Source organism: Seriola lalandi, unplaced genomic scaffold (assembly GCF_002814215.2).
Source record: "Seriola lalandi dorsalis isolate HSWRI2012SDOR001 ecotype SW California unplaced genomic scaffold, Sedor1 jcf7180002054971, whole genome shotgun sequence".
NCBI lineage: Eukaryota > Metazoa > Chordata > Actinopteri > Carangiformes > Carangidae > Seriola > Seriola lalandi.
Genome location: NW_019525522.1, coordinates 977702 through 1045335, shown reverse-complemented (window position 1 = coordinate 1045335; position 67634 = coordinate 977702). Strand labels below are relative to the sequence as shown.

The following is a 67634-nucleotide window of genomic DNA, read 5'->3' as shown; positions in this document are numbered from 1 at the left end:
AGGATCAGCTCTAATCAGCGTGTCCTGAGAAAATGCCAAAGAGTTCTCAACCATTGTCAGGTCACTCCGAGAGGTGATCTCTTTCCCTATTAATTATGTGCTGTGCCGCAGCAGTCATCCTCGCTGGCGTGAGCGACCTTCTCTGCTTTCATACATCTGTGCAGAGCGATCAAAACATGCAGGGAGGTAGTGTGGAGAATCAAGCTCACAATGATGTGCCTGCCCTCTCATTTCTCTGACAAAGAACAATGGCCACCTCATAAATGATGGCACTCATACAGAGAGAGCTTCTTCAGCACAAAGAGGAGCAAAGTGGGGGCAAAAAAAAAAAAGCCATTATCCAAAGACATGTTCTATCATGTGATAAATTCTGTTTTCTCAAGCCAAATCCTTTGGTGCCTCTCTGCTGAAAATATTCAGGGCTTGTAATAGAGATTTGATCATCAGATAAAGAGTGGGCCGAGCACTGAGAGACAGAAGGAGAGAAGAATGATGATCATGCATCTTGGGCTTATCGCTGATGGAACAGCTCAATAACATCCTCTATTTAGCCCCAATGACAGCCGCCCCTCTATTATCCTCATCATGAGAGGTCAGAGAGGGATGGAGATCGCCGGGTCCGCTACACTCCGCTGTGTCAATGCTGCCCTCTGTTGATCACACGTCCATATATCCTCAAACAATAACTAGTGCCGCATTCATTTTTATCTTCTGCAAATAAATTCACGTAATTAAAGTTTGTCACTGACATTAGCAGTGACTTCAACAATAAGGCAGTTAGCACTCACAGTGAACATCTAACTACAACTTACATACATGGACTGATTTTGAGACATAGGGCCCCCTCTTAAAGAAATGTGTTCTTTACAGCCCACTGTCCCCAATGCTGTAGGTTCTGTATAAAATATCACTGGAAACTATCAAAAGAAACATTTGATACAGATTGTATTTCAGTAAGGTAGAGCTGTCCTACTGTAAAAACTTCTTTACTAGGCTGAATGTAGGAGATGTTTTCTGCAGCTTTGTAATGCTGGAAAAAATAAACAGAAATTGAATGAATATTGGATCAGGATCAAGGGCAAAGGTGTGATCAGCTCAGTGACAGAGAGATGCTAATAGACTCACTTCATAAAGAAGCATAGGGACTGACTAAGGGACTCCTGACCCCTTCAGGACCCCTGAGGTTTAAGCATGAAACTGTAAGTTAGCATTATAGAAATCAGTGGTTGGTGAAAAAAAAAAACAAAGTGTTAACATGCAAAGGATGGCAAGGTGGTGCATAGACACACCTCCGGTCAAAATGCTGTGGGGCACATTCTCCACAGTTGGGATTCTAATGGTTTGCTAAAGACTGTTTGTTTTCTCCGCCTGAATAATCTGCAGCAGCTCCATGGAAACCAGTGACAGCGGCAGGTGTTCCCAGTGAGGCTGCTGCTCCGAGGAAACAAACTGTGTCACATTGTTTGTGAGGGGCTTACTGCTGAACAGGAAGTTTATTTAGATTCCTGAGGCAGTTGGCTGGCTGTCTGAATGTTGTGGAGGGTGGGTTGGTGAGACTCTTCTCTCATTTACCACCTACAGTATTTACCACAGGACCAGGAGGTGGCGTGGTTGTGAACATTGACTATAGTTTACTCATTCAGTCCTAGATAAAGTCAGACAGCAAGGTGCTGACTTAGAAGGGTGTCCCACTTTTGCAAATGCCACATTTGGTTTAATTTTTTCATATTTTTTACGGTCACAAAATAAAAAGTAACAACTTATTGACATTTGAAGAAAAGTCAAACCTTCATATATGACTGTGGATCTAATCACCTGACATGAACTTAACAACGGGAACATTAAACTAACCTTTGCCAGATGCCAATGATGTTTACAGTAATATATGGTGTCTTAAACAAGTTTTAAAGGTTGATTGTAATACTGCACTAGAATACCAGGAAAGCACCTCTAATAACAAAATCAATGCAGCAAAACCAAAGAAAATAATAGGTATTGCCTACATTACCCACAATTCTGAGATTTGGGTGTTATCCCAGTAGCAGCAAACGTAGCCTGGAGCCTCGGGCAGAGATGAGGAGCAGTCAGTCAGAGGTAAGATCACTTCTTTCACTCCCCACACCCCAGATCCTTTTCATTTTCAAAACTTTAGACTTCAGCTCCGACCACCGCTGACACAGGTGACTCAATTAATCAGACTTCACACACAAAAGGATTTACACAACTGTTGCCGCATACTGTATGTAGTTGCACTCCCCAACACCTGCAAGCAGACTTTGATGTGTAAAAGTTCGCCGTCAGCCCCACTTATGACTTCTTATAAGAGAACAGCTGTTACAACAGCTGAACAGTTCTCCATCCTTCCATACGTGACTGAGAGCGTTTCAGGTGTTTATTTTTCATGTCTACAAATTCTTCCTCCATAATCCATAAGTCATAGAGAGATCATCTAAATAACTGCCTTCCAATAAAGACATGGGAAATAAAGTCTATATAGGCTTTTCTTTTTTTGTTTTTTTACAGCAGTCTGTGATCACTCTACTGACATACCTAAATAGACCTGTTCTTTTTCTGCTGTGATAAGTCAAACTGTATATTAAAAATATCTATTCTGTCTATTCCTTTATAACAAAATTACAGACAAGCCTCAAGTAGAAATGATCACAATGACAAAATAATCCTGCTGACTGTGTTTATGTTTCCTAATGGTATTATTGGTAAGCTGCATAAAATGCAACAGGTAGTTTTTGACTTTTACAAAAGTGTATCTATTAGAAAGCTCTTGAACACATGTGAGCTCAAGGGGAGGGAACATAAAAATGTGTTCATAGTGAGTCTATACTGAGGTGAGATTTTAGTACAATTTTTATTTACAAGAGAAATAGAAAATATAGGACATTTTACCAATATATACACTGTACACGGCAGGTGTTCATCTCCTCATCCAGACATTCCAGTTTGTTCCCACTAAGGGGCTCTGCTGTTCTCAGTTTGTCAGTCTCTGCACCTCCTCATCAAAACCAAGGTCTCCACATGGATGAAGAGGAGTTTGGTAGTGACCCCTCCCTCGGTGCGGGACGTGGAGAGGATCTCAGAGCGGTGAGTGGGGGGAAGTGGAGGGCAGGAGGGCTGGTGTGAGAGACCGTGGGCGAGAAACTATAAAAGGAGGTGTTGGAAGATGGAGGTGACAGGCTGGGGGGGAAGGAGAAGTGAGAGGCTAATGATGGGAAAGGGGGAGAGGTGGCATATGTGGAGAAAGAAGGAGAGAACCAGGGAGATGTGGGAGGGGAGAGATAGTCGTGGCAAGGTGTGGAGCAAGACTGAGGCTGAAATGGAGAATGGGATGGAAACAGCGACTTGGAGGACTCGTCTTTTCTCTCAGACGTGCAGACGACGTAGACGGACGCTGCATCTGGCGTCTCAGTTTCAGTCGTTTTCTGGCCGAAGTCTGGTTTTGACTGCTGGGTCTCTGTGTGATGTTTCAGTCCCTCAATCAGGCTTGTTTTCTGGGCCGGTGTTATTTTGTTCATATAGGTGGTCAGCTGAGCCACACACTGCTGAAACCCTGCGCTCTGAATGGTGAAGAGAGGAGCAAGACAAGCCTCTGGGTGATGAAGACTCACCACAGGAGCACGGGTCTTCATCTGACTATTAGCAGAGTCTGCAACAAGTAAAAAGACAGCAGAGACACCAGAGATAAAACAAGAGTGTAACATTACAACCCTGAGTTGATGCAGCAGAAACAGGATTCTCATACACACAAAGAGACTAATGAACCAACCATTGCTCAGCTTCTTTCCATCCGTCCACTTCTGAAGATATTCCACAGCCAAGTCCAGAATCTCAGCTTTCTCTATTTTGGGATTCTGCAGTCGCTGCGAGGGGCAACAGTGAAACAGGGGAGGAATTCATTTCATCGTTGTAAGGTTATGATATTTGCCAACACATGTAGTGCGGTTGTTTTGACATGACTCACTGGATCCGATGTATGATTCAACAGCAAAGTTCTCAGGTCAGCAAGACTTTGATTTATTCGATCTCTTCTCTTCTTCTCAACAACTGGTTTCAGAATCTAGAGGAAAGATAAACAGTATTATGTGATTATGATGAAAGTGTGGTCAATCAACAAGGTGTCCCAGGTCATTTTTTGACAATTCCATCAGTATACTGTATTTGCAAATTGAAGAAGAATTTTTAGGTTTTAAAAGTTCCTGTTGGTTCTTGTTTGCAGTTTAAAATGTTAGTGAGTCATTCATGAATCTCTTTCTTTTTCGTTTGTCTCCAGCTGCTCTTCAGTTCTTTTCTAAAAAAAAGTCAGAGGTCAAATGATTCTTTCTGATGATTTAAAAAGACAAAAAACTGTTATGATAGAGAAGGATAAACACCAGCCAACCTGCATGGCAGCACAGACGTTGTCCTTATCAATGGCTTATAACTGATGAACACAGTACTGGTGAATAGCATATGTAAAGGTTTAGCTACAATTTAAAGGCCTTTCTAAAAGTGAGCGTTATTAGAAAGTGGCCCCCAAATAAATAAATAAATGACTTCTCACCCTTTTCCTGCTCCTGGCATCGTCCAGACTGGGGTTTTGTAGTTTTCTGGTCATGTTGCAGTGTTTGGTCCAAATGTCCTGACTGAGAGCTGCAGCTGTTGAAAAAGCCTCCTGCTCCCTGTGGGCGGACAGAAGTGGACCTCAGGTTGCCTCTGATTGGCTGACAGGTGCGAGTGACGACATTTAACCGAAAATGGTTTTATTATCGAAACTAACAATATACCATCTTGACCAACAATCAACGGTATATACTACATCTTTTCTCAAGTGAAATTATCTGTTTGACAAGATATCAGAAAGGTTTTTTTTAATTGTCCGGACAGTTGTTGTATTTAGTAGTAATGGTGTGTTATACACGAAGTAGATGAGGAAACATTGTGTAACATCAGTCACAGTCTTAATTCATCCTCCATTTAGCGTTAATTTAATTAGTAGATGTAACACATCCTGGTTAAAGCAGCCATGAGGTGAGACGATGGGAACCTGGGTTTTTCTCGTGGGAACAGACACGAAGTGAGAGAGTGAGCAGCTCTGAGGACTTTATGACGTGTGAGACATCGGCACTTTGCATTAAGTGATGAAAAAGACCAAATGAGAGACTGTCTGCCCACGTGAAGAAGTGGTAGACTACAAGACTCTTAGATTCATGCAGCTCTTTATACATTTAGGGTTATGAACGTGGGCAGGAAAAAAATACGCAAAATGATGAATTACTTCCATGTGAAAGCAAAGCATTGTTTGGGAACAGCAGGCAAACGGGAGCACAGGTCGCGTTCATCCGCTGATGTGATGAAGTGTGAGGATGATGATTACACCTGAGTGTTAAGTGTGCGCAGCCTCAGCTTCATGCCTCATGTTTGCACTTCACACACGCTCGCTTTCAAAATCAGACCAGTTGTTGACATCTTCCAAACCTGCTCGGCTCCATTTGATTTCAGCCTTATTGTTGTTTTTTTTAGTCTTTTGTCAGTGTGGCTGACACACCCGAGGAGTCACGATATTAGAAGTGAACGGTCCATTTCTCTGCCACCAAAAGGCGCATTTTAAACTCATTAGTTTCCATCACAGGCTCAGGCGACCACATTATAGGACTTATTTATGGGGCGGGTCCACGTGTCTTAAATCCCTATACACACTCCTGCGGGGCCAGAGAGAGGGAAAGAAAGAGAGAGAGAGAGAGAGAGAGAGAGAGAGAGAGAGAGACACTTAACATCCAAACGATAAATCTGTTATCCTATTTTTCTCCTGTAATAACTACACCATCATTTTGATCTTGGAAAATAGCTTCTTAATGTAACATGCATTTTCATACTGTGTTAAAAAAAAAAGCGAAATATTTATAGCCTGTAGTGAGCTTCCAGCAGTTCCCCAGTGCCATAGTTACCAGGACTGGCCCCTGAGCCTCCACTAATCGCCCTCTCTTTGATTTTAAACGGAAGTATCATTGCCTCTGAAAAGCCACTTAATCTCTACAGGATCCCCGTGATCCGATCATCCCAGTGTTATCTCCACACTTTAGCCAATTATGGGGATCAGGGGTGAGCATAAATGCAGTGCTGAAAAAGCTACCCCAAAACTCAGAGCCCATTCGACTGTAATCCCACTGCTTCTTGGATATAGAAATACTGTAATTCTGAACATTAAACATCAAGCTGCCTCTGCACTCATCTTGTCCAGTCCGGAGTCCTCCTGCAAGCACAGTGGAGGGTGTACAACCACACCCAGATAAACACAACACAACAGTCTAGGTGTGAAGCAGGCAATTTGGCTCTATAGAGCACCAAGCGAGGGGGGCGTGGTGGCTTCACCATTCACATCACCGACCCCAGGAAGAGTAGCCCTTGTTATAACACAGTGGCTAATGGGGATCTAACAAAGTAAATAAATCTATCTTTCATTTCATCATTTCAGAGGAGAAACTGGTTGTTGTGGAAAGAAATATATTGAAAATGAACTTGTGATTGGAAACTGAAAATGTAAACAGAAGAACAGTGAGCATAGCAGCTATTCATATATTTTGCATTTTCTGTAACTAAGGAAAATAGAAAAACAATAAGAGTCACATTCAGCAGTTTCACTCTTATTCAGTATGAAGTAGTTTCAGTTGCATCAGACTAATATCTTAGGTTACACTTTCACTTTTTTATCCACTTCTGATCTATAAATTATAATGATCAAAAATAGACAGATTTATTGGGTGTTACTTATAAATTTCAATGAATTCAGTTCATTGAATGAATGGCCGCTGAATGAATGAGAGGCGTGTCCAGTAGGGGGCGTGGCTCTGTGCAGGGACATCAACAAATTTCAGTGAGGACACAAACAGTAACCTTTTTCACTTTGGATTCACAGTCAGGACAAACAGACACCACGCAGCTTCTATCATGAAGGTTTTATCTTCACCAGAGTCTCCCGGACAGAGGAGTGTGAGAAGGGTAAGACGATTCATTCTTGTTGTTAGATGAAATTTCTGAAGAATAGAAATCGCCTAATATGTTGTTCCGGGTTATCAATCTAATGTTGAACCTTTCAATCCAAAGGTGTCGAAACCTCTGATGGAAAAACGCAGACGGGAGCGAATCAACCACAGTCTGGAGACATTACGACTTCTGATGCTGGAGAACACCCACAATGATGTACGTCTGAGCGCCGCGGGCTATATTTCAGTGACATTATTCCTGACAAAGTGTTATGGTATTAATGTCAACACCAGGCAGTTCAGTGAATAATTTGAACTCTGATTTTCTTGATTTAGAAACTGAAGAATCCAAAGGTGGAGAAGGCAGAGATTCTGGAGAGTGTGGTCCAGTTCCTGAAGTCAGAGAAGGAGGTGGACAGAGTCCTGTCCAGCGAGCAGACCTGTGCCCGCCAGTACAACTACCATGACGGCATGAGGACCTGCCTGCTGAGGGTCAGCCGCTTCATCGCCACCAAAGGCCAGGAGTCAGAGGAAACCGGCGAGGATACAGTTCAGGCTTCTTTTGCGCTCCCTGAGCCCCACACGCACCCTTCCTCACCCGGGCACATCCACAAAGCACTGATACCCGCTCCTGCTGGTGACCCGACTACTCTGGCTCCTCAGCATCTGCCCCACCATCACCTCCAGCACGGGATCTCTCATCCGTACCTGACCCAAAGGACTGGGCTCCACTGTGAGACCCGGAAGCTGCTTTCCTCCACGGCAGCGTGCACGAACATCATTGATCCTGTGTGGAGGCCCTGGCCTCAGTGACAGACACTTTGACACATATTTTATTTTAGATACGTAGCTCACTAGATGCCAGCAGACTGTGTAAATATGTATTTGATTGTACAGCCTGAATTATCTTGTACAGTGAAGACATTTTCTATGAGAACTCTCACGTGTAAGATGATATTCTCCACTTTGATGTGGTGTTTTTGCCTTTCACCTGTTTTGCACATGCATTATATGCTATATTTTTCTTCTTCTTTCTTTTTTTTTTTTAGATTTTGGGTGTAAATATGAGAAGTTTCTAGGCGGGACTGTCCGCACATTGCTGTCATTTTTACACCAATACCCTATTCTATCTATTTGGTGATGCTGAAACGCGTGCGTAAAACTGTTGAGACGCGTGCGTAGAATAGCTTTTCGGCTTTGACATCAGGGATGCTATTCTATTTTTGCTTTGTTCTAGGATGTAAATATTCTTGTTGAATTCTATGTTCCGTTTTGCAATAAAAGTACAATTTCCTGATCATTCCAGATCCTTGGAGTGGCCTATTTGCTGTGTGAATAGCTTGCACTTGAGTGGACTATACCGCTGCCCTTGTAGAGAAAGGGGGGATATCTGCACGACCGTTAACACATACTTTATCCAGGCTGGACAGCAGTTTTGGCACATTTTGTCTTTTGAAATGTTGATGGTAGAGAGCCTGTTGCTCCTATGATCTAAAGAACAGTTTTTCAAATGTAGAAAAGCAAACCGGAGTGCTCATTCACACACTGTCCAGCATCCAGACTGCTTCGAGTGAAGTGGCATCCAATCTACAAAAAACACAGACTTCTGATTACTGCATGAAATTCTTTCAGCGCAGACCTCTTTCACTTTACTATGTGTGGTTTATTTAATATCAAGTGAATCAATGAACTATACAAACGAAAATATTCCGTTTTAACTATTGACATGCGCAGTATAATGGGCATTTGTAGAGAATTCCCATTGTGTTACATAAAGTAGGAAAATACAATTAAAAAATCAGTTATAACAGACCTGCAGTATGTGTCAGTCTTTTCCCGCCTTCTCAAACCCTCCAGGTGCAGAATGACGCCAGTTGGTGTTGATCAGTCCACATCGGCCCTCTCTGATGATGAGGGAGGCTGCAGCAATCCCTGTTCATTCAATGTCTATTTTGATGTCACTGAGTCTTTAAAAATAACACAGAGGCAGCATTAGTGACAGTGAATATGTCGCGATTAAGTTTGATTAATCAAACACAATGTGGCGTGAAAATATGGAAGATAGATTCACTTTTTTACAAAATGCTCAGTGGTAAGTTTTTAGAGCCTATTACTCTGAGTTGGTTCAGGGTTGCTAAAGTTTCAGAGTTTGAGGTTTTGTTTATTGGAGCAAAGAGTCTGGATGCTGTGAGTGTGAACAGTGTGTTAATGGCCACTGTCGTGTGCTTTTCTACATCTGAAAGACGGCACTTATAGCGCATGCTCCCACGTATCAACATATCAATGCACGCTAGATTACCTCATAACTGCTCTCCATCCTGGGTACAGTATGTGCTAACTGCCCTGCAGATCCTCCCTACTACTGGAAATGTGCGGCTCTTCATGCAGGTCATCTCCTGATAAACCATCACTAAAACGCCTGACCTGAAGATACTTGTTACAGGCAATTACTATAAGGACTATAAGTTAAAGGTGGAAGAGACAGGTGGATATGTTTTCTGTTTATCCCATATTGTGATGACCCATATTTAGACTTAACTGCCATATCTTGTGACCCTTTGCTAGTGCAGTGGTAATGCACGCATTCCTCCAAAGCCTGTCTGAAAACATCTTGAATCAAAGGAGGTGTTAGTCCCGCTGGGCTGATCTCTGGACAGGATGCTCCTTTGTGCTTTTCAGCTTAAACCCCCTGGTGAAAAGCCCACAGGACTAAGTAAATCAATTAAAGCTGGAATCAGATTAAGGTTTCATTTGAGGGGCATCTATCTCAATGAAGATTAAATTTATGGTCAGCCTAAGATTAGTTAAGTGCGGATGTATCTGCTTACAGCTTTCTAGTTTGTTTACTTTAAACAAAAAGCATGCGGAAATTTATTCAGAGTGACTGGAGAAGGACATTAACCTTTATTTGCAACAGATCTGCCCAGTTTTACTGAACTGAACCACCAGACAGCACAAGGTTTAACAATTCAACCGGTGGTTGTTCCTGCAAGTGTTGGTTTTTACCACATCAGCGCGAACACAATAAACCAAAGTGATAAATCACCGTTTGGCCTCATCAACAAACCATTTGATGCCTCCACTTCACATGAGCCAATTCTCCATGATATTTGTTTTTATAGTAGGCTACCCCCATAAACCTTCTGGAGTCATTTAAAGTTTGTCAGGAGGTTTTCAGTTTTTAGTTAATGAATTTTCTTACAGCTGTCACACTTGCAGTTCTACGCTTCTTATAATGTGAATAAAACACATAAAAAGACCGAATAAACTGCAGAATTAGCTTTAGTTACACGTTCACACACTCCATTCATTTCTTTCTATATTTTAGAGACTATGGGTGATAATGGTTACCTTAACCCGTGGCCACGTGTCGGCCAGCTTTACAGCTGTAGTCTGGATATTGGGAAAACACCGCACCTCAGGGTGTTAATGGGTTTGCCGGCACCCACGCGCCACAGGTGACAAACTCGTGTACAAGGACAGCTTTGTGACGCAGTGTTATTATTGCACATCTGTGTTTGTAGCCCACATTCATTACAGGCTATAAAGCATTTTCATGTCGCCAAGGTTTGTGTGTCCCTGAGCACAGCACTTTTTTTCTATTTAGTTTTCAGCTTTGATGGTTTTACGCTAAAAAAAAAAAAAAAAAAAAAAAAAACTTCTCGACCCCGGATTCAAGCTATTTTTATTTAAATACCCTCCACTCTTTGACATAGCCTACCATATAGATTAAATGGTAGTGTGTATGCATTAAAAATGTGATACCTGTACCCTGTGTGTTGTTGGTTGCACACAAAGACGTTATATAAGGATACTACGTTATTCTAATGAGCTACAAGACTATTCTGCCATTTGGCTACAACTGTCGCTCAAACGTCTTCAGGCTTCAGTTTACAGCGTAAGAGCTATAGCAGATTATCTTCAGAAGTTAGCCTAAGGGTACAGGCCTACACAGTCATTTCATATAAATCATTTCATACAACTACAGCGGTCTGAGACCTGGTCACTCAGTAGTTAATAATATGCAGGCGGCTTCAAGCGTATATGTAAATTCGTGCTAGATATCTCAGCTGTCTGCTGTAATTTTTCGGTTACTACTGAGGAAGTTTTCGTTCTTAAAACTGTAGAACACTTTGTTTTTGATTATTCATGTTGCCTAAATCCTTTGCTGGTGGTGGACTGTGGCGAAATCACATTAATTTATGTGAACAATGCTCCACCGCTGTGCCTTTTTCCCTGGCTGTGAGCTGAGGGGCGGGTCTGTGACTGGACAACATCTGCTCCGGTGGCCACAGGCCTGCCCCAGTAATTAAAGCAAATGTTCAACAATCTCACACTCTCTCACACACACACACGCGCGCGCGCACGGTGCTGCATAGGCCTTATTCTTATGATGTAAGATCTATCAGTTCAAGAGAAACTCCACTAGCACGTTTAAATTAAATGAAAAGGTATGACCTTTCATGAAAAAAATGTTTATTAGTAACAAGAGAAAAGTCACAGTAATAACACTGTAAATTAATGACAAGATACAAGCAGAATTTACTCAGTAGATTTACACTGTATTATGACTATCCCCCTCTACTTATTCTGAGTGTATATGTGTGTGTGAGCATGCGTGCCACTTCATCACTTGGTCAGACTTTGCCAACAGCGAGGCCTTGAGCTTTCTGGAACTCCTGCTGTAAACTGGACAGGACTTCTCGGTGCTGTTCAGATTTCTTTTCCATCTCTTTCAGGAGGGTCTCATACCTTTGACTGTAACAGGACAAAAAACAGAAGAAAAATTTTACGCTGCTGAAGAAATATCAGAACACACACTTGACCACAGTTATGTACACTCAATGCACTCACATGAGAAATGTTGCTCACATTTCTATATAAAATAACCTTTTTTGACTCCATGCCACGGTCTATTGGGTAACATACATAGGAGACTAGTTAATGGGAATATTATGTAAAATGCAACACAATGCAAATATGCCACAAAAAACTATAAAGATGAAACAAATCTGCTTTTCTCATTGTTTCTTATTGTGGCATAATTCACAAACAGATACAGTAATATTGTTCATGTAATCACATGGAGAGAATAAACACTCTGTAAACAGAGATGTTGGAGGGTCAATTTTAAACAAAATGCCTGACCTGTTATTAATCACAACAACACAGCTGAGGTCAATCTCAGTTTCAACACCTGAGCTATTTGTGTTTTTATGGTTTTTTTCTTCTCCAATTTGTATGATTAACAAGAACTACATTCAAGGTGTCATATACTACAATTCACTGTGGTGTTATCTAAAAGAGGCAGTTATCATACTTATATTAAAATAAGAAGAGATTAAGACATAACATTTTAAGAATCTGTGTGATGTTATTTTCAGGGAACGAAAATCTTTCCAACGACTGATGTTATACAACAAATGTAAAGATATTTAGCCATGATAATAATTATGGTGATGATTATTTTTACATTTGTAAAGTCACATATGATGAAGTGTAAATTCCACTGGGTACACAATAGTAGCTGAGTTTGCTGTATACCACTCGCCTCTTCAACATTAAGCTAAAGCAGGCTGCATTTATCGACAACATTTAAAGTAGCCATCAAACAGGACAGCTTTTATTGGCCCTTAATGATGTATTCAATCTAGATATGAAGACTTTGTAAGATCCATCCCAGAATTGGGTCACAATACCTGAAGCAGAATAGAGCAACTGTGCATCAAGGTTACGATAAATGTACTGCATGTGGGTATTCTTCAGAATAGGAACACATTTCTGTCTTTACCTGGTGGCATGGGAAGAACCGCATGATGACTCACAGCTGCAGTCTATTTACACAATATGTACCGGTCAAAGTACCTTCTCAAGGCATCAAAAAATAACCATAACCTTAATTTATGTTCCAGATGTTATGGGTCAGTTATGATGACTGTTATGGTTCATTCAACCAAATATCTACATTCAATTTCACACTCAGGGATTATTAATAGTAATAGAATTTCAGTGTTGTACTGTTGTAAATCCTAGCTGCAATCTTTCCACTTTTCTCCAAAGATTATCATAACATGTGCACTCTGGCAACACACAAACTGAGGTGGCTGAGTGATGATGATAATTTATACAATAGGATCATTAGGGGAAGTGAATACCAACGTGCCTTTTTGTATATTTCTGATATTCAAAATATATTTTCTTGTGCAGACAATCCAAAAACTGGTCAAATTGTATCCTGAAGGACTACATGCATGAGTGCAATGGAATGAACCAAAGTTTAGTGACTCACATTTCTCCGTTAATATACTCCAGCCTTTTTGCAACTGTGGCTTTGGCCTCATCCAGTTCTTGCTTCACTAATACTGGACCAATAAGCTTATAAACTATGTTTGTGCTGCCCAGCAGATCCAGCTCCTGGAAAGAGAGAGAGGGGGAAGATCATATCTTTAATATTGAACACTGCCTTTATACAACATTTGAAGAGCCAGCAACACTGACTCGAGTCATGCAAAATAAAATATTAGAAGGAAAATGTGTTGTTGGTTACCTCTTTGACAATGTTGTTCTCTGTCAGCTGCGTCTCCAGCTTCTGTCTGGCTGACATGCTCTTGCTAACATCTGAGCGACAGACAGATATTTGCTTGTGAGTTACTGTTGTTATCAAATTTATTATAATAATACAATGAAAATATTGCTGCGACCATAAATAATAGTTTAAAACGTGCAGGAAGTGTCAAATTAGTTTGTTTAATGCACGAGTATGTATCCTAATATGGTCAGTTAGCTTGCTCACAACAACATGGCACGATATGAGAAAAATGAAATGCTCTGCTACCACCTACCTTTCTGCATCTGTGTATATTTTTCTAATTCCGCTTTTAGTTTTTTCTGAATGGCCTCTGCCATGTTTGTGTTTGCTCGAATAAGAACTACGGACCCAGTAAATGTATCAAAGAGTAAATAGCTAAATGTGGTGTGGCATGAAGGCTCTGTGTTAGCTAACAGGAAAGGGCAGCGGCTAGAGCGGATGTTAGCTGATCACTTCAAAGTAAGAGCCCTTACTACTTCAGGGGGGTATTCATGTCAAATAAACTCACAGAAATACACAAGATGCATAAATAAATGAGCATGCATACCCCAATGTGTATATTTATATATTTATATTTAAATGTGTTCTCGTCGCTTTCTTCCAGTTGGTTATCAATTTTGACACTGTCATGGTTGCGGCTCTTTACGACATTGTTTTACGACACTGCACACAGTTCCTCATCTCTCTGGTTCAAGATGGCCTCGTCGTTTTGGAAAGGTGTTGTCGGCGTCGGACTCTTTGCCTTAGCCCACGCAGCTTTCTCAGCGGCACAGCGTAAGTATCAGAGCAGGGAGTGAAGACACAGGTCTCGGCATCTTTGTTTACTCTGGGGGGAGCTCTGTTGTCTCCCGGCAGGTGGATAAAACAACAGGACGGGCCTTTCGGTCCAACAGCTAGCTAACTAGATGCTAGCGCGGCTTAGCTCCGCTTTGAATTAAACAGAGATTTTATTTAAATCTGCGGTCATTATTAAAATAACACGGCCAATGATATGTAACGGCTCGTGTGACTAGGATAATTTTGAATCTTAAAGTCGATTTCACATCAATCCATCCATTTTCCCATCAGATCGATCATACATGCGACTCACAGAGAAGGAAAACGAGACGCTACCAATTGATGTGAGTGACTTTCACCATTATAATGTGAATTTTCTGCTTTTCTATTACAACTAACCCTAAATAATTGCTTTTTCTATTTATCACTGTCTTTTTTCCTGTTGCAGATTGTATTACAGACCCTATTATCGTTTGTGATGACCTGTTACGGTATTGTCCACATTGCTGGAGAGTTTAAAGACATGGATGCTTCCTCGGAGCTGAAAAACAAGTAGGTTGAATTATTCTGCAGCACCTTGCTCCCCTGACAATGTAGTTGTTTGCGTCCACCTGCCACAGGGGAAACATACAGTTCACCTCCTCACCTGCATTTATAGCAACGTTACTTTGAATAAGTTCCCACAGAGACACACCAACCCTCCCCAAGGCACTGTTATGTTATAATGTGGCCTGTATGTTGAGAAGGCCTGGTCCTTCAGCCAGTCTGTGAAACATAGAGCTGCTTCACCATCATTTTAGTCGTTGTTTAATTTGCAATTACTTTTTTGATTAATTCCTTTATCATTTAGTTCATGAAGAATGAAAAAATTGTTAATATATATATATATATATATATATTGTTGACAGTTTCTCAGAGGCTACAGTAATGTCTTTGGTTGGCTTGTTTTGATTGACAAACTAAAACCTTTAGCTAATCAATTCACTGTCATGTCCGACAAAGAAAAACAGCAAAATGTCATGTTGAATCATCATGAAAAGTGACTGGGACAATAAATAGATGATCATAATAGTTTCCAATGGATTTGTGGATGGATAAATGTAAACAGCAGACACATAAGACTGAAAAGATCAATCATATATTGAGAGCATTGAATAAACGTTCCAGCAAGCGACAAGAGTATAATGATAAGGCATCTACAAAGACTGTTCTTGTATTATTTTATTTTGGTAAAAGGCAGAGTTTCACCTTTTTCTATCTGCCGAACCCATCGCTTCCATGGGAAATCATTCAAATCTAAGGAAAAAGACTTGATTATGGAAAAAACATTTTGGCTCCCTAAAACAATTAAATATGTTGTAGTAGTATATGCAGTACGACATGATGGTCATTTTAGATTAACTTAGTTCCAACCACTAATGTTTTGATGATGCTAGGCCTGAAACAAATGATTATTTTATCAGTCCATCTTTTAATTATTATTTTGATTAATCAGTCAGTTTATGAAATGTCAGGAAATAGTGATAAATATCAATCACAGTTTCCCAGAGTTCATGGTGATTCCTTCAAAACCTGCAGATGTTCAGTTTACAGCTTTATAAAACAAAATGGCAAAGGAAAGGCTTCAGCAATTAGTTAATGATCATAATCAAAAATTCCTCCACTCACCACTAGATAATCTTCAATATTGTGCCACTGCTTTGTCCAAATCACTACTTTATTATTTATATTCCACCATATTCGCCCAGAACTATGAACCGTTGTATGCCTCAGACTTTGTTGCTGATTGTTTTTTCATATGTAATCTTCCAGCAAATGAAGATGGGGTGAAAGTGCACACTCTACTGTACAGTGATAACGAGATGATCATGGGAGGGTTTTTGAGTCTATGTGTAAAGATTTTAATACCAACAGGACTGATTCCTTTACTTATAACTCTGTATTAGACTTTCAAAAGAGGAGATTAAATGTGTTGCTGTGTACAGAAACATGAACTGCAGAGGGATTTAGTTCTGTGTGACTCATACAGTATAAGACACCTGCAGCAGCAGGTGTCCAACATGTGCCGCCTGTTCGTGTCTTTGAAAGCAGCACAATATTTGTGCAGTACCAACCTTTTCATTACTCAAATTATATTTTCCAGAACATTTGATACACTGAGGAACCACCCATCCTTTTACCTTTTCAATCACCGGGGTCGGGTGCTATTCCGCTCGCCGGAGGAGGAGCCCTCCTCTGCACGCAACCAGCAAGCTCTTCCCAATCCCATACGGCTACGCAAGCTGGAGCATTTGCACTGAGACTGGCCTTTTCCTGCCTGTAACATCATCTACGTCAGATAAGATTTGTTTTTGTTAGACAGAGGGGGCAAAGTGAGGATTCATCTTCCCCTACTTTAATTTGTATTTGTATATGAACTAATATACTGTCCGAACCTGCATCTATGTCCATAGAAGTGGTCACTACCATATTCAACACTGACTGTGCCAACCCTTCAGTTTTTCAAGCAGATTTGTTTGTATATACAGTATATAAACGCTTTGGAGTCTTAAGATACTGAGACATCTCCCCCCTTTTGTCCCTTCTGAACTGAATTGGGATTATTGCTGTCCTTTGTATATCCTTTGTATGAGGGGCATAAAAATGCCTTGTTTAGTTACTGTTTCATTTCAACCACACATCAGTCGCGAGCAGCTGTATGGGCAGAATTTTGTTAACTGAAATGAGTTTTGTCGTATGAACTGAGGACCATTTATTCCCTTGATGATTTCCCAGAAGCGTAAAGGCTCGTCTGTACATCCTGTATGCAATAAAGAGGTTTGATTTATGCCACAGGAAATCAGTTCAAGGTGAGAGATGTGAGAGAAGAAAACATTAGACAGCCGTTCCAATGATACTGTGAACACTAAGGCAAAGTAGAGAGCAATGGTACATTCATTTGGGTGAAGTTAATTTTCCCGTCATTTTACCTTTTTGTTAAGATGCAACACATTGTTTTAATTTAATAAAAGGCATACTGATTTTATAAGGTGTCTGAATCTTTTTTTCAAATTCAGGGGCTGGAGAGTTGCTTTCCCCAAACAGAAGTGATTGAATGTCTCTGTCACAAACTGTAAGGACTGTTGATGAGAAGAAACATAAAGGTATCAGTTATTTACTGTGCTGCCATCCTTTCTATTTTATTAAATATTAAGAAATTGGTTAGAAATGTTCATGCTACCACAATGCTTTTAAGTCACTCCAATAATGACTGCATGCAGGGGTGGGCTATGAGCCTGACCTTGCTGCTGGACAGCTGCCTCACAAAAATTTCCACCTAATCTAAAGACCCGCAGTGTTAGATGTTGGCCTCTAGGTGTCAGTGGAGGCTGAACCTTCAGTCTGAGTTAACCAGGAAGCTTCTCAAGCTGTTAAAGCTGTTAGACAGCACCAAGTGATTTACGTCGATCTCTCCTCTCTATTAGTTTCAGCCGAATGTTTTCTCTTTGACTAAACGCATGTATGGTTAGATTAGTTCCAGATAAGAACTTATGTTACATCTGATGGATTTATTCATCAAATTAAGTATATGAGATGACAGTTGAAATGCTGTCTTTATTTTATGAAGTTATCTAGTTAGTTTTTTGTAATGTGCAGAATATGGAGGAAAACGAATTATTTTTTTTGTATGGAAGGCTTAGGAAAGTGTTTAATAAGTTGTGTGGTTCCTGTAGGTCAGTGGGTCGCAAGATCATTCCTAGAGGTCATGAGATAATTGAAAAGAGGACAGCAGAAAATCTTGTTTTCTTTGGTTAAACTGGACAGAATCACACAAATGAACCCGTGCACTGTGGGACAGCCCCTACAGCTCTTAGACAGCTCCCCTCCACAACACATGAACCCACACACACAATGCAACTGGTGACAAGAGGCCACACTTAGACATTGCTGTTGTTGTTACTGTTCTCTGTGCACCTTGCTGTACCTGAAAGCAACGCCATTCCTTTGTGACCGACACTTTTTCATACTCAACAGTTTATTTATAAAAACTGTGTTGTCGTCAATATCTGCTGAATCTAAAATCAAGGTTTTTCAATAGATTTTTATGCATAAACAAAAGAAAGTATTAGTGATTTTGAAACTCTTGAAAAGCTGAATTTACAACTTTAGCTAATAATGTTCCAGACTGTTCTGAGAACGTAAGTCAGATTCAGTTCACACATCGGTAGATAAAACGTGGATGATTATATATAAATTAGAACCGTTGTGTGTCTGGATGTAAACACATTTGAAGACCACTTCTTGTCACTTCTGAGTAGAAATACACACACTGACACACTGACAGTAGACACCATTCTACCTGTGGTTTATTTTTTGTTTTTTTAAAAAAACTGAATAAGTGCATAAAACTTTACACTTTGTATATGTATTTAACAGTTTACAAAATTGGCTTTAAACATATTCTTTCAAAATATTTCTTATACTCTGAAATAAACAAATTCACAAAAATAATCTATATTCCTTATGAACATTAAAAAGTAGTGTACATCTGTCGTAAAAACAAGGAGAACAAACGTTAACTCGGGTTTCTGTAAAAAGCAGCAGCGGGCAGATGACCAGTTGTTACAGATCAACAACAGGTGACTGACCACTGAGCCCGGACAGATGCAGAAATTCCTCTGAATAAAGTTCTGGGAATCAATGGAGTGTTTGTTGTGCTGTGGAGGAAGATTTGTGTGTGTGTTTGGGGGGGTACCTCTAAATGGATACCAACAGCTGCATTCACTGAACCCATGTTCTATTGCTGTGATGGCAGGTAAGAGGACTCTGATGCTCAGTCATTGAATCAGTCAACACAACTGTCTTGTGTTCAGTCTTTCATGGACACAACGAGTCCATTTCCAGTCCAACGCACCGATGTGCAAAACACTAATACTTCTATATTCTATGTTCTTCAATTTCAGCTTTAAAAAGCACTGTTGTATGACAAAACATAACAAAATGGACCCAGTTTGGACATTAAAAAGCAACGTAATGACCTTAAGACAGACGTGTGTGAAGTTTTCACCTTTTTTGACTAAAACTGTGAATTAGGGGTGGGCAATATGGCAATCACCCAATGAGCTGAGAGAAATGTGACAAATGAAATTTGGAAATGTTGCTGTGCCAAGATTCGTCAGCTATATCATTGATGGTGTTAGCCACATATACACGTTTCCATCTGGGTATTTTTTCTTTCAGTGGTTTCTCTTCCAGAAAAGTGACACTGTATATAGTATAGTATCACTGTATATATTGCTGCTGCAACATAAAGTTACATAAACACTCACAGATTTTATCCATATTGCCCACCCCCTAACACTAATGCATATCAACATCAACCAATAGGAGTGGGAAAATATAACAGTATCAACTTGGACAGAAAAAGAATCAGTGCAGTCTTTATGCAGATATAACACTAAAGACATGAGGGGTACTCAGTGGGAACAGGTTTCCCCTGTCAGCCGTACAAGTACATTAATCTTATTACTCTAGAAAAACTTGTTGCAGTCTTACAAACACTTTTCAGACCAGCTGAAGAAAGGTCTGTTTTTAAAGAATAACAATAACAGGAATAATCCTGCCCATCCCTTGCTCTGTCATTAAAGGATCTGTTGGCTTATTGTGTCTGTCTAACGGAGTGTGTGTGTGTGTGTGTGTGTGTGTGTCTTCTGAATGTGCCGATACAGACAAAAGCCGTATGGATGTTTAAGGCATCTGTCAATATGAAGAGGATTATATTTAAAGTCTCTGAACTCATCCTCAGTGGATCTGTGCTGAAGGCCCCTCCTCCAGTTAAACCCTTCACTCTCCGCCTCTAACAGGATGTGATGCAACAGCACAGGGACAGTAGGAGCGTCTGCTCTCAGTGCATTTGTCCTTTTCTTCCTCTGCTTCCCCAATTTGTTTTTCTTGAGGCAAGTCAACATGGACATCTCTTTCATGGTGGTGATGTATATAGATATGTATGATAAAGATGGCTTCATCACTATCTGCCATGATCGTTGGGAAGCTGTGAGGATGCTGCGTGCTTCTTCTCCAATTCAGCAAGGGCCAACTCCAGCTGCTGGATCAGTACCCGCTTCTTGAACCTGGGACAGACACAAAAGAAACGGAGAAGAAGCAGGAAGATAAATAGGGAATACTAAACGTAATTATGCTTTAATTATTAAGTAAAGGGAGGAAACATCCAGAAACAAGCCAGGGGAGATTCATGAAGGTAAACCTGCTTTAAAAAGCACTGGAAATGATTGCAATGAGGTTATGAGTCATTGTTAATAGCTACAGTGCTTCAAAGACACTAAATCTACAATATAATGTAATTGCAGTGACACGGGTCTAAATGACTCATTGAACACTCGTATCAGAGGCAAGACTGGCAATGCTTTAAAAAGATCAAGAACTCTTCCACTTTATCTTGTAATGAAAAAACTAAAGAATGAGTCACTGTTTCTTACCTGACAGCCTCTTTGATAGCGTGCTGGATGAAGTACCTCTGCACATTAAGTGGTCCTTTCACCTGCTGCAATAGTGACAGTATTGCCTCATAGTCTGAGGAAAAAGCAGAGACACAGACAGAGATAAAGAAACTGTTGAAATGTTCCCAACATTCAAATGTAATGTGATACACTACACCGTACTCACTTCGTCCAGGCTTGCGGACCTCCTTTATGACCCGCGTCCGCAGCTCTGCTTGGCTTCCATCCAGTGGGGCTATGAAAATGGTCTCGAGCGCTGCAGGGTCAGCTTCAGGGCCTTCTAGCTGGCTCTGAGGACTCAGACGTTCACAGTTGTGTTTCTCCTCCAGCGGCTGCTCATCCAGACAATCCTCCGTTAGTCTCTCCTCCATCATGTTGACATCCTCTCCCCGATCCACTGCCCCGACCCCGGCCTTCTCGTCCACGGGTAGTGCAGATGGGTTTTCTGCTACGGGCTCCATATCAGCGGGCCAGAGCTCCCCTGACTCAGGCCCAAGAACCCCATCACCGTTACTCTCAGGGACCACCACGTTGTTGCCGTCCACTCCTTCAGGGGAAAACAAAGAATTATTTACAACTACTAATCAACGCCTCTCAGGCTGTATTGCACAATCACTTCCACGTATTGCACAGATAGTGTTACCTTTGTGCTGTGGGATGGGTTTGATGAGGTTCTGCTGCCCCTGAACCCCTACCGGACTCTTTCCCACCACCACATGGTTGGTGTTCCCTGGTGGAGACTGTGGCCGCCGCAGCAACGGGGACATACTTCGCCTTCTCTTCAGAGTAGCCCCCGAGTTGGAATCACTGGAATTTCCTCTTTTCTTATTTTGAGGCCCTGCTACAAACTCATCTGCCTCATCGATCATCATGCCCTGAGATAAACATTTGAGAGACCATGACATTAAAGGATGAAAGAAACTAGATATTGAATGAAAAAACATGGCATCTAGCATTCAGTTGGAATAACCAGCATTATATGTTGATATATTACTAACCTTCTTATCCTGCTTGAAAGGATTCCCAAATGTGTGCAGACGTTTAGGTTGGTCGGGGTCAATCTCTCTGAGAGGAGATGGCATCATTTTTAGGTACTCCTGATAGTTTCCCATCTGAGCCACTGGAATACTGTGGAGATAATCTAACAACCAAATTAAATTTTATTAGTATTAATAAAATACTGCGGTGATCAAACAGCATTTCCTATATATGTGTTGGTGTTTTGGGTAATGTGGTGGTTTGGGTTAGTATCATTCCAATATGTTAAATGGCTCCAGCCTTGAACACTGCAGTGCATTCCTAAAGAAATCATTAAAAATAAACATTGTTGCATACAGCAGATGTTGTGAAGTGTTGTGATAGCATTTCAAAGACTGGAGATATTCGACTATTTAAAGATGTAATTAGTTGCTGAACTCCCTCAACTCAAGTAGTGTAAAATAAAACTAAAAAAAGAAATATCAACCAACATGAGACTAGAGTTGCTTCAATGTAACGTTTTCTTTTCATCCTGTAATGAGAATAACAAACCTTCGTCTTGCCCTCGGATCAGTTTCTGCGATGTCCGCAGCAAATTGGAGCGCATGCGGGTGAGCTGATCCAGAAGGTTCCTTCTTGGGATGTCGTACGCATTTCGATAAGCTTGAGGTTTTACATCCTGTGAACACATCGGTAAATCTAGTCAGAGAAAAACCCACCAAACATGGCACCTGTCCTGTTTTCTTTTTCTGGGACTTTCCCACCCACATGCTGTCCTGAATCTACCTTGTTGAGCAGGGCGATCTGGAAGCCGGCGAACTCTTTGAAGTTGATGTCCACCAGTCGAAGCGGCCCCTCCCCAGTGATTCCCTGCAGCAGCTGCTTAAAGTCTCTCCGGTGGGCCAGAGAGAGAGAGCTGGAGTGGTTCTTCACCTTTATGCCAGTTTCCTGGGGAGCCTTCTTCCCCACGGACACGATTAAACGGTCTGATTCAATCTTTGCCTTCATGCCAACAAAACAAGGGAAAAAACACTGCATTTTACTTTCTGTCCAGATAATACAATTCTAACTTTTGATTTTGGTAAGGAATATTTTTATATAAGTTACTGTAATATCATAGGGTGCAATACTTTTCCTATTTATCTTGAAAAACTACAGATACAAAAGAAAAAAGTCATATGTGTAATATCACGGTCCACAGTAAATGCTCCTACTAACCCTCTTTTCCACTGTTACAGTTTTTTTAAGCTTACTCAATGTATTATCTTTCATTATGCTTGTATTGTGTATAGTGTTGCATTTAAACTAAATAACAGACTTTGTGAGCTTATTCCAATTTACCTTCCCTCACACACATACAAGTCTAGAAAAAAGCATCTTATAAAGAGTAAGAAACACAATCTTGAATGTACAAGGTTTAGTGTGGTTTGCAGTGGTCCACAGATGTGGAATGAGCTTGATAACACTCTTAAAGTGTCACTATCTCTGTCTGTTTTTAAAAAGAATCTAAAGCAGCAGTTGATACTAAAATGTTTTTAAAACTTGTACACCCTGAATGGCTATTATTTTCATTTACCATTTATTTCTGATTGTGTATCTCATCTATTGAATTAATGTTTAGACTGATGGAATAGATGTTTTTGGACCATTTAGTTACATGCAATGACCGGGCCCCTATTCACAAGCTTCCTAAGCTTATGGGGGTGTCCCATTTTCACCCATTGCTATTACCATGTTTGTATGCTTTTACTTGTATTTAATTCTGAGTGTGAAATAAATGAAATGACATTATATATATAATCAAACCTTTTACAACATCAGAATAAATAACTAATACTAACTTAAATTATGGCCTTGTTGTACACTTTATATTAAGACTTGTCAGTCAATTTGGATTGGAAATTTCCTTCCAGAGTGAAAATAATATCACATTCAAGGACACTTTATAAGTGACGAGCAGACTAGCTGTGTGTCAGTGCTTGGAAATGATGTTAAGGGAACTTGTGCAAAGGAGTTTTTACCTGCTGGCTGAGCTTCTTTAGATATGAGATGACGCTGTAACTCAGACCGCAGTCTATGGTGTCTGCGATAAGATTAGGTGCACCCATCATCCTCAAGGCCTTTTTTAAGGGCTGTCAAAAGGGGGAAATTATGGACATTAGTTATGTGCAAAAACAACATAAATCCATGTTGTAAACATTTATTAAAGAAAGCTTAAGTGACAGAGCATTAGCTTACCAAGAGGTAGTACGGAGGCATTGTCTTCAGGTACATCTCAAAGGCCTGTCGCCACTTGAGGTTTGGTTTTAGTTTGTGCACTTTAAACAAATCGTCTGAAAGGAGGAAAAGAGGAGTGGGATGTGTGAGAAAAGTTTTAGCATTCTGGATCAGTGACCAGTCAACCATCCACCTGCAGCCCCTCCTGCTGCTGCAGGGCTGACTGGGGTACACACATCAATATTCAGGTGGTGAGTCTAAAACAAGCATCAAAACAGACACTATATAACACCATTTATCCTTCTTAATACCCCATTATCCCAAAACATCTATTTGTTGCATAACATTATTAAAGATTAACTGTTGCTCTGTTATAAGCCTGTTATTTGTGATTATGTTTGGAACTAAAGATGCTTGGGGGGAAAAAATGATTGCAGATGATGAAGTGCCCCAGAAAAGGAAAGCTTTTTAAATTTAATATGAGCTCAGACCTACTGACCCAGAAGTTTTGAGGCCACTTTAATGAAATGGTTTACTACCATATGTCTTACCGAGGAGTGGGAGAAGGACTGGGTAGTTGTAAGGCATGACAAAGAGGTTGACACAGGTGAGAGTGGTGCTGGCTTTAAGGTAGCCAAATGGCTGTCCAAGGTCATTTTGCTTCCCACTGCTGCTGACGAACACCTGAAGACAACAAGGACAATTTTCAAGTCAAATAACATTTTGGTTATTGACATTAAAAACTAAACTTCAGAAGACCTCTGTAGATGGGTACATAGTAACTGCCAAAAGGGAAAAATATTTTGAATAAAGTTAGCAACCTCTTTATTTCTTATTTCAGAAAAGTCCCAGAGGCAACACCACTGACAGTAGAAACAAGCCAACAGAGCTGATGGGTGTGCGACTATGTGCCCTACCTGCCAGCACATGTGTGGAGACTTCCTTTCCAGAATGTACTGGGTGAGTGGAGAGGGCTCCAGTTCATACTTGTCAAAGGGAAGTTTGTCGATCACCATGGGCTCACAGTCCACACAAGAGAAACGCACCATGGGATGAGCAGAGCGGGGTGGCTGCGAACAGGAGATAGATGAAGAAATTGTAAGGCAAAAATTATCAGTGGCGCAGACCCATGTTATATCTTTGCAACTGCAAACAACAACACATTGAAGATTTTCCAATCAAACTGAAGTCACAGAGTGAGTTCGCAGAGTTGTAAACTTGAGTGTACTGGCTGTAAGTTCCTGACTGAGGAAAACAGGACTGCCAATAAAAGAGAGGAAGACAGAAAGATAAGGGAGGCAAAGTGAAAGTAAAAGAGCAAGTGCATGTGTAAATATAGGTCTTCTCGGAGATCCACAACAACATAGACACGCAGACAATATGAGAAACAGGAGTTTAACAGTGCTCTGTCAAAGTCTAATTTATGTATTAATCCAGCACTAAAGGACAGGTGACAGATGTATTTCTAAGAGCATCTTGGCTCACCAGTGTAGGAGAATTCTGGTCCGGCCAGAAGGACTCTGGTATGGGCCAATGGCCAACTGGCACTCCGGTCTTTGGGTTCGGCCGCACGTAGATGAGTTTGTGGCAACTGTGCCACAGCTGTGGGCTGAAGGATGACACGGGACGACTTGACTCCACTGAGTTATCTGTAAAACAAAAAAGAGTATATGACATAAGATAGACCATTACTCTGTCAAATACAAACAAATACAATTCATGGGAATTTAAGAGCAACCACTGTTGAACAAAACCTCTATGAATGACATGAGCAGGCTTCTGATCTCAAATTCACCATTTAAAAGCTTTCAATTCTTAAAACTAAATAAGTACAAGTTGGAATCTTTTGCCATTAAAATGATGTGTAAGTCAAATTATATCCTTGCTTTTCTTTACATAGTTTTTATACCAGTGTATTTAGCTGAAAATGCACTCCGTTCTCCTTTCAGTGTAACAATAATCTTTTCTGCTTTCACCTGTTTTACTGCCCACGGTGGCTTTGCTCCAAATAACTGTGCAAAATGTGATGAAATAATGTGTTCAGAGACTCCATAAAATGTATGTCTTTTAGAGTGGGTAAGCCACTTGATTCATGTTTTATGTACTTGACTGTTATAAGTTGTATAAGTTGTTATGACAGGAAAAGACATGTACTCACCTTCCCCAATGAGAGGCGGATCTGGCCCTGTCTTCTCAAAATTAATGACCACGCCGCTTTGAACCTTTTGCACCAGAGATTCCAGACACTGGTTCAACATCCTTTGTGTCCGTACACAGTATGATCGCCCTGAGAGTGAAAGGCAGGATGCACAATGACCAAATATAATAAAATTAATTATTGAGTGCTGCCAAAAAGAGAACAGACACACACAATGAATGAATACAGATGTTCAGGCGCCAAAATAAAAGAAAATGCCGAACCTCCAGTGACTTCACACATCTGGGTGATAGCAGACTCATCTGTGGGGACGCTACCGAGCTGCTCGTTGTCGGGTGTGGCTGCTCCTGGCAGCCTCAGCACCAGTGCGAAGAGACGCTGGTCCCAACGAAAGGGCTCTTTGGTCAGTTCACTGCCCGCCAAAGGAGAGTTCAGAGGAAGGTGCAGCTGGACAACACACAGTGGTGAAGAGAGACACGGATGATAGGAGATGAGATTAACATTTGAAAACTTCCTTAGGTCACTAGTTTCACCATTATACAAACCTTATTCTTTATGTCATTAAAAAAATGAAAATGATCACATAAATATTTTGTAAATAGCTGAGAGTATCAGTGGTACAGTATGTAGTGGCACTGCTGCATTTTTTATGTTCTCACCTCATCTGGCACCCCAGAGCTGTGTGTGAGCTTGTTCCCATCAGTGATAGTGATGATCACAGATGGCTCGAGGAAGAAGGGGTTACGTCCCTGAGAGGGAAATGATAAAATTCAGCAATTAAATCCCAGTTTGAGTAAACTGTGACCCCATTTCTTATCACTAGCCTGCCTTCCTTTCTCTGTGTTTCAGACCAAAACACTCTCCTGGGCTCAAAAACATTCGCTTCTCCTCAAATCACAAAACGTGTCGGGTCTGTAGTGCTCAGAATAATGGTAAAATATGGGTATACTGTGTAAACAGAAGTCATTGTAAAGACAATAATTAGCATGGTGTTAGCATCACACCTCTGATCAGCCGCTGGATACTTATATGAACTGTGTTGCAACTTGTAATCTTTGCTTGTGTCAGGATGCATCTGTAAGCTGCACAGTGTCCTTGTGCTACACACTAAGGACAGAGGTCTCTACCACTGTGCTGCAGGGGTCAGCCTCGTCTAATTCAAACACACACAGAATGCCTAAGTAGCTTTACACACTCCTGATTCTTGTGTCACCACTCGGGTACAGTAATCCATCTCTCCGTTTGAGCAGAGCTTTGGAGAAAAGAGAGTGCAAGTCGAGATGGAGTGGATTAAGATGCAATCAAAAGTCAATACTCGTATTTTTGTCTCCAGGTAAAGGAATCATCCAGACCTTCATCAATCCAAGGAAAACTCACATATTGTAGGTGTTGGCTGTATCAGAAAAGCCCCATCTCACATTCAGTCTGCCACTGATACTTCAATAGTTTAGTTTTTTACTGCGGATTTAGTTGTAAAGTGCCTTGCTCACAGGCACTTACCTTCCACCACATTAAAGATTAAAATTACTAACTTTTAGTCTTCCTGTCTGTCCTCTAGTTCTACTGACACATGAATGTGATGGCATTAAAAAGTTAAATTTAAGACTTTTTAAAACAAATAAAATGCAATTTAATACCTGATTCAAAGTTATACAATTCAAAGTATGAAAGTATGCTGGAAAAGCAGTGAGGACAATTTGACCTAGAATTATTTATTAAATATATATAAATATGTATATTATATTATATCACATTTTTATCAGTACAGCCCAGCAGTATGTAACAATAACTCCTAATGATATAACACAAAAATAGTGCAACATGGACTCTGATAAGCAGCAAAAAATGGACAATCCCACTTTAAGTGTGTGTATAAATGTGTAATGTCTCCCACTAGCCCGCAATCAGATACAAAAACATTTTTATAACTAAAGGGAAATGAAAATATTTAAGACTTTATAATACCTCCCAGGCCTTTTAATGGAAATTAAGTCAGTGCTTTTAAAGGCTTTTCAAGTTGCAGACACTGTGTTTTGCAAAATTTTTCACATGGCCATAATCTCCTACTTCTTAGAGAAATAGAATGGACAGATCTGCGGTTCACCTGAATTACTATTAACTATAGCACAAAATAAACTCCAACACACATTAAAATAAAAAACATTGCAGATTGTGGAAATTCTACTATTCTCTTATAGCAACAGGGGAAACTTTCTGCCAAAGAAATGCATTAATAGGTTGTTGGTGAGAAATACCTGTCCATAGTTGTCGATGCCTGAGACGAGGCGGTTGAGGTTAAGCAGGTCAAAGGCTGTGCGAAGAGCATGACCTAGTGTAGTCAGCCCAGATGCCTGCAGGTTTTTCAGCTCACACATGAAGGTGGCATGGTTCTCCTTCCAGCCGGCCTGAAATACATATATCAACAGTGGGCTGAGTGTATTGCACAGCAAACAACCCTACAACACAGTAGTAGAGGAGGCCTGAAGCCACAGCGCATGGTAAACAGCCACAAACAGAAATAGATCCAAACCCACAGATACCCATAGTATGTAATTACACAGAAAAACAGAGCGAGTTTTGTTCACTGACAACCATGAACTGATTCATGTCAAGCATGTGACAGCCATCCTGGTAAAATGAGTTTAAATCCACTGATTCTGTGCAACATGACATAATGGTGACCATAAAATGAGATCAGGCTCTGTCAAGTTCTGCAAATAGAAGATAACATTGTGGAAATTCAGACCTACATTTGAGCTAGATGGTGCTGTTTAAAAAAGAGTAATTTCATACATGACAAGCATCCCAAAATACACTTCCCACTGCTGCTCTGTCCTCTGTGACGGGGATATACTCCCACAGGAGAGGATGTGGGCGTGTAACTGTTCTTGGACTTTTCTCCAGCAAGGTCAAGTACCTTACTGCTGCAGCTTCATGCTTAATCTAAGGATGACCTGCAAGCTTACCACTTCCTTTATCGGGACAGGGAGGGCTGAAAGGCTAAAGACACAGAGAGAGGGATGGAGATAAAAGCTTGAAGTGCCAGTATCAACATGTATGCTCTGCATGAGGCCAGTGGGTAGATTTTTGGATTATCATGGGATATCATTCCAAAGCCATGGAATTTCTAGGAAAGTGCAGGGTGTTACATGAATGATGTTAGATAAATATTATGCAATCATACAAGCAATCTCACTGAGCTGCTGAAGCAAAAATTATAGCAGAAACACACTCACAGGAGTAGTAGCAAAGAAATAAGCCAGACATAGACACTTGTGTAGGCAAGCAGAAATGTAAGGCTTAGCTTGCACTCAATAATTCAGACTACAGAATATTTCTATTTTCTTCCTGCCCAACCTCCTCTCTCTCCCTCTACATCAACAATTTATTGCCTCTGTAACTGTGCAATCAGAGTAGCCCCATTCAGTATAACCTTGTCCTTTCATCATAATCCTGGGTACACAAAGCAGGCAGAGACAACAAAGGGAGAAGGCAGTGAAGACAAAGAGAGGAAGAGCAGGAGGAAGAGAAGTTGAGGACAGACTTCACAATGAGGGGAGAGCACTTCTGATAGCAGCACCTGGATGTTTTTATGTGGGGGGGGGGGGAATTAGATCTTGGGTTATTTGGCTAAGGAGTTATACACGTGATTATTTCAGTGGGATGACTGTAGCTATGATCTGGACCTGTGGTGAATACTGCAAGGTCAATGACTTAAGTAGAGAGAAGAATTTCAATTTTCATAAATGACAGCAACCACTCATAACATTTTGCCATGGCCCCAGGCCTGGACTTCTGCATGTAGTAAAACAATTTAAAAAATTACATAATAATGTTTTAAGTGCTGAAGCTGTGAACTGAAAATGGTCTTTCCCTTTTCTAATATGGGGTTCATTGAAGAGCCAGATATAGCCTGTGCTATTTTGATTCTTGCACAGCTTTTAACATTAAAACTGTGCGAGACTGTACATCAAAAAATACCTCACTATTCATCTGTGTTGTAGCTAAAATGTGATGGTTTGTAGAATAGAGTATAGAAGTACACTACATTTATTGCAATAAGAGCATAATGATAATTTGTTTTCTTTTCTTTAAAATTCAGTTTCAGAAAACAAAAATAGTTAGCTTATCAATCAAATGTTGGAGGTTTAGTAATTCAAAAAAGCATTTTATTTTATATTAATTTACCTCATATAGATCAAATTAATGAATGAATGAAGTCCTAGAAGTGACAAACATTGATAATAGATTAGTTAAAAGTATAACTACATAGGTCATAGTGGACTAAATATTTTAAAAGACGGTAGAAAACAAAAATTAGTTTGTTTTATTATCTCTAATTATTATTAAAAACACCCAGAAATTCATATTTTACTAGCTCTACTTTTCAACTCACGTCTATATTTTCACTTCTAGCACATGTTTAATTATTTAAACACTTCCCATTTGCTTTGTTGCTTGTATGATAATTAGAAGTGCACCCCTAATGCATAGGCATATAAATGAAGGGTGTAAAATATTACACTATATTATTATATAGGTCTGTCATCAATTATTGTGAGATAGACTAATATTGTCACTCCTGGGCTGAAGCTATCTAAAAAGCTGCAGCCGTTCGATGTGTGCAGCAAAGTACAATGAATTTAACTTTCAAGAGTATTATAAAAACAACAACTATGGGATTACTAGTAGTTACAGGTGCTTTTTAGCTTACACTATACTTTGCAACATATGCCTCTGCATGTATCTTCTAATGCTCACACTAGCATCTTTAAGAGGGGTAATTAATTACTTTCCAGCTCTGGCATTTTGTAATTTGGTCATAAGGCATGCAAACAAAAAATACATGTACAAGGAAAGCTAACTATTATGTCCTCAAGCATTAATGACATGGGATAAAGAAAGTGCTTAGCATATTGTGTTGAGAGTAGTAGAGTATTGTTTGTAGACAGAGTTAGGCAAGCCAAGAGATTTCTTATACGGACCAGTCACTTATGCAGATCAGGGACTTCAGGTGTTGTGAGCACTTGTATGCCTGTATGCATGTATTTTATTAGGCTAGAGAAGCTCAGAGGGAGAGATATGTGCCAGGTCATAAACAAGTCAACAGATTAGTGGTGAGGATAGCTTTGCTGTCATGAAACCCCTGAAATTATTGCAGTGATTCACAGGTTGTATGTGTTTTTTGCCAGGGTGTGTCGATTAAAACTAGACAGTGTTTGTATGTTGGGCCATGATGCTTATAGTATCGGCATAACAAATAATAATCATGTGAATAATGATCATTTTCTTCTAGCGAACTCATAAAAATTAAAAAAAAATCTCATGATGAAGAGGGCTTATCAACTTTCAGCCTAGATTGGCCAATGGTAATGCATGGATGATGCAAGGGGTTGGGTAGAAGATGATTGGCGGGCTCTTTGACCAATCTAAACATTGCATGGTCAAAAAAAGAGTGACGTCATAGGCGATAATAAATCTCTCCGCCTCCATCTCAACGCCCGAGACTTTTCTCAACACAAAAGCAAAATGTCCGCTGGATGTTCGGAGGTAGTGCATCTCCGGGTCTGCGGGTATTCGGAGCAAAAAATTGCCGTTTTTCGCCACCGGGAGGCCGCCCAACACTGACTACAAACCAGAAGGACAATAAAGTCTCACTGACAGAAAAATACGTTCGACTTGTCAAATGTAAAAATTGTATCAGTTGCTAATTACCTTCACTCCGTATGGTGGATCATCGAATGTAACTAGCATGTACCTGTCGCCTCTACTAGCCGGGTCTCGGGCACGCAGCTGTCAAAAAAAGAAAACCAAAACAACATATATTAATTTCGACCGATCTTGTCCAAGGAACCCTAAGGTCACCAAAGGTGCATACTTGCTGATAAAAGTCGGGGTAAAATAATTCTTTACCTTCATAAAGACCTCAACCGCGCCTTTAGCAACGTCCAGATACGTCGTACCCAAATAAGTGCGCTGATTCATAGAGGCGGACGTGTCTAACAGGAAAAGTAAAATAGGCATTTTAAATGTAAAGCCGCGTTTGAATGCTTTTCTAAAATAACTGTTATCCACATATGACCTATCGTGCGGCCAAACAGTTCACACATGTGTGTATATATTTGTTATAATAAGCCCCCCCTCCAGAAGAGGGCCGTTGCCTCTGCCCTCTCTCTATCTGCCTTTCTAGAGCTCTGTCTCGGCTCGCGCTGTTCAACTTCTGCTCCTAACCGAATGGAACGCCCCGCTGCCTCAACTGCGACACCATTGGCTGAGCCGGATTCCAGTGACCACGCCCCCTCAAATATATAAATATATAACGAGGTCGAGATGGCTCGTGTATACAGCACATCCGCCTACTCCTTACATTTGTATGTATACCTAGCGGGTGGTGTGTGTGTGATCCTTACCATAAAATAGCCTACGTGCCAAGCTTGAAATGAAACAACTGATTTGTAGCAATATAGATCATATAAATTGTACCTGAATATTCTTAATATTCAAATTCTAAGTCAATGAATGCCATGCTTGGGAGTATATGCATTTTGCGCTACAGTGGCAGAATTATGAGAAAATGCACATTTAGTTGAGACAGAAAAAACTGACTAGAAATATAAATATAAGTATTCAAGCAGACCTCCAAAAATATACTGTAACTATAACAATGGAAAAGTCACTTTCACCATATGCCTCTAAAATCATTAAAAGAAAAAGTAGGCTACCGTCTGTTCTGCATGTGCTCTCCAATCCGACATCACTTGAATGCAGCATCGCTGTTTCATGAAAGGATATTCTTGATGTGTCCTTTTAACACTTAATCAATCACCTTGCCATGTAATCATACATCATATCATATCACATCATATTTATCATAAGTTTAGACCTTATCAAAAGAGACAAAAAACATACCTCATAGATTTAAAGGTCAGTGGAAAGTCATGGTGGCCAAACCTAGACATGTCTACCTGTGGAAGATGAAGGCCTGATTATTCTTGCTCAGTTTTGTCTGCACACACATACAGTTTATCTTGACAGTATATTGTAGTGTATAACAAAACTCTTTGCAATTACACGTGTTTTAACATTTGCTGTAGGTCGGGCGAATAGTAAATCAAGTGTCCAACATTAATCTGGCTGTGAATGTATATAGATTTGATCAGCGAGGTGAAACATTTGAAAAATCAACGCACTTGATTCCATAGTTAATCGTATGAAGTAGCAACATTTAAGCACCATATCTAGATATTTAATGTGATTAACATAATTAACAGGACTCACAGTACTCTGCAAATATAAATGAAACAGTGTACTTTAGAGGGGTATACGTTTTTATTCAAATCTTTTTTTTCTTTTTTTCTTTTTTTTTTTTTTTTACAAGTTATTAGAAACACATTATTCCTTGCTTGGAACATCTTTACGTCCGCTCTGTTGACGTCTTGCACGTACTCGTTTACCCTCCGCCATCCCATCATGCACCGCGAGGTCTGCAGTATATTATTGACAAAGAAAAAAGGCTGGGAGAAACAACAACAGGGTGGGATCACAAGCACAAATCCTGGTTTTAACACTGACGTTACACGAACCCAAGTGCTGACAACAAGGTAAAGTCCCACTCTCAGTTTTTTCTTGAAATAAAACAACTCTCCGCTCTCTTTTCTGTAATGACACTGCGCGTAGACAACGTTAAGTGGCTATCAGCTACCATCTGGGGTTTTCCTAGCCAGCTAGCGCTAGCCAACGTCTCCAGTATTTTACAGCGTTAGCATTTTACTATAGCGGTGTGTTATTACAGTGACAGAGCTAGCAAATGTGATGAAATATGAAGGTCGGCTAGAAATGAATAGTGGGCTTGATATTATTTCTCTAAATCTGTTATTATATTTATGATCAAAACATTTGCAGAAAGACCCAATTTCTTGCCTCTGTTTACGTTGTCACCTACGATTACACTGCAGTTTAAAGGCAGCTACCGTTTCTGCTTTACAGACTACCTAGATACGAATATAAAGTTGGCTGGATAACTTAACCACGAAAGAAGATGCAAAGACTGTAAAGCGACGTCTCTAAAACTTTGTTATTAATAAAGTGAATCTTTCGCGATTGTACGTGTACGTGGAGAACAATAGGATACCACGAGCCTGGTTTCCGCGAGTCCTAACGTAACCATGTAAACACTCAGAAACACGTGACCAGGCACATGGTGTTCTACTTGCTCTGTTGAACCTGACTTATTTTAACTTGACTAAGTTTCACGAATTCATTTGCTTTGGCATTTTCTCTCTGCCCTGTTTAATGTGTGACTCTAACAATTATTTTATTAATGTCCCTTGGAAGGAAAAAAAACATCCAGACCTTATAGCCCATTAAAATAGCTACATCCCGTTAAAGTTTTGCATTCAAAGTTAAATGAGTATATGTTACCATTAGCAGTTAAGTGTACTGCTGTAAAAATACCAAGTTTTAGAGTCACTGTGTTGATGAATTTGAAGTAGTTTAATATACAAGGTGTAACTGCTTCAACTACTTCTGAATAGTTTAAACCAGAGCTAGACCAATCTATCCATGTATTACAAATGCAGATATGTGAGTTATCAGTATATGTGCCGGGCAATAATTAATAAGAAGTTGAATTGCTGAAATGCCAAAGATATGTTTGAACAGGATTAGAAATGGTGCTGGCAGTGCATAGTTTAGCATTATAATACATATTATTGTTTTTAGATTTTTTAAAAACATCAAATATTGGTATTGGTATTTGCCTCAAACATCCAGTAACATTTTGGCTATAGTTCAAATGTTGGAAGTGCATCATATAAGTTTCATTGTATTTGCCACATGCAAAATATTAAGGTGCAAAACAACAGCTGTTTGATAAATAAATGAAATAACAAATGCAATTTTTCCCTATAAAATGCAGTGGAATTAAAACAGTGTGTCACAAAATGTAAATAAGTGGTATAACAGTGCCTCTTGAATAAATGTACTTTATTATTCATTATTTGTGTCTTTTCACAGTATCATGTCATGGCCCTAAGAAGCTGAGAGCGGGAAGTGCCATTTCCACCAAAAGGGAGTTTACACAGCTTGATACTTGGTAGAGAAGGGTGGGGGGCCCAGGCAGACTGTGGACGGGGAAGGGGAAGAGCTCAGCTGGAGCCAATGCAGCAGCAGCATCGACAGCCTGAGCTGGTGGAAGGAAGCCTTCCCGTGTTTGTGTTCCCCACTGAGCTTGTCTTCTACGCAGATGAGCAGACGTCTCACAAGCAGGTGCTCACCCTCTACAATCCCTATGAGTTCGCCCTCAAGTTTAAAGGTCAGTGGGCAGAAGAAAATGCAACTTATCTTGTGCTTCCATTTGGCTGTATAATTTTTTAAAGATTATTCCAGACGAGATTAATAATTTGTTTATTTTTCTTCTCGTCAGTGCTTTGCACAGCGCCAAACAAATACACTGTGGTGGATGCCACTGGAGCCGTCAAGCCACAATGTTGTGTTGACATGTGAGTTTGTTTTTTTGTGTTGAGTATTATTTTTTCATGTAGTGGTATAACATCAAAAGGATAAAATGTCTGATCTATGAGATTGTTTTTCTTGGTCAATTCCCAGCAAAGAGACTGTCTAACTTTCTGTGTCCACACAGAGTAATCAGACACAGAGATGTGCGGGCATGCCATTATGGGGTGTACGACAAGTTCCGACTGCAGGTGTCGGAGCAGAGTCAGCGGAAAGCTCTGGGTCGCAAGGAGGTGACGGCAACGCTCCGTCCCTCTGCCTCACAAGAGCCGCCCAGCCCCCGACCCCAAGATGAGGAACGCAGAATCAAAGAGCAGTTTGCAGACAGCGAGTTTTTTGAACAGACTGCATTTCAGTCAGGTAGGAAAAAGAACTGTTGTGTGGTGTTGCCACTAGATGGAGCCAAATGCTTATAAAAGTCAAATATGGGAACTTATCATTTACAGGACACATTGCATTGTTATATTTTGCCAATGAGCATAAATATCTATCTACCAAATCTATCTAAGATAAAAAGAAGATGCACTTTACAAACATAATATGATAGTATGAAACATAGCATATAATAAAGTCATAATGCACAGTTTGTAATTATGTCCTGATCCACTTTTTATCTTGTGGCAAGATAAGTAGGTGTATATTATGTGACCTTTTTCATTGATATCAGGTTTACCTGTGTGTTATTCACATTGTTGCATACATGGCTACATCTTGTTAAACAAATCAAACAAATCAAAATGAAAGCACTTTAAGCAGTAGGAAAACAATCGTGCAGGTAATCACTGTCAGGCTGTCGAGTACAAGCTAAATGCTTACAACATCTTCATTCTGTGTGTATGCTGGAACTGCAATTACCAATACACCAATGCTAAAGTGGTGAAGGACTATCACAGTTCAATTATATCACCTGCATAGTGCTGTTTGCTATTCTGAATACTTAGTCACAATTTCAAGTTTCAGAGTCATAAACCCTGTTTGACTTTTCTTTGCCATAACATTTGTTTAAGAATACTAGTCTGCTGATTTGTCTGTATATATCTTGTTTTGTCAAAATATTACTTGAAAAAAGCAGAGTTCTTTTAAATTTTCAGTTGCTCATGTGACGCATGTTGTAATGTGGGGAAGTATTGGAATACACACTAACGCATGACGGAATGCATGAATATTTTGCTCATGGGTTTCAAACAGTCAGTAATAAAACATCTAAAAGCAAAAAATCTTATCAATTGGGAGTCTGTAGTCTAATTTGTGTCACTTTAGGGGTCCTTGATGTGAGAAAGTTTGAGAACCACTGCTTTAAATCATTTGTGAAGTATTTTGAGTAATCAATCTAATTGCAGTGTATGCTTGTGTATGTGCCTGATAGAGAGCCGTCCTGTTGCTGGAGGACCCAGTCTGCTGACTGTGCTGCTTGGGCTGGTGTGTATGGCCGCCCTGATGCTCCCGACATTGGGGGAGCAAGAATCTACTGTGCCTGTCTACCTCCACTTAAGTGTTAACAAGAAACTTGTAGCTGCTTATGTTCTTGGTAAGTAAGATAACTTGCATTTTAATCTGATCCACGCTGCTATTGTTTATGAAATCACACGGTTAAATGAGTGCGTGCTGGAGTTTACAATATACTGTGCCTGTGTGTTGTTTCTTGTAATATTTTAGGTCTACTTACAATGGTCATCCTACGCACATGAAGTGCTGTGAGCTGAGAGGAGGAGGGAAAATGATCTGAAAGACTGAGAGAACATTCTCACACCAGAAGCACTTCTATGCTTCAATGTGTAGAGCTGACAGCAGGGGGACAGGGTACTTATTCACTTCACCCTGTCTCTTGAAAATACATTTTAGCATACTTATTTTCAAATCTACATATTTGTGTTAATACATACATTTACACAATACTGAACTGATGCAAACAGCGGAGACCTCTGGTGTTTAGGTCAAAGGAAAGGAGGTGTGAGAGGAGCTGTCCCTGAACACGGCCTGTGAAGAAACATGAGGCCATTCAAAGTGTTGTTTGGCCTCATATTCCCTGTGTCTGTATTTCTATTGCCATTACGTAACAGAAAGTGGTTAACTTGGTGTGAAGGAATCTACATGCAAACATGATACATGTATATAAAGCCATTAAAATTTTGTTATGGTATTCACCTGTAACCATCATTATATTGATGTTTTAAATCATTTTTAGTGTAGACTCTGAGGACTAAATGCAGTTATTTGCATGTGTGGGTACCTATCTGAATGAGTTTTTATGTTTTGCAGAAGTGAGATACTTTTACATGTCACCAAAGGAAAGCTTGTCTTTTGAAGACAATGGTTTGTTTGCCGTACTATATCAATGCTCTATCAAACATTTAATAAAGTCTCCATACATCAGTCTGGTATGTTTATAGATCAAATCAGGGTTTTTAAATCACATGTTATAGTGTTGGGTCAGGAAGGTGTAGAGTACATAACGTGACAATAAGGCTTTTGTTAGCTTTGTAATGTTGGGTACTGAAAACAATCCAGCTGCATGCTTTGGGCGCTGGGTGTTATCAGGTTTGACAACTGAAAACAATATGATTTGCCATTGCTCAGCTACCACTTGGTTTCAGAGCAGTAAATAAGGCTTAAGGATGATACTGTCTTACTGTGGATATGGGTGCATGGTTCACATTTTAAATTAGGGCTTGATTTAGTGCTCTGGTAAAAGGAAAAAAAACATAATCCTGAAATATTTAAAACAGCTACACAAACATAATAAAGAAATAATTTATTTAGTCCTGATGTCCGCTACGATGGCTATCACAAATAACACAAGCGTAGGCAAGGTGTTAGCCAGCTTGGCAGATTACAGACATACAGTATAGCATCATCTGCTAAATTCATACCCTAAATGCTTCAGAGGATGACCAAGAAAAACAAATCATCTTGGAAGTAATACCTTGTTGGCAGCAGGGCAACCCAACTGCTTTTTCCATTTTCTTATTTGTATAAAAGAAAAAAAAAAAAAAAAACATTCAGGAAATGAACTGCAGCCAAAATGTTCCTCAAATTAAAGGGCACGTCTCTATAAAATGATTTACAATCACTTCCTTTTGTACATATACATGGAAGGCTATGGAGCCATGAAGGGGTTTAGACGCAAGTTACATAGGAGATATGGACAATGGAGCCCCGACAGTGGAAAGAACAGCCAGCCTCAATATACTGTTGGATTCATTAAGAGAAAGCAGATGTAAGTGTTACGTCCGTCCTTCATTACACACAGGCTGAAACACAACAGGATTGAGTATCCTGTGCAAAAAAGCTTTTAATAAATGTAACCACAGCAGAAACAGCAGTCTCTTCACTCACAATATGATGGCGTCATTTTGTTTTTACCACACATTCCAGCAGTCAGTTGATTTGGTGTAAATGACAACACAAATGGGTCACTTTTACTGGGGACAGAAACCTATCACCATCCAATTTTTATAATAAACTTTTTTTTTTTCTATAAATAAGAACATTTTGCCAGAAAAAAAAAAAAAAAATCTCAATCATTTCTATATTTTGCTTATCTACAAAACACATCCTGACAAGAACACAGGATACAGAAGAACCGTTAGTGTTGAAAGACCACCAGCGATGACCATCTTATTTCATCCACAATTCACTGCTAGGTGCATTAATTGCTCATAGTAGGCAATTAAAGATGCAGCAAGTTATGGGGAGGGGCACGTACAAGCCAAACTGAAAAATATCACCACAGTTCACAGCCTCTCTCATAAAAATATTCAGAATATCTGCTGAAAACTTAACTTCTCTTACAGAATAACAGTAAGGAAACCTCCATAGTTGTACCCCAAAAGTAGTTACGTTCCTTTAAACAAAGAAAAGTTTAGCTGTTGAAGACCTGTGCCCACATTCACCTCACAGCCAAACTTAAACTATGTACTACATTTGACAAGGTTAATATGTACATAATTACAAACAAAGCAGGAAAACAATAAGTTAAATCTTTTCTTACAAAATCTGCAGACTGTGTACATACAAAGGCATGTGGACAGAAGTTTTCCAGCACAAAAACAGGGAAAATGTACACATCCAAATAGTCTTTTTTTTCATCCAGTGCTCATTGTCTCTCTCCAGTGAAGGGAACTGGTAGGACAGATTTGCAGGATAGCCACTTAAACACAATATCACTATGAAGCCAAGCACCATCCAAGATCCTCTACTAGCAGCTGGTGCTCACAGTGTCTTCAGTCATTCCCAGTTTCACTAGGTTTACCTCTTTAATATAAAACCTCCTCCATGGCTTTCATTTCCTTAAATTCAAACATATCTAGACCCTCCGACGTATAGCAATGAAAACAGCTGTTCAGAAGCAAACATGGACAATTAAACTAAAACCAGGCGATGGTGAAGTGGAGGGTCTGAGAAGGAAACTGGTTCCCTGGAGAGACAGGCTTTTTTTTGTGCCAGTCCTTTTTATTGTCTCTTGCCATGCCATTCTCATTTTGGAGACAAGTCCTGGAGGGAAGCGAAGGGCGAGTTGCTGGACGAAGAGGGTGACACTCCCTCCATTTTGCCTGGAGAGTCTGTGGAGGAGCTGACGCTGCTGAGGCTGCCATCCAGTAAATCCGGAGAGTGACTGAAACAAAATAAGTGCAGTTCAGCACATCTGCAGAATGTCATACTCTCTTCTGTTGTATTAGTGTCTACATCTTCAGTCTGGGGGAGAGAGCTTACCAAAATCTCACATTTGGTTTGTTTACTGTGACTCCCTGACTTCTTTACTCAAAGTCTCCAGCGTGGGTCATTACATTTAAATCCACACTTTTACACACACATCAAATCAGAACCAACTTGGTCCAATCAGTAGATGCATTCATGTTTCACATTATATTCCCACACCTTAACAGAACATGCCTGTGTAGGCCGTCACAAATGCCCGTTACTGATATTCACTACTGAGTGAGAAATACAAAGTGGAACATTTTTAACTGTAAAAAGTATATAATTCTGAAAGGGCAGATCTGTAATTATAAGAAGAAATACAGAATGTAGCTACAGTACATCTAATGCACGGTGAAGAGCACAATCTTCAATCTCCAATTATAGTTAAAAAGATGAAGATTGTACCTTTTGTAACAGTTGAAGACAGACTACTCATTAGTTTCAAAGTAATTCCCTTTACTTCATTCTCCTAAACCTGAGTAAGTTGACTGAATGACAGGAGTGTCATCATCTAAACAGTGGGATTTTGACCAATGGATCTGACAGTCTTACCAGGAACTGAGATCTGACAGATTGGAGACATCAGAGGAAAGCATGGTGGTGGTGCCCTGGAAGAGCCTCTTGGGTTGGCTCTCTGTCTCCATCTCACCTGCAAAATAAAAAAGAGGCTGACATTTAGAAAGCTTTCTTAACATAGAGTGTGGCTAATCTGAAAGGGACAGCTCCTGAGTGTTTTATTGTGATCATAATCTGATACAGTATGAACTGCAGATCTTATCAGTTAACTACCAGAGAGCCAATGCAGTCTCTCATATTTAAATTTAATAACACATTGAATGTGGTCAAATCCAAAAGAGAATCAAGTAAACTATTAGTGGAGTACAAGTACAAGGAAAAGCACCTAATTAGAATATAACATCCTAATCATTTTTGTAATAATTCTTCAACCATTAGAGGCTTATGTAGTTTTAAGGATTCAGGAGGATCCATAAAAAAGAACTTTGTCAAGCCAAACGTGGTTAATGAGCAACATGAATATCACAAATATATAGATTTTAAAGTGTCTTTCAAATCGGCTTCAACACTATAGTTACTCTGTGCAAAGGGAAAACCCCATTTACATCATACAGTCAATAGTCCTTTATTGCTTTCAGCAACCTTTAGTCTGAACATGATGCATGCGACATGTCACTTTTATCCATAAATTAAGAGGCTCTTGGTAGAATATCATCACATGAGGGTAATTATTCTCAGAGCATTTAAGATTTAAGGCATGCTGTGCATCTCACCTTTCCGTTTTATTGGCCCAAGTATGCTGGCTCTGATGCAGTTGATTGGGCTTTGACTCCGCCGGCTGAAAAACAGAAAACTCATGTTGTCAAACCAGTATATTTTGAAATGCAGCGACTATCAGTAGCCTTCAGCTACAGTTTGCACCTGTACAAAATCTGTCACCTGCAGATTTTTCATACACATAACATTATTATAGTTAACTCAGACATACCTAAAAAAATAGGTTAAGGCAAATTGCTGTAAAAAGCACAGAAACTGTATTTTTTTCTACCAAGACTGGCACAGTGAACCCCATTTTATGACAGTACAGCGAAATTACAGTCATATTGGAGCCAGCGGGTTCTAGAGTGGGCTCACAGCAAAACAGATGTTTGTAGAACAGTAAAGTAACTATTGTCTAAGTTGTTAACTCCATGAAAATTTGGTCTTCACCTGAAACGTCTTGTTGGACTGGGTATTGGGCTGGGCGTTAGGCCATTGCTGCTCACAAGGATTTGTAGTGAAGGAGAGAAACACTGCTGCTTACAAGAAAGGTAAACAAAAGACAAAATCATCAGCATTAAGACATCAAAATGTGCATGGGTGCATATTGTTGATTTCATTGGTACAGGATAAATGCAATACTCTGATTATTGTTCCTGTTATTATTTTTAATAACTTATCTTTGTCTAAGTAAGGCCAAAATGGTGTAGACAAATCCCAGTTAACAAACAGGTTATTTTTCAATCTTTTCAAGTACTGTGACATGTATAAACCATTTTTCCACAAATATGCAGTTAATTGGGAATGAATCAGATGCCAAGATGTATTTCTACACACAAATACTGATGTAGCTTGAAATACAAAAAGAAAGAGGCTGTGGCAAACTGAAAGAAACAAATTTACATAAATAAAACTCAACAGGAACAAAGTTTTGAATTGTTAATAAATTGCTTCCTGAGGGCTACTACACAGACAATCAGACTACTCAGAAAATCAGATTACCACAAACCATGAAAATGCTTTATTACATTAATTTGGTTATTCACAGCATTATCAGGTTATAGTGTGCATGTAAACATACTGATGTCAAATGTACCTTTTTTCCTATTCCTCTGGTTGGGGACGGGGCAGGCGACACAGGTACAAAGTCGATGCGCTTGGGAGACGAAGATGCCGACTTCTCCAAATCATTGTCACTCTAAGAACACAATATTACCACATACATTCATCATCTCTTGACAATCTGTGGTAATATATATAGTGAGGTAGTGCAATCATTAACAGCAAGAGTGTTGGAGTATTATACTACCAACTCAGTCTGACCTTGAGAGACTGGTGGCCCTGTTAACTCCCAAATGCTTGAAGTATTAATCTAGCATGTTTGTACATGTCCACTCTACAGAAAGAGAGAGGCCAACAAAGGCCAAGGGCCAAAACATGCAGTAGGAAAGTACAACAGTTGACTTTCAAGGATCCAGAGCAACAGAACATATCAACAACACTGACGGGGGCTTGGACAAGCTGTAATAAAGAGTGGTTTTTACCAGGCTAAGGCTTTCTTCCCAGGACTGGCTCATCTGCATGGCAGCTTGAACTTCCCTGTGTGTGTGAAAATAACAAAACAAGGAATCGTTTAAGGTTATTAGCATTTTATCGACAAGGTAATAAGGAGATCTATTCTCTTCTATCCCTTTTCCACCAACTGCACTAATACATATCTTACCGTTCATGAGCAGTTTCTCTGTTCATCACGTCTACACCCTCTTCCTGCGAGAGCACACAAAGCGGGTTGATGGTTATGAAGTCTTGGTTTACCAAGTCATCTTATCATTTCTGAATGGTATGTTTTCTCAAACAGATTTAAAATGCAATAACTAGAAACTGTTCTCACTCTTGTCACTGCAGAGCAGCAAAACTAACACTAAAAGCTAAAACTGAACCATTTTCCACTGGAAATGACATCTGGCCAGTGGATGACACTGTAATAACCAATTCTTCTGTTGGAGTCTGATACTACCAGTTGATCAACTCTGTAAGATCGACGGCCCTGTGAACTCCAAAAACTGTTACTATAGCATGTATTTTTAAACACCATCACTCCCTATGGCTTGAGAGGGGGACAGTGGTCTGACATGCTCAATTTCAAAATGAAACATTTAATATTTCAAATACAGCAGTGCCTTTTCTTACTTGTTTTATCTGATGAAGTCTGGTGCTGGGGACACGAATAGGCGATGAAGGGACCTGTAAAGAAGGATGCGAGTCCAGAGAACATTCAACACTGAATAATTTAGACACTCATTACTTGAGTAAACGTGTTTAATTAAGTATTGTACCATGTTGGGCCTGTTGACAACTGTAGTGCTATTTCTCCGGCTACGCAGGACCTCTCTCTGGAACACTTGGGAGTTATCACTGCAATGACAAATTCATAGACCAATCATGTAATGTGTTTTCTACCCTAGGACAGGGTAATGAATTTACTTCAGTATGAATGGAAAAAGGACGCCAATATCTCCAATTAAAGATGCTGCAGTAAATTATTGTAACTATATAGTAATGTAGAACCTTAAGCCATTAATCATGGGTGCACTGTTGGATCTCCTCAAGTGTCCATCGGTCTGAACTAACGAAGATGGGATTTCCAGATCCAGTTCCATCTTTTCCTGTGGCATGACTCCTGAGTTGTTCATTTTGCTAGCTAACGCTGCTTGTCACCAAGTCATGAACTCAAAATGGTTAACCAGCTCAATGATGTTACATTGTTGCTTTCCAAACTTCGCCAACTTTACATGTTTTGGAGAAACATAATCAAACAAGCAACTGAGCTGACGTGAGACAAACTAGCTAACGCGATGTAGATAACGAACAGCAACCCGCAAGGCCCTATCGTCTGTATCACTCTGGCGCTAAAGCAGCTTAGCACTGGCAATTAATCGCAACAACTTTATCTCTACAATTCTTCATATCATGGCTATATGTTCAGCCAGAAGCAGCCTGTACTAACGTTGCATGTAACGTTATCACCAACTTTCCTGATGGATGGTTAGCATGCCATGGCTACATACCGCACAATGCCCGGTAACTGTTAGCTACCGACCCGTTAGTCTGCTGGTGCAAGGCAGCAGTGGTTGTTGACTCAAACACTACTCAATTACTACTGCATGTTAGCGCCTTAAATTAGCTAACGTTAGCCAAACTAGCCAGCTAGTTACTTTGAGAACAAAATGAATGTTCGCCTCAAGTGTAACGTAGGTGACGTTAATCTAGCGACGCTGCTGTAATGTGATTATCATAACGCGAGTTTTACCTTCTAGCTAACACAGCGTACCTAGCTAATGTAAGCTAGAGATACGTTATGCTTATCACTAGCTAGTCGATCCAGCTACAGCCCAAAGCCCGGCTACCTAGCCTGATAAGCTAACTAGCTAAGTTAGCATTAACGCCAATGGCCACAATGCCATGTCCAGAGTGAGAGTCCGGGTCACCATTTCACTAAATGTTCCTGTCCATCAGCCAGAAAGCTACCACGGCTGAAACAAAAAACTAAACCGTGTCTGTTGTAAATCTAATACGCTCTATAGTCTCGTTTTTTTCGTTTCTGCAGGGCGCCGCCAAGAATGAACAGGATCCCAGATGATCACACAGAAGCTAGCTGCTAGCAGCAAACTTCACGCCCCTTTTAACGTTAGCAGACCTATCCAATCAAACTGCTTCATTTGCCGGCGTGCTCAGGCGAATTGCATCCTTTGATTCGTAGATAAACTCATCACATTCACGGTACCTGTAATGTTATGGCGGTAAAATGTCTCATCGGCAAGTTTTGCCGCAAAAAATGAGTTTGTTTTTTTACCTGGTTCTTAGACATCTTTGCCCACAGGAAACGCTGTGCAGACAACTCTCGAGAGGATTGTTCTGGAAGATTTTCAGTTCATGAGTTATTTAGATCAGCCAGGCCCTCCACTGTTCCTGTTGTCATACTGGCTACTATTAACGCCATGGTCTTCAATGTGTAATTTTTAAAGTATTGTTTTAATATTAGGCAGAGTAAAACAATCAAATGTAAGCTTTCATCAAGCTTTGACCTGCAAATCTTTGGTATTTTAATGAAATATTTTAATTAATAAAAATGACATTAATAACTCATTACTTTTATATTAAAAATTGCGATTTGAAGATTATCCAGATTCTGTCAAATAATTTAGAAATGCAGCGAAAAATTTCAAATGTGCTCATATAAGTGGACACATGAAAAGCCCAGTGTGAGGAAAAATAAACTTTGCAATCACCATTTGTTCAGAAAGAAAAATGGCCTTCAGCAGCTATTCCATTCAGTCAACTGTGTATTTTGTCTTGACTCTCACTTGATGGTGATACAGTAGACAACTTGTACTTTGTTTGTCCCTAATGGTTGACCTACTGAACAGATGGGAAGCTCAAGGTCAGATAACAAACAGCAGCAGCTTCACGATCACAGACAACCACACTAGTTCAGACTCATTTTATCTGACTCCTGGGAAGCTGGGAGCTCTGTTAGCTCCTTCACATGATACAAGGACACATACTAAAAATCACTAAATACTTTTTTTTTTTCCATTTCCCAGTTTTTACCATTGACTGCCCAGAAATGATTCCTCCATTTAAAATAGTTTGTTTTAAACTATATAAAAAGTTTTGTAGTAAAATCCACTAGTCACAGGAAGAGGTGTGAACATTTAATGGCTGGTATTGCAAAATTCAGTTTACACTGGCTTACAGTGATGGCACCATTGAATGAGAGTGTACAACATAGTTGAAATTTAAAAAAAAAAAAAGGTGGTTATGTCTGATTCAGTGACAGGTAGATACAGTTTAAGTTTTTCAAACTTCAGTCAAGCTATAGATTGAACATTTCCCCATCCTTAAACTCTACATATTTTCTGACATAAAAAAGGGATTGATGTCTTTTATGTGAAATTAAATGTTTTGGTCAAACAAAGATTTCATTAACACTCATAAATAAGATGATCTTTCATCTTCAGCATAACAATGTGTTAATTAGGGACAGCAGCCAACATGTGTGTTACTTTACACCAAATGTTAAGAAAATGTTCTCACACAACAAAGCAACATAGAAAAGTGTTTTGTCCCAAAATATACAAAGAAAATGTAAAATCATCTTCAAGAGTGCCTATATTGATAGTTCCAGGTAAAAGTACAATTACAATAAAAGAAATACATTACAAAATAGGAGGTTGTCAATTGTTGGAAATCTTATGATAGCACAACAATTATGATTTTTCTACCTAAAGTTAGCAGCAGTGCTTTGAATAAATACACCATCACTTAAAAAAATAATTAATGTGTGTGTGGGCAAAGATGCATTATTCTAATTTCAGGCAAAACTGGGCTCCATGCTGTTCTGACCAGTGTTGGTTCTATCTAAGGCAATCAATTTCATCTATAGTTGAATATTGTGTGTGTGTGTGTGTGTGTGGTGGCTAAAACAGGAAATGCAACTGTCAGGATTATCACCATAATCAGTGTATCCATATCCTCAGGGACCCTGAGCAGGCAGAGTATTTTTTTATGACACAAACATGAAGTAATAAAATATAAAATGATCCGCAAAAGGAAAAGGTATAACCATACATTAAAAATTCTTATGAAGTTCTTCATGCCTTGTACTTCTCCTTCCCTGTTTCACTAATGACGCAGATATGCTGAAACAGAAAACGATCCATGAGTATTGCTGCATACTGTTGATTTACATTTGTTTAGATGGTCTTAGCCTGGTTAGACCTAACATGAACACACAGACACAAACTGTACAAATTCTAATAACCATGGATTTATAAGCTTCTTTACTCCTTTTGCTTCTTTATCCATCACAAATACTTACATTTAGATCTCTGAAGTACTCGTTGTAGTCTAGCGCGTATCCCACCACAAATTTGTCGGGGACCTCGAATCCCACAACTGCAAAGAAAATAGGCAAATTATTGACTATTGTATAATCTTTGTGGTGGTAAACTAATGACAATGAAATGAGCAAAAGCCTCATTCAAAAGCACCAATATACAGTGTAACATATAGTATATTCCACTAACTATAAAATTTAACAAAAACACATTTATTGACTTAAACTTACAGTCTGGTCGGTAGCCCACACTTCTTGGTGTTCTTTTCACCAACAAACTGTGGACACAAACCAGGTTGATTATTTACCTTTATACTTTATGGCTGCATGAAATGAGGCAGCTGATTGCAGTTATGAAGTATTCAGAAAAAAAAACATGATCACATGATTCCTCTTGTTTCACAAAATACAGTAGTCTTTATTTGACAGGAAGTTGTTAAGAGATTTAATTACCTTGCTACTTTAACCATTTTGGGATTGTACTGTTTGAGGAGCTGCAGTAATGTCTTCATCGTCTTCCCTGTGTCAATTATATCCTTGAAACCCAGTGTGAGAGAAGTGCATGTTAGTAGTCTTGCAATTCAAAACTTCCTACTTTAATACAGAAGAAAAAAACAGTACATACCTCCACGATCAAGACATTCTGTATAAAGAGACAAGAAATATTGTTATTCTGGTGAAAAACATGGACTGAACACATTTCATCTATATATGTGATTAAACAATGGCAGTGGTAGGGAGTGGAACACAGGGGATTTCTGCCAAATGCCCAACATAGAGTTATTAGCAGCTGACTATAGAAACTATATATACTAGATTAGAGCATTGGATTTGCTTGAGTGTAGCATAGCTATCGTCATTATTAATCACCATCATAATTTTTTGATAATTCTAATTAACAAAGTTGTTTCCAAATTATTAATCAGTTCATTTAAAATGTCTGTTCATGTTGGAAATAGTGGCAACGTTAGACAGAATGGAAAACAAGAGCAGTAAAACGTGTTTCTTGTTTCAAGTTCATTAATTTTAAGTTAATATTATTATTAGTAATATTCAGTCAGAGTGTCAACAAGGATTGTTTTAGTCATAATAATGCTGCCCTCCATACTTCTCACCTTTCCCGTCAATGTAGACAAGTCATCTCCACCAATAACTTTGATTTCACCTGTCGACTGGTCATTCTGTAAAGACAAGCATGTGAGGACGACAAGAAAATGTTGCAGACTTCACATTATAACAGGTGCACAAAGTGTATCAAGGAACAAACATGTATCAAACATGTATGAACTACACAAAGATGGTGGCGAGATGTGTTGCAGATTGTATAATATGGTAGTTGTATATGTATCAAAATATAAAGCACTTTAGATAAAAGCGCAATGTAAAATGCAGCCATTTTCCCCAATGCGCAACTCCATATAGTCATGTAACGGTCATGGATGGAAACATTGGTTAAAATTTTCACTACATTTGGATGGAAATCTGACTATTGACACTTAGCACATATGCTTAAAGTATTTCAGTCCTTACAAAAGCACTTACAAAGCTGCTTCTTTACTAATTTAAATCTTGCATTTTTACATTCATTGCATCTCTGTCTTTCCTGCCTTTGATGGCACATTGCTAAACTTCTTAGCACCACCAAATGTTGATCAGTGGAGAAGCGTATAATTTTTGGCAAGAATGTGTCCTGCATCACCCGTGTGCTCATACACATGTATGTGCATCCTCGTCTAAATCTCACAAAATACAAATAACATGGGGAAAGGCTTGTAAAAAAAGAATTGCTATATAATGGCACTAATGGTCAAAAACACCATAGGGTACTTTTAAGTGCACAAAGCTGTTTTGTTTTTTTATAAATGTCTGGCTGTCTTTTTTTATTTTGCATACTTTATATTTGTAGCAGTGTATTGTGACTTGTAATGCTTTTTGTTTTATCACCTGCCTGGATGTAAATTAGCATTTTTGTACAATCTGGCATGTTTACATTGTGTATTATGTACTGATGTTCATTAACATGTATTGTCCCTATCAAACAAATAAATACATTTAAAAAATCTTTTCAAATAAAAAAAGAATAGAAAGTGACTGCAATGATTTTGAAAAAAAAAAAAATCAACAATAATACATTACATCTTAATACAAAAAGAAATACAAAGAGAAAAACTGATCAGTTACATAGTAGCTCTTGAGACGAATGAAGTCCACTGTCATTGGGATGGAGCGGTCACTGTTCCTGTTCAGAGCCTTGATGTAGTCCAGCAGGTCTGCAAAGAACTTGTACCCCCCTTTGAGCACACAGAGGGCCACAATGTGGTGCCCTCCCATTTCCTTCATGATCTCTCTGGCCAGTCTCTCTGTCCTGGGGTCACGTGGGGTGGGGGGTGGTTGGGTTGGGGGTGTTAGACAGAGATAGAGATAGAGATAGAGTGAGAGTGAGAGAGAGAGGGGCAGAGAGGGGTTCGTCAGCCCAGTTTTCTGCTACAGTCAGCAGTAGTTTCCATTTCCTCTCTGTTTGTGTCAGCAGACATAGCTGTTATTTCTAAACACTCCCAAGTATAATAACCACACAGATCCGGTTAACAGAAGTTACCAAAACACCAAAAGGCTGTCTGCATTAATCATTAAATAACAAATCTGCACATGGAAATAAAAAAGCAACTGAGGTACAAGTTCAACAGACAGCTGATGTTTTCTTGACAGTTATAGGCTTTTTTTCCAAACCACTGAGAAAAACATAATCATAATCAGATCTACTAAAAGTTTAAATGGTGTTGGACTTTGTTGTTGTTAAGATTAGGAAAACCCACAGGGTTGGGTGTTGAGATAGACCAGTCAACCAATCATTGAGAACACCCACTTTATATTTGACCCTGACAATTCATTCCATTTTCACCACACTGCTAGGAGCCTCTAAAATGCTGCAACCCACCTGTCCAAGATGAGTCCATGGGGTATGTAGACCCTCTCCAGGTCTGCAGCATAGTGCTTTGGTATGCAGAAAAGGTCCAGGTCGTACCCCTGCTCCTCATCACTGATCTGAAAAAAAAACATGACACAAAGGGGTTAAAAAAATCTCAGAGGCATTACCTTACATGGCATTCACCTGATACAGGGCAGTACGAGGGGAAGGGGATAGGGTCAGTGGTGGTCTACTTTCCCCACTGACTCCCTCCATACATTTCTCTGCCTCAATAGATTTTCTGCCACAAAACACAAACTCAGAGGACAATGCCTGATTCTGTACAGCAAGCTACCAGATTCCCCCCTCGCCCTACACTGAGGCAGCTGTCTGTGGCAGTAAACACTAACTTCTAGAAAGAGGATTCCTTTAATTGTACTTACTTAGTCATGATTAAAGAAGATCTCTTCTAAGTAAACACTTTGTCCAAACAGTCAAAAATTGGCATCTGAGATGTCTTTTCAGAAATGTCTATACAATGCATAGTCTGTAAATCGTTGGTGTATTTTATATATTTTGTAAAATCAAATTGTAAAATCAAATTTCCTGCTCTAGCTCAAACTGCATGCCACATGAACTCAGACAGCATAACTTGTATCATGTGACAGTGAGAAGCCGGTGCAGAGCTCGAGGTGCTGTGGGAATAATGCGAGTGACCATAGGCAGATTCACAGTATTTATCTTCCCAAGTCAACAAAATCCTGTTGCTTTACTAAACAGCGGACTGCAAAGCGCCCATCCCCACGTCACATGTGGTTGAACTAGAATAAAGCGCTTCACCTTCTGCCTGCTGAAATGATTAAAAAAGAGGTCCATCTGTTTGGACTACATCCATTCACTTACAAATAATAATGACTGAAGCCAAGCAGATGTCCTCATGGTCACATGATCTTAAGTGTTGAGCATTTTACACTGTTACTCACAGGCTTGTCGGCTGTTTCAGCAATGAAATTAGAAAGAAAAACATGACAAACAACTCAATGAATTTGTCTGAGGTCAATGGGAGGCCGACCTTGAAGTTTGTGCTAACAAAGTCCATGTTTGGCAACCCTACTCTGTGCAGCTAATTTAATTTTAAATGTTGCACAGGAGGCAGGATCCACCACTTCTCTTTTAGCAAAACGTGCATTTAGTTTCATTATCTGTCAGCCAGTGGGTCTGCCAGTCTGCTGACTTAATGACACAATAACTGGCTTGTAAATGTCCCAGATATCCTGGAAAATGGAGCATTGGTCATTTATTTACTTATTCCAGCATAAAGGCCATCGTTGGCTCATCAGTTTATCTATGTGCTTTCCTTCAAACTGAAATAACAGAGTGGCAAGAAAAAGTAAGCAAACCCTTTGAAGGCTTACCCCTATTAATGTATATAATTGTCCTGAAATATGGTTAGATCTTCATCCAAGTTACAACTATAAACACACACTTTTTATTTTAACAAATACCACACAAATCATTTTGTTGTTTTTGTCCATATTGAAAACACCATTCAAACATTCACAGTGTCGGCTAATGGCATTAACAAAAGCTAATTGGAGTTATTGGTGCTGGTTAACATCTCTGTTCATGAGTCGACCATACACAGTTCATGGTGCATGGTTGCATGGAGCATGGCGTCCTGCAACAGACACTACAGGGGAAGCTGGTGCTCTCCAAAAGAACATTGCTGCACCCCTGGAGTTTGTCAAAGAGCAGCTGGACACTGCACAACACTACACTGGTTTTACGCACTGATGAGACTAAGGTTGAATTGTTTTGGAAGAACATTTGGCACTGTGTACAGTATGGTGTAAAAAAGGGCAGTGCATATCAACATGAAAACATCATCCTTAAGGTGAAGAAAGGTGGAGGGAGCATCATGATTTGGGGCTTTGCTGCCTCTGGGCCTGGACAGCTTGACATCATCGAGGGGAAAATGAACTTTTACCGAGGTACTGTATCTTACAGGATAATGTCAGGGTGGATGTTTACCTGCTGAAGCTCAAGAGAAGCTGGGTGATGCAGCAGGACAATGATCCTAAACATAAAAGTAAATTTACTACAGAATCACTTCAAACAAAGAAAATCCTCTTTCTGGAGAGGCCCAGGCAGAGCCCGGACCACAACCCAACAGAGATGCTGTGGAATGACCTGGAAAGAGCTGCTTACACCAGACATCCTGAGAATATGTCTGAGCTGATGCATTTCTGGCCCAAAATTCCTCCTGAACACTGTGCAGGTCCAATCAGCAGATATTGGATGTGCTTGTTTGAGGTTATTGCTGCCAACGGAGGTTGGACCACTTATTAAATCCAAGGGTTCACTTACTTTTTAGACCAGCACTGTGAATGTTTAACGGGTGTGTTCAATAAATACACAGAAGATCATAATCATTTGTTTGATATTAGCTTAGGGACACTGTGTTTGTTTACATTTGTGACATAGATGACGATCACATCACAATTCATGACCAATTAAAGCAGAAAACCAGGTAATTCCAAAGGGTTCACATATTTTTTCTTGCCACTGTACATACAGTGGGGTCTAGGGGGGTCAAGTCTGAGAGCATTTCCCCTCAAATTTACCTGAAATTCCTGTTCAGCTTGTAACAACTTTCACAAAAAGTTCAAATGGAAAAGAACAGAGATAACAAGGAGACTTTCTTTAAAAGGTGGAAAGATATCGATCTGTGGAGTCAGCTGTACAACATGAGTTAGCTTGTAACCATGAATGTCTAATTTGAACTTGCTTGTAGCACCAAGATAAGCCCTGCTCATCTTTGATGCCATTTCCTGATATTGTTAACCTCACTAAATGTTACTGATACACCAGCAAGGGCTGTTTATTTGATTCCCTCTCTCTCTGAAACACAACTACTGTCAACAATCAATCAGCTCTTTTCCAGATAGGTTTGAAATCTATGGTACTTATCATTTCTCCCAGTGAGACCTAAAGACACTAAACCCTGTGTGTTTTGTTTTGGACACAATGTACTACTGGATAGACAAGAATTTTCCCCTTGAAGGCAAATTTACATTTTCCCATACACTCATCTTGTTGTGTTCAAATATAACTAATGTTTGGACAGAGGTCTAAAGGCAACAGGTAATAAGTTATACACAAAACCGTTATGCTTAGCACTGTTAGTGTTTGTTACCCATACTGAAGAAGACAGGCTCTAACACGCCCCCTTGTTTGCAGCTCGTCCGTGTCTTGCTGCGTAAGTGTATAAACGTGTAATAATGCCAATATATAAAGTACAACCTGCAGTTAGACGCACAAACCTGCACACAAGGATTGATTGTCTCCAAAGTGTCTCCTGCGTCACATACGCAAAGCGTGGAGAGCGCGTGCTTTTCAAAGCCGCAGGCCACTCAAATCATTATTTACAAATTAAAACTCGTTACCAAGGTGAGCACCCAGGCAACACATACAGATGATTCGCCATTAACGTAAACAGTAGATCGCAGATTTTATATCAAACGCAGTACATGCGTGTACGGGGTGTTACTCAAGGGGCATGTAGAGGTAACCTCCGACCACCTTCTGTGTCTTAATTTAATTCCGGTTGATGGTAGGAACTTACCACAACACAGGAACTGCTGGATGTCGCCATTCGGCCGTTCGGTCTTATGAAGCCTACCGTGGACTTCAGATCGAGAAGACTACGACGTGATCTCAGGTCAGTTTGGCAGACTTCTCAACCTTGTGACAACGGCACACACATGGAAGCAGATAGCTTCGTTGCTAGAAGAGGTTGCTTGTGCCTTTTCTTCTTCTTTGGTGTCGGTGGTTGGCTTAAAGCAGCTTATTGGCGCGTTACCGCCACACAGGAAGCAGAGCCAGAGGTCTGTCGGGCGAATCAAATGAGCAGGACCGGGTTAGCCCCGCCCACCGTGGGGTCGGAGGAGCTCGAGCTTTGAGCGAGACAAGTTGTCAACACCTAACTACGGTGCAAAGTGACAAGAGGGTAAAACTCAGAAATACAGAATAAAATACAGGTATTAAGAAAAAAATATCTCATTGTCGTCTTTATCTCCTCTCTTTGTACAGATGTGGATATAGGTTAGTTGTTTAGTAGCACACATACCCATAGGCCAGACAAGTGAAGTGCACCACATGATCTTGACCTTGGACAGAACTACTGATTACCGTTTCAGGGCAGGATGATCAGTTGATTATACAGTTTGCAATGCTATACTGTAAAATAAAATAATCATTATTTTCATTACAGAGATTAACTGACATATTGGTTTGTAAAATGACTGATTTATAATGAATGATGTAATACAATTATTAAAATAATTCTAGGGCAAAAGCTGAAAATCCTCCCACTTGAGAAGATGGAACCATGACATTTTTGGCATTTTGGCATGAAAAATGACCAATAGACTACTTGCCATTAATTTTCAGTCAGTCCACTAATCAATTAATCAACCTGTTATTTCAGCACTAATTGTAGATACTGCTATATTACCAGTTAAAAGTTTGGACACACTCTGGTACATTAGGTAGTTTAATCTATAACAAAAAAATCATATTTTATGAGCTCTTCATATGTTTTGATGCAAAATCTTCATTTGTATGGTAACTAGTAACTACAGTTGTGAAATAACTGTAATGTAGACATATCCTTTAAAGTGGCATGAAAAGATAATACTCAGGTACTTCAGATTTGTACTTAAGTACAGTTATTGACTGAACATAACTTAGCTGCACTACTCCACCACAGTTGAGGACAGTAATGTACAGGGGTTTTATTTGCTGATTCCAGTAAAGATTCAATATATTAAAATCTGACAACCCTTAAGCCAAGAAAATAAATGAATCAGGATTCAGTATTTCTCTACAAGAAATGTATTCCTCGCTTTATAGAGAAAATTTTAAACAGTAGACTTAGACCTTCATTTTGGGAATTGTTTGCAGAAACTATAGTGAACAGTTGGTTGGATAAAATATTAAAATCTTTCCTTTTGGTGTCTGATCCGACTGTTATGAGGAGGTTGGAATGTGTGCTTTGGACTTTGCACCTCATTATATTAAAGTCATAGAAAGTTACTAACATCATATAGTAATGTTACACTGACATTTGCTATTAAAGTAAACTCCCATGCCACAAGTTAGTTCAAACAAACAGCCAACTTACTCTTTAAACCAAAAATGATGATGCCACACTTTTTGAAGTTTGTCCACTAAAACTGAATTAAGTGAGTTTTGAAATTGCATTCAGAAGTTTAAGTGTTAAAGAATATGTTCACATTTTTTCATGACTCCTGTTCTTAAATGGCCTGAGGAGATGTCTTCCTGACAATATAAGTGATAAGGGACACAAACTAAAGTTGCTGTTTTGTAAAACTTCACTCCAGAGTTCAGTCAAAGCCAAACTGAAGCTTCAGCTGCCTCAGTTAGACAAATCAACTGAGCACCACAGTTAGAGTTAGTGTCTTTTAAGTACAAAATTTCCTACTTGAGTGTGCAGCATTCTTTTAATGTGGGAGTTAGTGGTGCCAAACACGACCAGCAACATCCTGTCTCCTCTGCATCACCATCTCTCTCTTCCCTTATTTCCTGTCATATTGTCTTCACAGCATGAAGACTCTTCATTTTGTCCCCATCTTTTACACAAGTTGAGTTGTCAAGTGATCTTTTTACAGCCAAGAGGAACGATTACAGCTTCAATAAATCTACCAGTGATGGTTTGAGTATTGTATCAAGGTAGGTTTGGAAAAATGTCAACCTGAGACCAAAAAAGGCCACCATCATGGCTATTTATTGCTGTATTATTCACTGTCTGAAGAGCAGCTCCATAGTTTATATTATATTCCACAGCACATGCTAATACTAAGGTGATTTGGATGCGTAGTGTGTTCACACTGGAGGCACCAAAAGTAAAATAGTATGCTGCTGATGTTCACTATTGTCCCACAATACAATTCATAAAGGAAATGGAGAAGATACTCACAGCTGCAAAATATTAAAACAAATTGCAGATGGTGGAGAAACAGAAACAGATGAAAAATGATCCTGGAAAACCCCAAAATGAGTATTAAGTATTTGCAAATACACACTGCTTTCTCTTTGTGGGATTAAACTGGAGGTGGCTCTCTACAGTTGGTTTCTGATGTTTGTCAGCACACATATTGCATCATCTCCTCTTAGTACTTTAGTCTGGTCTAACTGCAATCAGTGTACTTTGATCATTGGTATAAGGTTATGTATGCGATAGGTCTTTTTCATGGAAGGCATTTTGACATAACACAGTAGGAAAAGCACAGGTGTAATTAATATAACTAATTACAGTTGAATTTCATTTAGCTGCTTCGGTTTCAGGGTCCTGGTGTTGTTCAAGAAGATTCACTGTCACACTGTCAGGGCACCTGAACGGGACTGATCCATTGTTATTATTATTATTATTATTATTATTATTATTATCCAGATGTTATTACTAACACCTGTGTTTTTCTTACAAAGTTAAAATGTCTGCTGTGAAATAAACCTATTATGTAATTGCTGCACTGCATAACACAAAAACTAAGCTGTGCAACACTGTAAGAACATCATGCCAACTTTGTTGTACTGTAATTATCTCCCCTTTTATGTATTAGTGTATTTCATTATTAAATGGACATGCACAGTGTTTTGAAGAATTGCATTGAAAACATGAGGAAATCTCCAGGTTTACCAATTAAAGCTAAGCTCACCATTTTTAATACCCACAACATCTTATTGGATTACCAAAGGCTTTAATATAAATGTTATAGCTTATATAGTCATGATTTGACTCGTATCATACTACACTAAGGCTTTACTATAAACTACTATTTTATATACTTTATATATTTTGAAATACTATTTAAATACAATTTTTATTTTTGCAGAACCAACGTTCCAGATGGAAGTGTGAGGCGGACGCATGTATGGAGAGTGTATGGCTGAGGTAATCTTGCATAACAACGTGATCTGAAACGTCATGACCTTGAAGCCAGTGTGACATTCCTCACTCTTCAAACCTCTTCAACAACCTGTGACCTGCCATCAGTGCTGCTTTCTGTTTTGAGTAATCTATGGACACACATTCAAATAAAAGACTCAGTAAAAGTGTAAAATAAAATATTTTCTATTTCCAATCATTCATGGATACATTTGTAGAGATACAAGTAACAGTACATCAAACAAAGTCAAGCCAACTCTTCTAAAGAGCTCTACCTTGCCCTTTAGCAGCTAAATAAAAAATGCCACCTTTAACAGTGGAAAAATGCAAGTGCATGCTGGCAGAACTTGTAATCGTGACTGTCTGAAATCCAGATATTCAAAATTACTTATGATGATAATAATAATAATAATAATAATACAGTAGCAAAATATTACATATCAAGAAAGAAAGGCTAACATGAAAAGAGTATTCTTAAGACATGATTACAGAAACAAGGTAATCAAACTGCACAACTTCGTAGAGAGACTAGTAACAAACAGACCCCTCTTAAAAGTGAGTCCTTCAGAAGCTAGGGAAGAGAAAGAAGAAGAAGAAGAAGAAGAGGTTTTCAGCAAGTGTGGGTCATGTCATGTCTGGGAACATGGGCAGTGAGTGACAATCAAAAGATCAGCTCTTATTCACGGCAATAATGCATGTATTTGAAACTGAGCCCATAACCGATTTTTGGGAAAGATTAGCCATGGCTTTTCAATATCCTGCAGCAGTCCTGTGCTCTGCTGAGTACCACCAGTCTGTGAAAAGCTCATCCAGTCAACTCAAAAACAGGGTTTCATGAAGGAGACGCCTGGTGCACACCGGGAGATCATGTCCATTTACTGGAAGAAATCGTGTGAAGGACTCGTGGGGGCCTGCAGACCATGACTTTGTGAGTATGCTAAGATTTAGTATAAAAAAATATCTCTCACTCGTCCGTGTTCTTCTGTTTTCTCCCCATGTCACATCCATCAAGATGACCTGAACCAAAAAATAAGAAAAAAAAAGTAAATCTCCCCATTATTTAGTATTTCATCACTTTTCACATGTGACGCAGTTTTAACAATCATTTTTTAATAACGTACCTAGTTGCCGTTCACTTGTGTCGACGGTGTTCTTCCGTGGTCGATTGCTGCCCTCTCTCTACTGCGATTCTCTCGTTCCTCATCTTCTTCATCCCTCTCCTCATTCCCACTGTGGTTCTTACAGTATAGTCTAAAACACATACACACACCATCACATACACGCATAGGACTGGTTGTAAGCATAGCGGACAGCTTCTCTACTGGTTTTTATTCAGAAATAGCAACATGTCGACATGCTGTGGGGGTTGATCTTTGAGTCCCTGCTCAGATGGTACTGATGCCCGAGGACAAGTATTAATCTGTCAAACTTCTTATTGCCGGTTAACGTTTCAGCGGTTAATAATGAACAACAGTAATGTAAACAGTGAACACTTTAAAATTTGGATGTGGTGTCTTTTAAATTACTGTTTATGGTCAGAACAGGGCAAACAGCAAAACATTTCATAAATCTGAGGGAGAACATTCAAACAATTATAATGATAAAATCTCACCTGACTAATCTAAAACCTAACCTACGTGATGCATACGCCTATTCCTATGTGATTGACAGATTGTGATTCATTTCAGCCCATGCTATCTAAACTTGTAAATTAATCATACTGAACATTTATCCACCATTTGTTATATTTCTTTTGAGGAAAATGATAATGATTATATTATTTAATATATTATATTGTTATTATAATTATTTTTTATTGTTTTATCGCCCAGCCCTACTGTCACAGTGGTATGGAGTTAGAGTTAAAGATACACAAATACGTTTTTACACACTGTTTTGATGAGCGGGTCCCCATTATGTTTTGTGCATGTGCACAAGGACACACATGTTGGTGGTCACACACAAGGAAAGAGACATAACAAAAGGTAGGGAAGGGGAACTGCAAGCTAGCTGACATGAATGTAAGCAATGCATAATTTACAATATTCAAAAAAAAATAAAAATAAAAACCTAACTTCTATAAATAATAAATATCAGAATATAATACAACAAAGTATAATTGCTAAAAATAAAAATAACACCTAAGTGCAAATAATTGCAGACAAAAATAGCTGTAAATATTAAGAGAAAATTTGCATGTAAAAATATTTTGTGAAGTGAAAGCACTTTAACTTTCTGTTCGATATGAAACTCACTTGTAGATGCCACGTGCCATGTTTTCGATGTACTTGGCTTTGTCCTGCAGGCCGCAGTGATAGTGGTAGGTCTTCACACATGCTTTAATTTCACAGCCAATGGTGGCACCCAACTGAGTGCAGAGTGTACATTTCTGGAAAAAACAACAAAGTCCATCATTTTTTTTCATAAAACTGTTTTTTTAAAACTGAAGTAACAGATAATTTCCTACCATTCTTTTCCCTCTCTTGATTTCTTGGATGACCGTTTTCACGTCAAAGTTTCCAAACTCAGCCCGTGACGTGGTGGTCAGCTGGACTGTCCCCGATGAAAACAGCTGGAAGGGATCAGAGATCACAGTGAGATGCAAGTGGACGTACTGTATATGCAAATTTGTGTCGCAAAAACAGACTCTTACACACAATGCTATATCTTACCATACACTTGTAGTGTGCAGCCACTTTTTTGGAGTTATCGGTATGAAGCATGCCCCTTGTTTCATTCTCTTCCTCACCAGCGTGACAAAAGCCACAACGCTGGCCGCTATCTCCTGGGCTGGCACGAAGAGGTGACCTGTCCCGCTACAACAAACAGAACACTCAGTAACAGAGGCCACATACAGTACAGCCAACAAACCATTCAAATGAGACTGCGTTTAAGAATAAGCATGCTGCCTCACATGGGAGGAGCGCTCCTCGTCTGCAGCCTGTGAGGAGGTGGAGCGGGAGTCTTCCGATTGGCCACGAGATCCCACCTTGCCTCTCACCTTCTCAAACCGTCCTCTGCCTCTGCTTTGTGGAGGCAATGAGTCTGAATCATTGGCCACGCCTCCCTCTTCATCTGGCAAGAAACCAACAATCATGGTTAACACAACAACTTTGGTTCATAAGAAGAGCATCAAAGCAAAGTATCTGCAAGTGGATGTATTTTTCATGACAACTTTAACTCATATTAGATCAAGAACACAAGCAGATACACTGGCTTCAGAAAGTATTCACACCCCTTCACTTTTGCACACTTTATTTTGTTGTACATTTAATTGTAAATTGATAAAATTGCCATTTTTGCTCGTCAATCTACACTCAATAACCCATAATCACGAAGTGAAACATTTTTAAGACATTGTGAGACAATGCAAATTATTAAAAATCAAAAACTGAAATCTCGCATTTAAAAAAATATTCATCCCCTTTGCTGTGGCTCCAAACTGTGTTCAGGTTCATCCTGTCTGCTTTAATTATCTGTGAGATGTGTCTAGAACTTGACTGGAGTCCACCTGCAGCAAACTGAATTGACATTGGCATTGTCATAATCTAGAAAAATGCACACCTGTGCTATAAGGCGCTGCAATAATATTGTAGTGAGGAATGGTCAGGACAAGGGCATAAACCGTTCCTAAAGCTTTGAGTGTTCCCAGGAGCGCAGTGGCCTCAATTATGTGAAATGGGAGAAGTTTGGAACCACCAGGACTCTTCCTAGAGTGGGCTGTCCTGCCAAACTTCTTTGAGGTGACCAAGAACCCAGTGGTCACTCTAACAGAGTTTCAGAAGTCCTCTGCAGAGATGGATGAACCTGATGGGAGGACGACCATGTCAGCAGCTCTCCATCAATCAGGCTTTTATGGTAGAGCGGCTGTACAGAGGCCACTTTGAGTGAAAAGCACTCAGGGCATGATATAAAACATTCTCTGGTCTGATGAGAACATTTAACCGTTTGTGCAGAACTCCAGACATTATCTGATGAACACCAGGCACTGCTCATCCCCAGGCTAATACCATCTCCACAGTCAAACATGGTGGTGGCAGCATCACGCTATAGGAGGCTTCTCAGCAGCAGGAACAGGGAGACTGGTCAGAACAGAGGGAAGGACGAATGCAGCTAAATACAGAGAAGTCCTTGAAGAAAACCTGCTCCAAAGTCCACACGACCTGAGACAATCAGTATGACAATGACTCCAAACATACAGCCAAGACCACGCTGGAGTGGCCTCAGGACAAGTCTCTGAATGTCCCTGAGTGGCCCAGCCAAAGCTCAGACTTAAACCCCATAGATCAAGATCTGCCAGGAAGAATGGGATAAACTGCCCAAACCGAAGTGTCACAGCAACAGAAACTTCTCAAGAATACTTAAAAGCTCTACAAAATACTAAATTAAGGATCTAAATACTTTTGTAAATGAGAGATATCTGTACTTGGTTTTTAATAAATTTGCTAAAATTTCTAAAAACATGTTTTCATTTTGTCATTATGGATGAATGAGTGTAGACTGATGGGCAAAAATGGAAATAAATGTAACTGGATATGTTGTGCATATTTCATGCTAGTATCAGTATTTATCACTGCAACACATTTCACAATAAAATATAAACAAGACAATCCCACACCTTGAGAATATTATGGTAAAGCATATTACAAACAACTCAAACACATGGGATCCAAGTGTTTTTATATGTGAGTGTTGTGACTGAAAAGGGAAACAGCTGTCCAGCTGCAAATCAAATCCAATCATCCATGTAGCCTATTGGTCTAACACATGTTTAAGCATACTATACCTTGAATGCCATCCTGAGAAGCGTCTCGGTGTTTGCGACAGTAAACGCTACATTCAGACAAAAAAATAAAAAATAAAAAAATCAACATGAATGACATATATCTTTATTTATTGTAGATTAATGTGCATAAGAGTCCAAAGACAAAGTGACTTACAGGTAAATCCCTTGTGAGGGATTCTCTTTGATCTGGGCTTTGTCCTTCACAGCGCAGTAATAGTGATACGTCCTCCGGCACGTCTTCACGTCGCAGCCGATAGTAGCACCCGGCCGGTGACATGAAGAACACATCTGGAGGGGGAAAGACACAGAGCTGCATCTTTCAGGAAAACAGCCAAGCACATGCAGGTTCACAACCTTTTATGTTCATTCAAATGGCTGACAACTGGTAATGTGATTTGTTAATTGGTGATGGGAAATGTGATTTTTCCAGTGTGGATATGAATGATAATTTCTCTCCAAACACCACAGGGCCCTGACAGACACAACTGTCTGAAAGGCCATATGCAAATATCATGAAACAATATCCCTGTGGGGAGAATTTGTTTGTCGCAGGAGAAGAACAAATTAAATGCAGCAGGGAAGCTGGCACAGAGGCACACAAGATTATAAAAAAGGCAGAAAACATCAGAGAAATCTTAATATAGATAGGTACTAAATGAAAATGAAAACCGTCTTAAATCTATGCAAAGATACGTTGCCAGTATTTATCATAACTTATTATTTATTAGCATCTAAAAATCACTCTTCAATATAGATTTCAGAAAACATGTATATGTAGGTCAAAGTGGATGAAAGTAAAACAACAAATATATGAATTAAAGTGAACATATTGCCAAGAGATATGTAGAAGAAACACTAAATATATCAATAATCTTTTACAGAGTGATATGAAAGTCTCATATGAAATCAAGTAAAAGGTGAATATAAAGTGTGAAACCGGTATTCATTCACAACTGCATACATGTGCAAATGCAATTAGAAATGCTAATTAAATTAGATTCAATTATTCAACAGTTTGTCAGATTGAGGAATTAACCACAAGTTAATTGTTGCTGTTAATTCCAACGTGTGTATTTCTAGATCTTTTATGATACTGAAAAGATGATATTTCCCATGTACACATGAGAGGGATCTGATGCACTGCTATCAGCTGGTATCAGTCTCTGTGAGAAACTTACACAGCCATTCAATAAACATGCACATGTACACCTTGAATACAAAGAAAGGAGAATGAACACACAGCCCTCAGGTATAAACACTGAAGGAACTTTACATTGAAGACATACGTATACACTGTGCTCAGGAAAACATGCGTGCATCCTCATCATTAGTTAAATAAAGCAGCTAATGCATATTCTCAGATATGCAGTGACTGGATGTGCTGGAGTAGTGTCGGCCTCAACACCAACATATTTAGATCAAAAAGTAATAGGCATTTAAATATGTACATGTACAAATATGTACATAAATATGCTTTATTTCATTTTAATGAGCTGTTTATGATGTATAGTTTCAACATGACAAAAGCTCTACTCTGTGGCCTCATGCAGTGACACTGCTTCTCCTCCATTCATTAGTGCTACACTAAGAGGACCAGTGCGTACTTACCAATTTATTTCCCCTCTTGATCTCCTTTTTCACATCCTCAATGGAAAATCCTCCAATGTTCTCGCTGTCTGAGTGAGATGTGACCAGGGCAGAGGAGAACAGCTATACAGGAAAAATATGAAAATAAGCATTAAATGGTTTTTACGGCCTTTTCTAATACACACTCTGTCAAATAAATTCTAACAATAATGCTATAACATTTGCTTTTACCACTTCTGGTGCATCATTTTCCACCAAACTGAAGATTAACATTCATTTGACACGTTTTTGGAATGGTATATTAGAGCAGTGTTTTCTCAACCTGTAAGTCACAACCACCCAGGGGACAAAAGACAACATGGAGGCTTTCAGATTATTTATGGGAGATGAACCATGTATTTCACTATTCTGCATATGTGAGGGGTTGCAAGTGTGCATGACTTTGGCTTGAAGGATCACAGGCTTTACAGGTTGAGAACTAATGTGCTCTCCTCACCATGCACTTATGGTGGGCTGCCACCTTCTGGCTGTCAGACACCAGCAGCTGGCCGCACTCCTTGTCCCGGTTGGTTCTGCAGAAGGCACATTTAGGCAGCCGCGCTGCAGCTCCTTTCCTCTGTCCTGACATGGCCAAAGGCTTCTTTATTCTTCTAGAGTCTAATGCAAAAAACAAAACACAGCATGACAAGATAACTTTGAATTACAATGACTGCCAAACCCTTTTAAATAGAGGGGGTTTTCAAAGCAGTTAGAAGAACAATTTCCCACTCAATCATCAAATAACAATGTCTTTATAAGTCCTGGACTACATCATCAAAACAGCGTAACAAAATAATCACAGCTCATATTAAACAGTGAAACTCATTAAAGAAGAGCCCCGTGTCCTAAAAACACTCTCAATGTGTTTCTGATGGATCACACATGGGGCCCACACATTTGTTGCAGGTCTGCAGCTTCACACTTTTTCAACTTCTGATCCTGGTAAATTGAATCATATCTGAATTATAGAGTTTCTAATTGTCTGCGGTATAAATACTAAAAACCACAGAATAAGTGTATTGAACATAATCTAAAAATTGCTGACCAATGCCAGCATCTGGGGAGATCTAGATTTTGGAAGGTAGTCAAAAGTAGCATGGCTGAAGACAATATCAGCACAACACAGGCCTGCAATTAGCAACATTCACCAGTCATCCCAGGACTAAATCAGATTAAAAAGGAACAGAAAGGGAAATCAGCAGAAGCAGGACTCTGAAGCTGGAGGACCAGATCTGATGCAACCCGTTTACCTTACACACAGGGGCTACTTTTAATTACAGACAACCCCCCATATTCTACTACATTTGTCTGCCCCAACTTCTCTAAAAAAAAAAACAAACATATTATTCCATTTTAGTCTGTACTCTCTGTTGTGAGAAGCAGTGAAGACACACAAATTAGCAGAAACTGGGGTGATTTGATCATTAGTATTGTTGTATCATTTTCAGTTGCCTTTTAATTAAACCATTAAGATGTTTATTAATCAGCATTTTTCTTAAACATCAAATAAGACTGGTTGCAAACCCAACATTGTATTCTTTAGAGTAGAGGAGTAGATCAACCCTTCAAATGTGTGCTGACATTCACATAGATGATCTGATGTTGTCCATAATATGCTGCGAGCGGCGCAGATACATTAAATATGAGAATTAAGAAAATATCTACTCAATCCTTGATAGTCCACAAACGAAAGTGGGTGTTTAAAAAAAAAAAAATCACAATAGCAGTGTGCTGCGACGCCTTGATAGAGCCATTACAGCCATGATAGCAGGGCCAGGCTTTCACTGCGGCGGCTCCAGCAGCGGAGCCAGCGTGCAAACACACAATACTCTCCATGTAAATAACACCAAATATCCTTTATTTCAACCTCTGCTCTTCACTGTATTGCTCTCGTTTTATATACTTGCACCACATGGCGATGTTGTGGTCGATTTGTGACAAGAACAAGCGAAACATAAAAGTGCCTCAAATTTATGCCACAAAGTTTTGAATTAAAGGGGGTGTGTGTCTCTTTCTCCTCCAAACTAGCTGTAACTAAAAACAATTTTCACTATGAACATCTCAACGCCCCGAAATCTCTCCCAAGGCCCTTTCATGCAGGGAAATAAAGGTCGACGGTAGGAAAATGTGACACTTCGACATTATGTTTCTGCTGGAACCTGAAAAACTGCGAATATTTCCCTTTAAATGTGGGAAATTATCATGACAGGCGCGGGTCTTTGCAAACCGTTTCGAAGTAAAGAGCGCCATACGTGATGTATCCCTGTGAAAAGAGAGCTGCTCAGCTTGTACGCCAGCAATACGGCCTGAAACCACAATAGGCCATAAAATACATCGGCTATCATCCAGCCGCGGACACACAGCTCACATCTTACCTGGTAATATAATCCTATCGCACTGAGACAATAGAAAAGATGAAAAAGTGTTCCGGGCAGCGACAGTGTTTCTTTCCGTCCTTCAGAAGTGATCGTGTGCTTTTCACACTAGCATCAAGCTAGCTACCATGTCCAGGACTGGGGGAATTCCGGGTGCGACTTTCAAAATAAAAGTCTCGTTGACGACCGCATGTTGTAATGTTTCCAACGTGAAAAGCTACAGGAGGTCAGAGTGTTTAGGAAACGAAAGTGCTTTACAAAAATACCTCGTGAACATGTCTAATTTTGAAGTATCGATATCCAAAAAGCAGATATTACTTATGTTTCGCTTGTGTTAGGTCATAGTTCATTAAAATGGGAGATGAAAGTATGCTAAAGTTGCTAATTTGGTTTTCCATAAAATCCACATACCAGTCAGTTTGTTATTTGGTTCACTACAAATTAATTGTGCAATGTTACAAATTTGCACCAACAAAGTATAATATCAACTAATGCAAGGCCTACATGAATACATAATCTTGAGGCCCTGTCTCTGAAGGCCCAATTTTTTTTTGTTCCTTAAAAAAATTATTTATTTATTCCTTTAAAGCTGTCATCATGGGGTATACAATATTGTTTACTGTGTGATGTGTGCTTAATGGCAGAGGAGACCTTGTACATGCACAGTATGCAGAGGGCCTAAAAACAAAGTTTGAACCAGGGCCCATTAACAGGTTAGTCTGAACATGGACTGGGCCGATAAGAGGATAGAACTGGGCTGTGCTGTACTGAGCTAGACCTTTGTAAAATGGATCTACCTGAGCTGTAGTTGCTACATGTAAATATCCCAAACAATGCACTATGTGTGACACAGTTTAAATCACACTTGTAAAATGGACCCCAAAGAACTGGATAGTATTTATTATCAGGCATGCCATTCAGAAAATATTTCTAGAAATACCAACACATAGAGATGCATCAGTTGATGTAGTGAGCACACTCAATCTTGATGCTTTTCATATATATCTTTTTATCAACATCAGGGTCGGTTTACTGTTAGTTTGGAGAGTGCTGAGAGGAGATTTCAACTTGCAATGACTATCATCAACTGTTGGTGGGAGCAAGATGGTGCAATGCCACAGGCATCATATGGGAATCATAGGGACCATAAACAAAATGTTGAACATGGTTTAGCAAAGTTTGGTGTGACACCCCTACAATGGAACCAAACTGGGTAAAAACCCTGCTGAGACAACCTGAAATGTTTTTAGTAGATAACATGATGAGTCACTTCAAAGATGAGAGCAGAAAAACTAAAATGTGGAAAAATGTGGATCCTTGAGATTTAGTACATTTACAAGTGTAAATACTTATATTGAATATATTATTCACTAGTGTAATGCATTAATCCCATA

The 67634-nt window shown here is 39.5% G+C and overlaps 9 protein-coding genes and 2 non-coding genes across 13 annotated transcripts; 3 read left to right on the top strand and 8 right to left on the bottom strand.

Moving 5' to 3' along the window:
- Positions 1 to 2899: 2899 nt before the first annotated feature.
- her11 (hairy-related 11) lies at positions 2900 to 5908 on the bottom strand. Its single transcript, XM_023396016.2, has 4 exons — positions 4556 to 5908; positions 3977 to 4072; positions 3782 to 3875; positions 2900 to 3661 (listed from the first exon to the last, which is right to left on the bottom strand). Exons 1-4 carry the CDS (start codon positions 4607 to 4609, stop codon positions 3015 to 3017), a joined length of 891 nt encoding a protein of 296 aa, XP_023251784.1. The 5' UTR covers positions 4610 to 5908; the 3' UTR covers positions 2900 to 3014.
- A 1016-nt stretch (positions 5909 to 6924) lies between these two features.
- her5 (hairy-related 5) lies at positions 6925 to 7787 on the top strand. The gene is made up of 3 exons (XM_023396017.2): positions 6925 to 6990; positions 7096 to 7191; positions 7311 to 7787. The coding sequence occupies exons 1-3, from the start codon at positions 6940 to 6942 to the stop codon at positions 7785 to 7787; spliced, it is 624 nt and encodes a 207-aa protein (XP_023251785.1). The 5' UTR covers positions 6925 to 6939.
- Positions 7788 to 11433: 3646 nt separating this feature from the next.
- Positions 11434 to 13995, bottom strand: pfdn6 (prefoldin subunit 6). The gene is made up of 4 exons (XM_023396020.2): positions 13817 to 13995; positions 13522 to 13592; positions 13264 to 13388; positions 11434 to 11732 (listed from the first exon to the last, which is right to left on the bottom strand). The coding sequence occupies exons 1-4, from the start codon at positions 13878 to 13880 to the stop codon at positions 11612 to 11614; spliced, it is 381 nt and encodes a 126-aa protein (XP_023251788.1). The 5' UTR covers positions 13881 to 13995; the 3' UTR covers positions 11434 to 11611.
- A 209-nt stretch (positions 13996 to 14204) lies between these two features.
- On the top strand, positions 14205 to 17368 carry mmgt1 (membrane magnesium transporter 1). Its single transcript, XM_023396019.2, has 4 exons — positions 14205 to 14337; positions 14632 to 14684; positions 14789 to 14892; positions 16484 to 17368. The coding sequence occupies exons 1-4, from the start codon at positions 14259 to 14261 to the stop codon at positions 16638 to 16640; spliced, it is 393 nt and encodes a 130-aa protein (XP_023251787.1). The 5' UTR covers positions 14205 to 14258; the 3' UTR covers positions 16641 to 17368.
- A 1300-nt stretch (positions 17369 to 18668) lies between these two features.
- Positions 18669 to 32401, bottom strand: ints6l (integrator complex subunit 6 like). 2 transcript variants are annotated; one of them, XM_023396015.2, is made up of 18 exons: positions 32104 to 32401; positions 31906 to 31983; positions 28446 to 28595; positions 26850 to 26939; positions 26454 to 26637; positions 26191 to 26319; positions 25518 to 25681; positions 24950 to 25102; positions 24584 to 24716; positions 24054 to 24148; positions 23837 to 23947; positions 22602 to 22817; positions 22368 to 22494; positions 21836 to 21978; positions 21481 to 21712; positions 21004 to 21384; positions 20817 to 20910; positions 18669 to 20450 (listed from the first exon to the last, which is right to left on the bottom strand). In XM_023396015.2, the coding sequence occupies exons 1-18, from the start codon at positions 32212 to 32214 to the stop codon at positions 20348 to 20350; spliced, it is 2694 nt and encodes an 897-aa protein (XP_023251783.1). In that variant the 5' UTR covers positions 32215 to 32401; the 3' UTR covers positions 18669 to 20347. The 2 variants fall into 2 exon arrangements, with proteins under 2 accessions (XP_023251783.1, XP_087027109.1); XM_087170983.1 differs by having other exon boundaries at positions 28446 to 31818; positions 32104 to 32165.
- Positions 32402 to 33637: 1236 nt separating this feature from the next.
- Positions 33638 to 38076, top strand: mospd1 (motile sperm domain containing 1). Its single transcript, XM_023395944.2, has 6 exons — positions 33638 to 33791; positions 35206 to 35503; positions 35615 to 35690; positions 35831 to 36063; positions 37070 to 37231; positions 37360 to 38076. The coding sequence occupies exons 2-6, from the start codon at positions 35350 to 35352 to the stop codon at positions 37389 to 37391; spliced, it is 657 nt and encodes a 218-aa protein (XP_023251712.1). The 5' UTR covers positions 33638 to 33791; positions 35206 to 35349; the 3' UTR covers positions 37392 to 38076.
- A 364-nt stretch (positions 38077 to 38440) lies between these two features.
- pabir2 (PABIR family member 2) lies at positions 38441 to 45355 on the bottom strand. Its single transcript, XM_023395941.2, has 10 exons — positions 44248 to 45355; positions 44016 to 44094; positions 43870 to 43923; positions 43403 to 43446; positions 43224 to 43278; positions 42776 to 42877; positions 42130 to 42215; positions 41694 to 41758; positions 40957 to 41053; positions 38441 to 40318 (listed from the first exon to the last, which is right to left on the bottom strand). The coding sequence occupies exons 1-10, from the start codon at positions 44370 to 44372 to the stop codon at positions 40180 to 40182; spliced, it is 846 nt and encodes a 281-aa protein (XP_023251709.1). The 5' UTR covers positions 44373 to 45355; the 3' UTR covers positions 38441 to 40179.
- LOC111646522 (small nucleolar RNA U109) lies at positions 42967 to 43122 on the bottom strand. Its single transcript, XR_002759965.1, has one exon. It is a non-coding gene; the product is annotated as a small nucleolar RNA U109 (small nucleolar RNA).
- LOC111646523 (small nucleolar RNA U109) lies at positions 43675 to 43817 on the bottom strand. The gene has a single exon (XR_002759966.1). It is a non-coding gene; the product is annotated as a small nucleolar RNA U109 (small nucleolar RNA).
- Positions 45356 to 47196: 1841 nt separating the features above from the next.
- hprt1 (hypoxanthine phosphoribosyltransferase 1) lies at positions 47197 to 56890 on the bottom strand. Of its 2 annotated transcripts, XM_023396004.2 has the most exons (10): positions 56485 to 56890; positions 54109 to 54469; positions 50514 to 50620; positions 49760 to 49943; positions 48694 to 48759; positions 48204 to 48221; positions 48032 to 48114; positions 47810 to 47856; positions 47561 to 47637; positions 47197 to 47381 (listed from the first exon to the last, which is right to left on the bottom strand). In XM_023396004.2, exons 2-10 carry the CDS (start codon positions 54136 to 54138, stop codon positions 47334 to 47336), a joined length of 660 nt encoding a protein of 219 aa, XP_023251772.1. In that variant the 5' UTR covers positions 54139 to 54469; positions 56485 to 56890; the 3' UTR covers positions 47197 to 47333. The 2 variants fall into 2 exon arrangements, with proteins under 2 accessions (XP_023251772.1, XP_087027108.1); XM_087170982.1 differs by lacking the exons at positions 54109 to 54469; positions 56485 to 56890 and adding an exon at positions 51387 to 54054.
- Positions 56891 to 57623: 733 nt separating this feature from the next.
- On the bottom strand, positions 57624 to 66371 carry phf6 (PHD finger protein 6). Its single transcript, XM_023395910.2, has 11 exons — positions 66241 to 66371; positions 64323 to 64483; positions 63848 to 63949; positions 62394 to 62527; positions 62240 to 62286; positions 60368 to 60528; positions 60126 to 60269; positions 59921 to 60025; positions 59709 to 59842; positions 58575 to 58704; positions 57624 to 58470 (listed from the first exon to the last, which is right to left on the bottom strand). The coding sequence occupies exons 2-10, from the start codon at positions 64452 to 64454 to the stop codon at positions 58575 to 58577; spliced, it is 1089 nt and encodes a 362-aa protein (XP_023251678.1). The 5' UTR covers positions 64455 to 64483; positions 66241 to 66371; the 3' UTR covers positions 57624 to 58470.
- Positions 66372 to 67634: the final 1263 nt, after the last annotated feature.

What these genes read in the sequence shown, in the direction of transcription:
- her11 (XM_023396016.2), bottom strand. Translation starts at nt 4,609, where the DNA reads ATGACCAGAAAACTACAAAACCCCAGTCTGGACGATGCCAGGAGCAGG. An exon ending in TGAATCATACATCGGATCCA is followed by an intron (nt 3,876 to 3,976) that starts GTGAGTCATGTC and finishes TGCCCCTCGCAG; the next exon opens with CGACTGCAGAATCCCAAAAT. An exon ending in TGGAAAGAAGCTGAGCAATG is followed by an intron (nt 3,662 to 3,781) that starts GTTGGTTCATTA and finishes TACTTGTTGCAG; the next exon opens with ACTCTGCTAATAGTCAGATG.
- her5 (XM_023396017.2), top strand. Translation starts at nt 6,940, where the DNA reads ATGAAGGTTTTATCTTCACCAGAGTCTCCCGGACAGAGGAGTGTGAGA. An exon ending in GACAGAGGAGTGTGAGAAGG is followed by an intron (nt 6,991 to 7,095) that starts GTAAGACGATTC and finishes TTCAATCCAAAG; the next exon opens with GTGTCGAAACCTCTGATGGA. An exon ending in TGGAGAACACCCACAATGAT is followed by an intron (nt 7,192 to 7,310) that starts GTACGTCTGAGC and finishes TTCTTGATTTAG; the next exon opens with AAACTGAAGAATCCAAAGGT.
- pfdn6 (XM_023396020.2), bottom strand. Translation starts at nt 13,880, where the DNA reads ATGGCAGAGGCCATTCAGAAAAAACTAAAAGCGGAATTAGAAAAATAT. An exon ending in AGAACAACATTGTCAAAGAG is followed by an intron (nt 13,389 to 13,521) that starts GTAACCAACAAC and finishes CTCTCTTTCCAG; the next exon opens with GAGCTGGATCTGCTGGGCAG. An exon ending in GAGTATATTAACGGAGAAAT is followed by an intron (nt 11,733 to 13,263) that starts GTGAGTCACTAA and finishes GTCCTGTTACAG; the next exon opens with TCAAAGGTATGAGACCCTCC.
- mmgt1 (XM_023396019.2), top strand. Translation starts at nt 14,259, where the DNA reads ATGGCCTCGTCGTTTTGGAAAGGTGTTGTCGGCGTCGGACTCTTTGCC. An exon ending in AGCTTTCTCAGCGGCACAGC is followed by an intron (nt 14,338 to 14,631) that starts GTAAGTATCAGA and finishes TTTTCCCATCAG; the next exon opens with ATCGATCATACATGCGACTC. An exon ending in TCCTCGGAGCTGAAAAACAA is followed by an intron (nt 14,893 to 16,483) that starts GTAGGTTGAATT and finishes TATATTTTCCAG; the next exon opens with AACATTTGATACACTGAGGA.
- ints6l (XM_023396015.2), bottom strand. Translation starts at nt 32,214, where the DNA reads ATGCCTATTTTACTTTTCCTGTTAGACACGTCCGCCTCTATGAATCAG. An exon ending in CGGTTGAGGTCTTTATGAAG is followed by an intron (nt 31,984 to 32,103) that starts GTAAAGAATTAT and finishes TTTTTTTGACAG; the next exon opens with CTGCGTGCCCGAGACCCGGC. An exon ending in GGTCCGCAAGCCTGGACGAA is followed by an intron (nt 20,911 to 21,003) that starts GTGAGTACGGTG and finishes CTTTTTCCTCAG; the next exon opens with ACTATGAGGCAATACTGTCA.
- mospd1 (XM_023395944.2), top strand. Translation starts at nt 35,350, where the DNA reads ATGCAGCAGCAGCATCGACAGCCTGAGCTGGTGGAAGGAAGCCTTCCC. An exon ending in GTTCGCCCTCAAGTTTAAAG is followed by an intron (nt 35,504 to 35,614) that starts GTCAGTGGGCAG and finishes TCTTCTCGTCAG; the next exon opens with TGCTTTGCACAGCGCCAAAC. An exon ending in TGTAGCTGCTTATGTTCTTG is followed by an intron (nt 37,232 to 37,359) that starts GTAAGTAAGATA and finishes GTAATATTTTAG; the next exon opens with GTCTACTTACAATGGTCATC.
- pabir2 (XM_023395941.2), bottom strand. Translation starts at nt 44,372, where the DNA reads ATGAACAACTCAGGAGTCATGCCACAGGAAAAGATGGAACTGGATCTG. An exon ending in CCCATGATTAATGGCTTAAG is followed by an intron (nt 44,095 to 44,247) that starts GTTCTACATTAC and finishes TTGTCATTGCAG; the next exon opens with TGATAACTCCCAAGTGTTCC. An exon ending in TGGGCCAATAAAACGGAAAG is followed by an intron (nt 41,054 to 41,693) that starts GTGAGATGCACA and finishes TTTATTTTGCAG; the next exon opens with GTGAGATGGAGACAGAGAGC.
- hprt1 (XM_087170982.1), bottom strand. Translation starts at nt 51,422, where the DNA reads ATGAGGACATCTGCTTGGCTTCAGTCATTATTATTT. An exon ending in TTCGTCTCAAGAGCTACTAT is followed by an intron (nt 48,760 to 49,759) that starts GTAACTGATCAG and finishes TTGTCTTTACAG; the next exon opens with AATGACCAGTCGACAGGTGA. An exon ending in AAAATGGTTAAAGTAGCAAG is followed by an intron (nt 47,857 to 48,031) that starts GTAATTAAATCT and finishes TTGTGTCCACAG; the next exon opens with TTTGTTGGTGAAAAGAACAC.
- phf6 (XM_023395910.2), bottom strand. Translation starts at nt 64,454, where the DNA reads ATGTCAGGACAGAGGAAAGGAGCTGCAGCGCGGCTGCCTAAATGTGCC. An exon ending in CTGCACACTACAAGTGTATG is followed by an intron (nt 60,026 to 60,125) that starts GTAAGATATAGC and finishes GATCCCTTCCAG; the next exon opens with CTGTTTTCATCGGGGACAGT. An exon ending in TCAAGAGAGGGAAAAGAATG is followed by an intron (nt 59,843 to 59,920) that starts GTAGGAAATTAT and finishes TGTTTTTTCCAG; the next exon opens with AAATGTACACTCTGCACTCA.